The sequence below is a fragment of the Lonchura striata genome, chromosome 17, assembly GCF_046129695.1.
Source record: "Lonchura striata isolate bLonStr1 chromosome 17, bLonStr1.mat, whole genome shotgun sequence".
NCBI classification, from domain to species: Eukaryota; Metazoa; Chordata; class Aves; order Passeriformes; family Estrildidae; genus Lonchura; species Lonchura striata.
The window spans coordinates 783,920-854,042 of NC_134619.1; the positions used below are offsets into that span (position 1 = coordinate 783,920).

At 51.1% G+C, this 70,123-nt stretch overlaps 2 protein-coding genes across 2 annotated transcripts in view; one reads left to right on the forward strand and one right to left on the reverse strand.

Moving 5' to 3' along the window:
• Positions 1 to 918: 918 nt before the first annotated feature.
• On the reverse strand, positions 919 to 34,392 carry B4GALT5 (beta-1,4-galactosyltransferase 5). Its single transcript, XM_021539206.2, has 9 exons — positions 34,246 to 34,392; positions 11,783 to 11,917; positions 8,916 to 9,029; positions 8,029 to 8,153; positions 7,528 to 7,644; positions 6,629 to 6,816; positions 6,290 to 6,412; positions 5,649 to 5,750; positions 919 to 3,847 (listed from the first exon to the last, which is right to left on the reverse strand). Exons 1-9 carry the CDS (start codon positions 34,370 to 34,372, stop codon positions 3,700 to 3,702), a joined length of 1,179 nt encoding a protein of 392 aa, XP_021394881.1. The 5' UTR covers positions 34,373 to 34,392; the 3' UTR covers positions 919 to 3,699.
• An 18,164-nt stretch (positions 34,393 to 52,556) lies between these two features.
• SLC9A8 (solute carrier family 9 member A8) overlaps positions 52,557 to 70,123 on the forward strand; it is an 18,024-nt gene continuing 457 nt past the window's right edge. The window contains exons 1-16 of the mRNA XM_021539214.2: positions 52,557 to 52,617; positions 54,015 to 54,193; positions 54,472 to 54,552; positions 57,142 to 57,200; positions 58,814 to 58,897; positions 59,815 to 59,916; positions 60,684 to 60,718; positions 61,277 to 61,420; positions 62,309 to 62,447; positions 63,590 to 63,695; positions 63,847 to 63,963; positions 64,701 to 64,783; positions 65,982 to 66,093; positions 66,486 to 66,706; positions 67,773 to 67,919; positions 69,124 to 70,123. The exon at positions 69,124 to 70,123 is cut by the window's right edge and continues 457 nt beyond it. Of these exons, the coding sequence (XP_021394889.1) occupies positions 52,610 to 52,617; positions 54,015 to 54,193; positions 54,472 to 54,552; positions 57,142 to 57,200; positions 58,814 to 58,897; positions 59,815 to 59,916; positions 60,684 to 60,718; positions 61,277 to 61,420; positions 62,309 to 62,447; positions 63,590 to 63,695; positions 63,847 to 63,963; positions 64,701 to 64,783; positions 65,982 to 66,093; positions 66,486 to 66,706; positions 67,773 to 67,919; positions 69,124 to 69,255 (1,749 nt within the window). The 5' untranslated portion in view covers positions 52,557 to 52,609 and the 3' untranslated portion in view covers positions 69,256 to 70,123. The remainder of the gene's footprint in view (positions 52,618 to 54,014; positions 54,194 to 54,471; positions 54,553 to 57,141; positions 57,201 to 58,813; positions 58,898 to 59,814; positions 59,917 to 60,683; positions 60,719 to 61,276; positions 61,421 to 62,308; positions 62,448 to 63,589; positions 63,696 to 63,846; positions 63,964 to 64,700; positions 64,784 to 65,981; positions 66,094 to 66,485; positions 66,707 to 67,772; positions 67,920 to 69,123) is intronic.

Consider the following 70,123-nt stretch of genomic DNA (forward strand, 5'->3'; position numbering starts at 1 on the left):
GCTCTCGCAGGGCTCCTTCCCTCGGCACAGCCCACCCAAAGGGGCTCTGCTCCCCGCTCTTGTGTTTGTTGCTGGGCCCAGCAAGGGGGTCCCGTGCAGCCCCCCGGGACACGGGCTGGGCCTGCCCTGCCCGTCTCGTTGTTCCCGCATAGGGGCATCCTAGGGGCATCCATCCCCCCAGCCCCTGCCCCCGTGTGGGGGTCACACTGCAGAGAGACCCCCGCAGCTGGGTACCCCTGGAGGACCACGGGGATTGCCCAGGCAGGTCAGGAACTCCCATCGCGGCAGGAGCAGGAGTCCCACGGGCTCCCACCCTCCTCCTGCGGGCACTGGGGCAGCGGGGCCGCCTGGGCAGGCGGCGGCAGGGGCTGGAAGGAGCCTGTCACCCCCAGGCTCCAGCGCCGCGGGTGGGAAGAAGCTTCCCAGAAGACGGAGAGCTAAAAAAAGGCAAGGCTTGGAGCAACCCAGGGCTGCCAGCTATTTATTCTAGCATGCCTGTATGCTGCAGAGCAGGAGAAAGATATTTTAAAGCTGCTGCAAGGAAGCTTGTCTATCTGCCTGGGTTTGTTGTTCAAAAATTCAATCACCAACAGTCCCCACCACCAGCCCTGCACCACCTTCAGCCAAGTGCCTTCCTAACACTCTAAGCAGCCAACCCCTCCATCGGAACTACACTGAAGCAGATGCTTGGAAAAAAGGCTTAGGCACCAACACATCAGGAAGAGTTTGGGGAGCATCCACATGTCACACACAGTTTATTTCTGTCCAGTCCTAATGAGAAAGTTCTAGCCAGCTTTGAGCATCAAGGGCTCACCCTTACTGACTCAAATTCTCATAGGCACTTACCCCTCACCTCCTACTAAAAAAGCACACCCCAGTCTCCTGTTAAAAAAAAAAAAAAAGCAAAGCACTGCAATCTCTGTTCTTGGATATGTATTTTTTACTGAAAAAATCATTCATAAATTAACAAATACAAAAATGTACAAACACATGGGTAAATAAATGTAATGACACAAAGGATTGCTTTGCTGAGAAGTGTGTGTGTGTTGTAAAACACTAATCTTCAGTGCAAAAACGTCCCCCTGGCACCTCTTAAAAACATAACAGTAAGCTCAAAAGCCATGATGATGGAAAGATGCTTGAGAGTTTAAAGCCACTTCTGATGGTGAGGGGCCTGAAGTGCACGGCCGATGCTCAGACGGTACCTCCCTTAGAGAAGCAGAGCTTTACGGAGAATTGACTGTCAATAAATAGTTTTGCAAATAAAACCCACATGGCTCATCTAAAAAAAATAAATCGGCATCGCACAGGACCTGCCCTTCAGCAGGGCTGACTGGTGGCGCTGACGTGGAAGGGGCAAACGAGTGGCCTTGTCGAACTTCAGCTGCCAGAATATGTACAAGTTCTCCTTAATACAAGAATTTTTACACCATAACAGCACATGCGCTTGACAGTATGTTTTTAACAGTTACATTTACTATACAGTATTTGACATAGCTGATAAGATTAACAGTGCACATTTTCAGATAATCCACATTTTAAGAAGGGGAAAAAAAATTCAACATGGTTAGAACGAAGGATGGGATGCTGCTGGGGATGGACCCTTCTGTGCCAACCGCAGAGTGCAGTTCTGAGCAGAGGTAACAGCTTTTGTTCCACACCAGGTGTGCCGGGCATCAGGGACATGGAAGGCTGAGGATCCCAACTAAGGTAGTTCAACACTTACTCACACACACATGCATGATTCTGGGGTAGTGAACTTGGACTAGTTGAAATACATTCCTTGTTTGAAGCACCATTAAACAAAGACAGGTTTCTAGCAAGGTCTCAAGATGAAAGAAAAGAGGGGCAGGGCAATGCGGGTTCAACACCCCAAAAGGGTCCACGTGAATTACAGATCAAGACTCCGAAGCAAACGTCTTTATTGCTGTATGCGCCAGAAAAAGCAAATTCTCACCTCTGCCTATAAATAACCAGGCTGAATCCCCTCGGGAAGCGAGTTTAAAGCACATGTAAGTTCAGAGACTTTAAAACTTAGTTACAAACTCATCAGCGCTTTTCAAGGACAGGCTCGCTGTCCTCTCATGCCAGCTGATAAGATCTACACAAACTCGTGTTTTCTAAACTAACGTTTTCTGGATACAGGTTAGGAATGCCCTGGGCAGTCACACCCACCACAGATGCGTATGGGGATCATACGTCCACGGAACTGAGAAAACAGTGTAAACCATGAGAAGTTAAGGAAACTGAAGGCAAACAATGCAATGAAAAGAGTTAAAGTCCTTCAGAGGTCGAGTACCCGCCCTTGTTGTGTGGAAATACAAACCAGGACCAACACCCAATGTATTTACATTTAAGTCAGAGAGGTCCAGTGAAAGTGGTGGTGTCAGTGCTGTGCAAGGGCTGGACTGTGTCCGTGGGGACAGGGCCTGAAGTCCAGCCTGCCCACGGTGGCTGTGAAGAAAAGAGGGATTGACACTGGATAGCTGGACGGGCTGTCAGACCAAACTCTGGCTCCCAGTCCTCATATTTTCAGGTGTCCTTCATGTCTGTCACTGAGCTGTGACCCCGTCCCACCGGCTGTGCCTGTGCCAGTGCTGCCAGGTACCGAGCACAGCACCTCTGTGCTGCTGGATTTACACAATAAACACAGGCTAAACCAACCTCCCAAACCGCTCCAGCACGTTCCAGAGCGAGGGCAGTGCTGCTGTGTGGGGTGGGCTCACGTGGGAGCAGCGGCTCCATCCTGGCCCCCGGGCTCGGCCCCGCCGCCAGCAGGACACGGAGCCACAGCCACGGGCTGCCTTCCACACGGCTCCGGGACTCATCTGCACGCCACACGGCCAAAGGGACAGAAAAGGGAGGGTTTTTAATGAATATTCCCCATTTCCTCACCCTCCCTGGAACCAGCCAGCCCTGTGGTTTCTGGAATGAGTGATGACCCGGCTGTATTTCTCACCCCCTGCACTGGAAGGTTCTGGGCCCTGGCCCACAAACATTTCTGCATATGCCCAGCTGGAATCATGAGAGCAGTCTCAGTGGCTTACAAGGGAACACCTTGCACAAGTACAGTGATGCTCACACAAGTGTTTACAGAACTCAGGACTAAAATGAGTGACCGTATGTAAACCTCTTGCTTGGACTTGAGCCATAGGAGAAAAATAAAAGGGGCGATTTACACAGAATATTTACACTTACACTTCTTTAAGAAGCGATTCTGTTGTATGTACTTCAAGCAGGTCATTAAAAAAACCGCACAGACATAGAAGAATGGCATCAGAAATAGTTTGATCTCCCACCAGGGCAGTCGCCAACCAAATTGCTCATGACGTTCACTGTCAAGAAGCCAGAGTCCCTCAGCTGAGCCGCTTCCCGGAGGAGAAAGCACATCCCAGGAGAGTCCCAGTGCCAGAGATTGCTAGAGGAGGAATGTGGAGACGAGAGCAGCAGGTCGAACTGTTGTCCTGAAACCCAGAAAGCAAGTGGCAGAAAAACCAAAGAGACTGCTGAGCTCGCTGCCCAGGTATCGGTCTGGATTGGTACAGCTAGGGCAATTTGTGCGTGCACCTTCAGCCTCATTCTCCACAATACTGTGATCCTTCATTAGACAAAGTGTTGCTTGTCCTCAATAACCCTTGGAAAAGAAAGTCTAGCGTGGTGCTCTCTTGGTAGAGGGCAGAGCAAAGTTATTTTCTGCTCTTAATATTCAGTCACCAGAGCCAGCTCCGGTGTCAGGTTAACAGTGATGTTCTTATACAAGGCGTCATATGTGACGTTTGGAAAGTAGTTCAAGTTATTGAGGCCGTCCAGGGCTTGCCTTTCTTTTGACTTCCTCAGCAAGGCGTACCTGTGCAACGAGAACCAGAGGCCAGAGTCACTTCCACGTATCTCACAGCACCTGCAAACTCCTCCCAGGGCTACTGGAACACCTTTCAAGGAGCCAGGCCCAGGAGCAGCTACAAAACAACAAACTTCTGAGTCCTTAATAAAGGCAACCATCAGATTTAAATACTCTGTGTTAGTAAATATCAGAAAATTCCAGAAAAGTCCATCCCTTGATAAAGGGCAAAATGCTCACTGTGCAACCAGCAAGCATTCAGCTGCCAAAAGAACCTGTGGCACCTGCCCAAAGCCTGCAGGTCCCACTCCCAGGAGGGGGCTGAGCCCGGGGGCCCTGCCAAGCCCACCCTCCACACCATCCCAGAGAGACGCAGCTCAGGGGTGATGTGCTTCTTGTCACTCTCATGAAACCAGACATGAACAAGAATAGAACTAAATTTGCTTTAGTCTGAGGGATGGGGGCGAGGAAGTAAAACCAGCAGAATGGTGGCATGGGGAAGGAAACTGCAGCTGGTGCACAAAGCAGCCTCAAACACATTTAGAGGCAGTGTGAGGAGACAGAAGGAGAAGGGCTGTGAGGGGAAAATAGGCAGATATAGCTCAGCAGGACAGTGACTCCCTTCAGCACAGTGCTGGGGGCCTGGAGGCCCCAGGCTGAGTGGGAGCTGGGTAAGACCTGGGGACAGAGAAGGGACCAGGGAAGGCTCCTGCCATGAGGCTGGGGAAGGGGCTGGGTGAGAACAAAGAGGGAACCAGAGCTCAGTCTCATGGCATTATCAGCCTGCCATGCTTCACTGGTTTGACTAAATATATTTTTTTAAACCAAAAGCAACTTCTCTTTTTCAAGACTGAAGTAAGAGAAGCATCTCTGACTGGCTGCATTCTGTCCAACAGAGAAATGAAAAGTAGGGCTAAAGACAGAAACTCAAATGGAAACACCACCAAAAATGAGTCTTCTGCAAAAAAAGACCATCAGACAGCTCAAATTTCTGCAGCAGCAGCCTACAGCCCCTCTGCAGAACAGAGCTTGCCCTGCTTGTCCAGCAGCTGCTCAGCTACAAGTGTTAATTCCTGAAGCTGTTTGTGAAAGATGCATTTCTCTGGTTTTCTGTTGCACAGCTTTCAGAAGACTCAAATTCCACTGTGATCTTCAGGCAAAAGCAATCAGTGAACCCGTGCACTCTGAAACAACCCTGGCCTGGGACAAAGGGGCTGGAGCCCTCCTGGGGAGCTCAGTGCCTGTCCTCCTTGGGTCCAGGGGACAGCTACTGATCCCGATGGATGTCTGCAGCCTCTCCAGAGAGCAAACCCGAGTTCAGGGCTCTCTAAGCCACCCAAGCTTGGGGCCAAGCAGCAGAAAGGAGAATGGAGAGGGTGCTGCTGTTGGACTTGGTGGGTGCTGCAGGGACACCCTGCAGGACAGCCCTGCTCCATGCTGCCTCAGGCTGAGCTGTGCCTCCTTCAGCACTGGCTCAGGCTCTTCGAGAAACACTGAAGCTTCTCTGACACCTGGCAACAGCCACTGCTGTACATTCCTCTGGAGATAAAGACAGGCCCTCAGCCTGCCACGCTGACAATCCCCTCTTCTGGGTGGCACCCCAGCAGCCACACGGCAAGGACCCCTCGCTTCAGGGATGAAAGGTATGAGATGCAGGCATGGAGGAATCCTGGCAACGCTCTGCCTCCATCTCCCTGCAGTTAGCTTCAAGAGTTCAGGCTGTTACTGCCCTCAAACAGCTGCAGGGAACCTCCTACATGGTACAGACTCTTTGTGAAAGGCTTTAGGATTCTTAAAAAAATTTACTTGCCTTCCTAGGAACTGCACCTCTCCCCGATGATGGTGGGGAATTGATTTGTATTTCCCTGTGTCTCCTTCTGGTCGAGTCACTGAGTAGCCTGCATACTGTACTCTGCATCAGAAAGGGGAGAAATAAAATAAAATAAACAAAAAATAATCACCCGTTGTGTTTGCTGTGCTGGCAGTGCTTCCAGGGCTGCAGTCAGAGCTCCCGGGGCTCCGACCATGGCTCGGCCTTCCCACCCACAGAGCAGCCACACAAACCTCCCATGCCCTGGGCATGTCACACAGCCCCCAGAGCCCCTGGAGCCCTGCTCAGCAGCGTGGGGCACGGCCCAGAGCCAGCCCTGCCCCATGGCACACAGCCCCTGGAGCCCTGCTCAGCAGCGTGGGGCACGGCCCAGAGCCAGCCCTGCCCCATGGCACACAGCCCCTGGAGCCCTGCTCAGCAGCGTGGGGCACTGCCCAGAGCCAGCCCTGCCCCACGGCACACAGCCCCTGGAGCCCTGCTCAGCAGCGTGGGGCACTGCCCAGAGCCAGCCCTGCCCCACGGCACACAGCCCCAGCTCAGCTCAGCCCATGCAGGCACAGCGAGCCCAGCGCCCGTGGCCCCCTCAGAGCCCGTGCCAGCCCAGCTCACAGAACCCCCACCTGTTCCAGAGGTCGTCGTCCTCGCCACCCCAGCCCCAGAAGGCGTTGGGGAATCCGTTGATCTTCTGGAACTGCTCGACAGTCAAGCCACTGACCCCGCCGAAGAACTCGTTGTACGGGAGCCTGGGCAGGAGAGAAGGGTCAGGGCAGAGCCCACCGGCTCTCCCCCTGCCATGCAAAGCCCAAAGCCAAGGATGCTCTCTGCCATTCCCTCCCGTGCTCCCTTTTGCACAAAGCCCGAGGAAATACCAGACTCATTCTCTGCCTTAAAGATAAATAAATTCAATCTATCACTGGGTCCTTAGCAGTTGTGGTAGCAGGGAGAAGAGCAGTGCTTACAGGTACATGTACTTATCCAGCTTGGCTGCAAAGTGCCTGGGCATCTGTCCACACCCATAGTAGTTACGGTCATTCTCTGGTATGTGGTCCACGTCGTGGAAGATGAGGCAGTCCCAGTCCAAGTCCTTCATTGCTTCCCGAAAGCCAATGTTGAAGAGCATGGCACGGTTGAAGGGTTGGGTTCCAGCCTAGCAGGGGGAAAGTTCCTTCTCAAGAGGAGTTCCTGCAGTTCTTGCTCTGTGTGTGCCCTCAGCCCTGTCTAGAAAACTCCAGAGGGCAACCAGCCCCCATACTGGCACCGTGAAAGAAGTGATGTATTGGGGCAGACCAGTGAGATCAATCAGCAGTTAAATAATCAATTTACAATACAGGAGTAAAAATAAAGATGCCAAAGCCTTGTTGCTCTGACACTTTAAAAAAAACCCACAATTTCGATCAATCTTTTTAAGCTAGAGTTAAATATGGAGGCACATTAACTGGGTGGATGAAGCCAAACAGCTTAAGTGAGAGGTCCACACACACATCTAATGACAGTCATGTTCTACATGAAATGTCTTACTCTGGTCAGGCCATTCCTGTGCCTAGGGGATGCTGCCTGGAACTACTGCAGGGATACACAAAAAAAAACTGCAGCATTGTCTGAACCTGGTCCAAAGTTTTTAAAAAAAAAACAAACTCCTACAAAACAGAATTTAAAAATTTCAAATCTCCAATTTCTAATTTTCATATAAAACCAGTAATTTCTGGGCACCAGTAATGTCTCAGCTGTGCCACTTTTGGACAGAAAGGACAACTCCCACGTTGCACCATGACCCCTGCGGCTGGCACGTCGGAGGGACTCGAGCTGGCAGGGGCACTCCTGGCACAGGGCAGAGCTGAGCCTGCCCACGCTCCCTCACCTGCTCCACGACGTAGAAGGCGAACTGTAAACGTTGCCGCTGCAGCATGGGAATGAGGTGTCTGAAGAGGATGGGAAGGTGCTCGTATCGATTGCGGAATGGGATCAGGATGGCCACCTGAAAGCAGAGAACGTGGCCTCACTGCACTGCCCGGGCTGGGGAGCTGCTGGGGGGCTGTAGGAGCAGGAGCAGCACTGACAAAGCACTCCTAGCTCTCCCACGTAGAGCAGCCTTCCAAGTCCCAAAACACAGATTTCCTATTCACTTTTTGAGGAATTGTTGCTTTGGAAAAATTCAATGTCACCTCGAGTGGAAGGGAGACTTTGCAGTGCCTCCCTGTCCTGTCTGCCAGCACCGGGGACACCAAAGCAGCCTCTGAGTTCACTATTTCTTCCCTGGGCACTGCGTTCCCACACTTCAGAGCCCCTCACATCATTGCTGAGGATGCAGCACGCCAGAGGTGCTCCATTAACAGCGCCCTGCTGCCCAGCTCCCAGTTACCTTCCAGCGAGGCAGGCAGTCACTCGGCTTCCAGTGCCCTCCCAGCTTGATGGAAGGGTCTTTAGAGAAGAACTGGTGGATATCCTCCATGGTGATCTCACTCATATTTACATCAATGGGGCCCTCTGCAGAGTGGGACAAGCAGAGGGGGTGAGAACCTCCCTGGTGCTGGGACAGCACTTGCTGCATCCCTGTCCTCCCTCCCCAGCACTCAGCTTCTTTTCTCCAGCACAGCCAAAGCAATTAGGAAATGCTGCTGGTGTAACACCTCGGCCTCCTCAGTTTTTGTGGCTGGTATTGGATGCAGCTCTCCACAAGAGCCCCGCCAGCTGGGTGCCCCTCTGTCCTCCCTGTATGCTTCCAGCAGACTAAGCCCCCCACCTCAGCAGAGAGCATTCCCCCTTTGGAAACATTTTCCCTCAAAAGCCCCATTTTCCACCCGAGGGCAGCTGTGCTGGAAGCATTTCTCCCAGTGCAGCTGCCCCGGGGTGCAGCCCATGTCCCACAGCAGCCCCGGCACAGCTCGGGCTGGGACTGGCAGCACTGCCGAGGCACAAGGGAGCCACCCCGCCAGCACTGCCCCTGGAAAAGGGCTGGCAGAGGCTTTTCACCGGCTCCCAGCACACAATCCCTCCTTTGTTCGTGTTTGCCAAGCAATGGGCTCCTACTTCAGCAGGGAGACATGCCTCCGACACAGCAGGGATTAATTCCTGAGGGTGGGTAAACAATGATTTCCCAGGAGGAGCTGGCTCTAAACAGTGCTCCCATTCATCCCTAGGTGCCTGGCAGGGAAAGGTGCACTGGTGGTGAGACTGGGAATGCCACTGTGTGCCCTCCTAAGCCATGGGGAGCAGGAGAGGGGCTCAGGGCCACAGGATGCTACTCACTCATAGAAGGGAGCCTCTCAGGACAGGTATTGTTGGGGAAATAGGTAAAGTCTTCAGGAAGAAATGTTGTGGCTTGCAGAAAGGTGTCATTGTGGCTCAGATCAAGAGGATAATCTGGGAAAAAATATATGAGAAGTTTTCACCTGAGTTATATATCTGCTATTTCCAGCCACCTCCCCATGCCACTGTGAGCAAACTCCAAAGTCAGCCACAGCTGAGGATGTCCCCAACAGCACAGCTGTGTCCCCAGTGGAACATGCTCTAGCCTTGCAACCCAGCTCGGTGCTCATCCCCATCCTGGGTCAGGTGCCTGCAGAAGCCCCAGCAGCCTCAGCACCACATCAAAGAAACCTTTGCATTTTCTGGTCAAAGGAGGAATTTTGAGCATGCCTTTAGGAATCACAAAGGAGCACGTGGCTCTTGAAAGGAAAAGCTGCCAGTGCCTTGCCCCTGAAGAGCCCTGGCACAGCAAGAGGGGATGTGCTCCTCCAGCAGGTCCTTTCCTGGTAGGAGAGAGGGAAGTCCCCAGGCAAGTCTCAATGCCAGCTAGGACTGCCAGTGCAATATCCTACACAGGGCAATCCTGCCTGGACTCCTCCTCAAAGGATCAATAAAAACTGTCACATTACACACAGCCTTCCCTCTGCTTCCTGCTGTGCAAGAGCAGAGGAGCCCCCGAGCTCCAGCAGTGCCCAGCACCTCCCTGCAGCCCCCCACCCCTGCATCCTTTGCCCTCCTGGGCAGCACCCTCCTGCCTGCTACACCTGAAGATGTTTTAAGGTTTTCCACCAGAACAAGCCATTTGCTGTGTTGTGCTAGTACGGAACATCATGTCAGTAATGTTGTTTATTCCCTCAGGTAAACAGTATCCAAACTATCTCAAAACTCAAGATGGGCTGTACACAGAACCTAAGGGCTTTTCAAGTAGGATAGATGTTATTTTGGATGCGTGATACTGTTCCAAATTTCCATAAGCAATTTTCCCTGTAAACTCCCATTACCAGAGCACACCCGCAGTACTCAGCCCAGGTCAGCCCACAGTGAAGCTCAACTGCTCTGTTTTGCACCAAGGGCTGCCTGTTTTGCTGGGTTTCCCCTCACAGCTGTCACACAGCCTTACTGCCCACAGTGGCGTGGGGACAATGCACTCCCCAGGCAGTGACACCCACCCAGGCACCCAAAATCTGTTGGGGAGGGAAGGTTCTGGCCCCAGTGTTAGTGCAGTCCTTGTGGCCACAGCACCAAGTGCCTTCCAGATGTCACCACCACCCATCCTGCCCTGCCCTGCCTGCCAGGGAAGGTCGCCCAAGGACGGAGCACAGTGCTCGTATGTGCTGAAAGCATCCTGTGGCTGGAGCTCTCGGGGAGGGACAGTGTCCTCGTGTGCCTGCGCAGCTGGGGCCCGTAGGAGGCTCAAGCAAAGCCCAGCATGGCAGCAGCAGCACTGGTGTCACTGGCACTGTGGTCACCAGTTGCCCGCCTGCTGCAGGAGGACACGGGTTCCTGGGATACTTGAAGCCCCCCAGGGCTCAGCAGGATGAAGGCTCTCGCCACTGCAAGCAGCAGAAATGGAGTGTCCAACCCTCCTCCCGTCAGGGGATCAGCCACTTCCTCACCTTGCCTCTGCTTTACTTGATGTTTCCAGTCTTAAAAATAGCCCAGGGTGGCTGCCCTGGATGACTTGGTGCAGCACAGGAGGTGACCCGGGGTGTTCATCTCCTGCCTAAGTCGATAATTCCCCTCCCGTGCCCGTCCCCAGCCGGGCACAGCTGAACTGGTGGCTGCACCTCAGCAGGCTGGGCAGCAAGGACACGGCTCATACTTCTGCTAATGAGAAAATGATCTTGCCTTGTGAAGCTCTGTCAGCCCCTGCTGCTGAGCTCCCCACACCAGCCTGATGCCAGCAGCACTGGCGTGAGGCTGTGGGGACGTGCCAGCAGGGAAGGGACAGGCTGGGTGCCACCAGCCCGGCAGCTCTGCCTCGCTGCACCACGCTCAGAGCACAGCTCCTGCCCCTGTGCTCACAGCACAGCTCCTGCCCCGTGCTCACAGCACAGCTCCTGCCCTGTGCTCACAGCACAGCTCCTGCCCCTGTGCTCACAGCACAGCTCCTGCCCCACGCTCACAGCACAGCTCCTGCCCCACGCTCACAGCACAGCTCCTGCCCCTATGCTCACAGCACAGCTCCTGCCCCACGCTCACAGCACAGCTCCTGCCCCACGCTCACAGCACAGCTCCTGCCCCACGCTCACAGCACAGCTCCTGCCCCGTGCCCGTGTGTGTGCAGGAAGAGGCTGGGAGGGCCAGCCTGCGCCGCAATCCCCACGTCCTGCCCCACTCAGTGGATTGTTTGTGGCAGGTCTCCAGCCAAGTCAGCTTGGCTCACACTGGCACGGGAAGAGTGAAGCTTAGGAGCACAGGCTCCTCCACGTGCCCAGAGCCGGGGCTCTGCGCAGGCGCACGCCTCGGAAGGTGTCTTTTAAATATGAAACCTGATCCTTGCACCGAATTTGAAAATGTTTACCCTCAGACTGGTTGAAGCTACAAGTTGAATTCCTGGAAAGCAAAGAGGTTTTCAGCTCAAATCCCATCACTTCAGACCTTTCAAGATTTTCACCCCTTATACAAATCAGAAGCATTTGAACTTTTAACATATATAAATAAGTATAATTTTTATATTTTGGCAGTATTTCTCTCTATATACAGTATTTTTATGTTACATATATATTTTTATATATAAGAATAAAAACCCCAGACAATTTATCAAAGCTTCCACCCTGCATTTACCAGTATAAATTAATGCCTTCAACTTAATTTTCAGTGAGAATGGGACCTTGGATCAAAATTGCAATTATTCAATGAAATACCTGAGTCATTCACGCTGCTGTTCCTCTTGGCATAGGCACTGCGGACCACCTGCTCATACACCTGAGCTCCTATAGTTCGCATGTTCTCACGGATCATGATGCCTTGGGCTTGCATCATGAAGAGGTAGGTGTTCACTGCAAGGGAGGAAGAAAAAGGAATATTTCCATGAGCATCAGCTTTTGTAGGGAAAAGAAACTAGGGTCTTTTGGAAGCACTCCCAGCGTCCTGCTCAATTTCAGCTCCCTCATGCCAGAGCGATCCCTGGGTTGCAGGTGCTGTGGCTGCTGGCAGAGCTGGGAAGGGCAGGGAATTGGGCAGGGGAGGCGTGGGGCACGTTTGGGAACACGGCTGGGTGACAAGGGGATGTACCCGGCCAAACCTGACTGCCAGGCTGCGAGACAGCACCTTTCACTGCTTAATTAGGCAGGTTTAATTAGGAAATATCATTACAACAGGACGCCCAGCTGTGTGCCTGGAGAAGGGCAGACGTTCCAGACGGCAGCAGCGAGGGCTGGCACTTGCCTGGCAGAGGCCCCCCAACAGGGGCACACACCACAAAAGCACCCCCACACCAGGGCACATCACACCCCGGGCAGGCAGCAGCACGAGCCTCCCAGGCAGTCCCCCAGCCACGTTTCTTCCCCCTCTCCCTCTCCCTCTCCTCTCCTCTCCTGCTGACCCCGTGCCCCGGCACAGCTCAGGCTGAGCCCGATTAGGTTTCAGTTTAAGCTGACACCCAGCTGGCAGGACCAGGCCCCAACGCAAACAGCAGCAAGCACAGCCCTGTGTCCCCAGCAGCTCGCATGGCACAGCAGGACAGCCACCCACAGGGGCAGCAGGACAACCACCGTGCACAGCTCAGCGCCTCTGGCCAGCATCACTGTGCCAGCCACAGCCCTCTTGGTGCAGCTTTCAGCTTAAGAATGAAGTAGAAAACAAAATCTTCACATGAAGATACCGAGAAGGGGCAACCTAGAAGGCCTATCCTGTACTAGTAATTAAAAATCCAGGTCAAAAGACACTCCAGGAGGGATAAAGAGGGCACTGGGCCAAGGAAACAACAGAGACCCCGCTCAGAGGAGGGCAGCAGCTGATGCAATGTCACCAGGAAACACCCATACCAGACAGGTCATTTCTACAGCAGGCATATCAGCCTGAAACCAGCAGCTACCAGGCTAGGAAGGCACAGCCATGAGCTGGAGTCACTGGGAGCACAGCTGGATATGGCACTGCCACGGGAGTGTGGGGGTCCCACCCCGGGGTACAACCCCTGCACCCCCCGGGCTGCCCCCCTTCCGCACCACACTGACACAGCTCCAGAAAGGCTGCCCAGACTATATTTTGTTTCCACACAGTAAAGTCAATATTTGAAAGGGGGATGGAGCCCCACGTCATGCCCAGAGCCCAGCGCCCTGCCCAGCTGCTGCCCATGCCCAGCCTGTCTCTGAGCCATGGAGAAACTGGATTTTCAGAAAGAACGGGGTCAACTGTATAAAATGCTTGGCAACTAAACATCTCAAAATGCAATTTTATATGTCCATTTCCAGCCCTTCCCTTCCCATATATGCACCCTTTGCAGCTGGGCCAGCCATGGCACCTGAAGCCAGCAGTTACAGCAGCAATGAGCAGGAGCTGGCTCAGACAAAGCTCAAACCCTCCTGGCTCACCCACCTGTTCTGGGGCCAGTTCTGGAACCAGAGCGACCGCCAGGTCAGCTTAAATGTCAGCTCTGGTGCAGTTTCTCAGCAAGGCAGCCCTGTTGCAATGACAGCAAGGGGTATCAAGTGCTGCTCCTCCACAGAGACAGGGAATTTGCTTTAACAGATGCCCAGGGATAAGGCTCAAGGAAAAGCTGGTATTTTCATACAGCACCACAGGCCAGAAACAGAAGTAGCTGAAATTCATGCAAAGCCTTACACCTGAGCCCCAAAACCTTCACAAGTTCACATTTGTCAGCTCAGAGTTCAGCATGAAATGGCAACACCTCTCAGCACCAGCAGTGCAGCCCCAGCATCCCTGCCCAGCACAGCCCTAGCTCCGCCAGGCAGCTGCCCAGCAGGATTTATGGAAATGGGAGTTTCTGCAGTTGTCAGGAGCAGGGTGTTTGGGGTCAGCAGTGAGCAGTGCTAACGTGGCCGGGCTGTCGGGGCCTGGGGTGGAGGGCAGGATGCACAGGACAGCCCCAGCCCAGCCTGCCCATGCAGGACTCCCAGATGAACACAAGCTTTTCCTTCAGCTTACCAGCCCAGTCACAGCCCTGCCTGGGGTCGGTGCTTGGGGCACCTGGCCCAAGGCCATGTCCTGCCCCGGTGACAGCACCCAGCCCTGCTGTGCTGGCACAGGCCCTGGGCAGGCAGCAGCATCCCCAGAGCCAGGAGAGCACGGCAGGGCATGGCCAGTGTGGGACACCCGAGCCCAGCAGCCCTTCCAAAACACAGAGCCTCCTCAAGAGCCAGGCACGGCTTCTCTGCTCAGCACAGAGCAAAGCGGGGCTGGAGAGCTCAGCTGGGCTGGTCCTCGGCCCAGGCTGCTGCAGCCAGTCTGCATCTTCCAGCCCACACGGAGCTGGGCCAGCGGTGAAAAACAACTCGCGGATGCTGATCGAGTAATTTCACTTTCTACTTCATTATGCTTCCACTTGCTGGGTAAAGCAGATGCAGGTCTGGTGAAGCATGAAGGAACGGGAGAGACAAACCAGCATGCAGTCCTGGTTAATCTGAGGAAGAGGGAGGCTTGTGGGGCGCAGTGAAAGCGCCGTTTGTTCCCTGCGCGGCGCAGACGGAGCGGGGCCTCGCCACAGCCACATGACACGGCTCCAGGGCCGGGCTGCTCGGGAATCCTGGGCAGACTGTCACAGCAGCCACCATCCCAGGGAGCAGGGCAGGGACAGCACCAGCTTTGTGTCAGGCAGCAGTTGCCTTTTCACATATTAGCCCCTTTAAGCAGATGATTAAGGAGATACCTGCCAAGGATGGTGTGCCATTGACATGCCAAACACCCAACATTAACAGCCCCCCACCACCAGGGACCAGAGCCCCCTCTCCTACCCCCAAAACAAACAGCCTGCATGAGATAAGCTTCACAAATACTGTGTTTATCCAGAACATGCAATTCTTTCAGGTCAGAAAATCGGATTTAAACCACGTTATTGTAAACATTTCACTCCCTGTGCACACACAGCGCTTAGATTAGCTCCAGGGACTCCTGTGGCCAGGACTGGGGCTGCACCAACATTTGGGAATCGCTGTACCAAGCTCAAATCTTATTCCTCCTCCATTTACTGCCCTTTTGATGAGCAAATTAGCCATGTTTTAAATTTATTAAGCCTGACCTGGCTGACCCGACAGAGCCCAGGGCCCCTGTACCCAGAGGTGATTCCCAGAGCAGATGCCCATCACCGCTGAGCATCCACAGCTGCAGACACAGGCTCGTGGTGGGCTTGGCCTGAACTGTGGTTCAGCCAGAAAGCAATTCTCTCTGCTGTGATATATTGCTAATCTCATCACACAGGATGATCTCGAAAATTACATCGGCCTTCTGCCTTTCTTCCCTTTGAGCATGCGGCACTTCAGAGCACAGGCACGGAGTGGTAACAGCCTGGCTGCTGCCCCCGGGCAGCTGGACAAGGGCAGGATGGGACAGGGGAGCTGTCCCTCCTTCCATTCATTTCCAGGAAACCCTCACTCCCCACCCAGAAAACAAGCAGAATTTAAGAATCCTTTTGCCCAAATAAGTGCCTGAAGATTATTCTTGTTGGTTCATTAAAGGACAAGTCAATCCTGCTGTGATTTAAACACACAGAAAACATGACAGCTTGTCACCAGCTGGAACAGAGGCATGAGGCTGCACCCCAGGGCATGGCAACCCTTGGGATGTCGCACCCTAACCTCTCTGCTCACAAGCAAACTGGGAGAGCAAGTGCTCACTCAAGCCAGGAGTGGATGCAACAACTTCAGCCAGGGAAGTAAAGTCCAATTACATAAATGAGCACTGAACTCTTCCTGTAATCATTTCTCTGTTAGTATTTTCGGAGCACTTCTAATCAAGAAACAGCTGACTCTCCCATGGAAAATTAGTTTCATCATGATGATACACACTAGAAGAGGCAACAGGGTAATTAGCAGTTTGGGAGCAGATTCGGAAGAGGACTGACTGTGATCTATGCCAGCCACCGACACAGCACAGGGACAGACCTGACACGTCTCACTCCTGACCCTGACACGCTCCCACCGCCTGCGGAAGGGACCTGGACCTTCCTGCAGCACCCCACTGCAGGGGGACAGTGTACACCCCGAGCTGGGAGAGGCTGGGGGCAGGAAGAGGGGCCAATGGCTCACAGCAGCCCTGCATGCCTGCAGCAGTATCAGCGCCCAGCACGGCAGCCAGGCTTTCCTGAGGAAGGAGCTGGCCTTCCTCTGCTTTGAGATTTAGGGCTTTCTGTCACATTCAGCATTTTTCCCATTCATTAGTCCACTCGTGCTGCAGAAGCACAGAGGGGCTGTTTGAGTTCATCATGGTCTCCCTGCTACGTGCAGCCTTCTCCTGCAGCACCTGGAGCCCCGTACCAGCAAGGACAATCCCTGCCGGCCCCCAGAGCCCCATTTCAACCTGCACAGTCGCAAACCAACGCACCACCAGAGAAACTCCTGCCGAACACTCTACCAGATACTTGGAGTAGGCACAAGGTGCCCAGCAGAGCTCGTGGGACACCTCACGTGGGAGCTGCAGCAGTGACTTGGAAGGGGTGAGGGTCCTGCAGCAGCAGGGTGGGTATCAGGTCACCCTGCCAGGGCTGGGAGGTCCTGCCTGCTGCAGACGCCTCCCGCAGGGCCCAGAGACAGCAAAACCAGCAGAGTCATGTCTGTGTTAAGCCTTTTGCTAAGCTCTCCCCGCAGATCCCCAGCATCAATCCAGCTCCATTAGCATTAGCAATATAAAGGGGTTTAATCAAACTAAGCCTCTAAGGCACTGATAGACAGTTACGATAGTCTTAACTCATAAATAACCCAACTAGGAAAAGCAGCAGCATCCCAGTATTAATACACCATGAGACCTCTGTCTCCATTAGCTTTCCAGTGGCACTGAATTCCCCAGACATGCTGAGTGCCAGAACAATTAAATAAGAGGTTCCTATTAGTTTTAGAGAATTTAATATTAATGCCATCACTGTTACTTAGCCCTTTGCCTCTAAATAGCACAGGAAGGAATAATTTGATACATTAAATGGTCTAAGAATTAACAGTGCAGCAGCAGCATTGAGCTGGTAATTACAAACCACTTGTTCCCAAAATTGGCAAGTTGGCAGCTTGCACGTGCACACAGCAAGCAGGAAGATGGGAGGCTAAAGTGACACTCAGTCAAAACCTGAATATGGGAAGTTTGTATCTGAACTGTCTTACAGAAAAATGACCCTGGGGAAGCCTCACCAAGGGGAGGAAAACCCATATTATTCTAAGAGATTAAATTTTTCATGTACACATCTAAGGTAGCGACTTCCATTTGCACTCCCACAGCTGCCTGCACTGAGGAGTTTGTGCCACACGCTGTGAAAAGCACTGCACTGCTTTAGGATACCCAGCAAGAGGAGCACAATGTGCTCTGCACACATGGGAAAACTCAGATGGCCAAGGGAACTCATAAAACACCTACAGCACCAAGGAAGAGCTCTGCACCCCGCAGCAGGCAAGGCTGGCAGCAGGGTTGAGCCCCAGCCCAGCCAGTGCAGAGCCAGCCTGCAGCACCCAGCTCCCACCCAGCTCCGAGCAGGGGCAGCCAGGAGCACACAGGTTACCTGTGCTCCACGGCAGTAACGCCAGGGACAGCTGTAAAATCACTCTGGCCTTTGCAAATCCCAAGAGCAGCCCAGGTCTGTGCTGCAGCTCCTCTCCGAGGAAGGGCACAGTGACACGTGCAGGCTGGAGCACAGAGCACAGCAAGCATTTGCCTAAGTTAAATATTACCCTTCCTTGAGAGATCCAGACTCTCCTACTTCAATCACCATTCAGGAGATGGGATTGCACATGACTGCATGTCCTGTTTCTTTTCCATCCCTCCATGCCCATCTCCAGCCAGCCTGCTCTCCCCATCCCGCTGCCTTCACCAGGATGGCACAAAGGCTCCCCAGGAGGAGCAGAGCATCCGCTGGCAGCAGTTCCCGTGCGGGCAGAGCACAAAGGCGCAGCCACCACCCGCACACAAACGAGCAAAGGCTCTTCAGCAGGCGCTGACACCGACTCCGACCCGACCTCGGGGCTGGCTGCTGCTACCACAGCAAACATTTACACTTCCAACCACTTACAGCTCAGTGCCTGTTCCTTCGGTTCATTAGGAGACAAAGGGGGGGAATTCCTGCCTCCTGGACACCCTCTGAAGGCGTCAGGAATCCCAGCGCCCGAGCCAGTGCTCATGTACGATCAGGGTGAACAAACAGAGGGAGAGCTTTCGTTAAGAAAAATAATAAATAAGAAATAAGTGAACGCTTGGGCAAGCAAGGGAGAGGGAAAACAGGCAGATCCTCCCCAGCGCTGTCCTTGAAGAGGGAGGGCAGGGAAGGACGTGGGCTGCTCCGGACAACTCCTCATCCCCTGGGCCATGGGAACTGGAAGAGCTGCAGAAGACAAAGGAAATCCTCTACTGCAGGCAAGCCCCACCACCAACGTGGGCATCCTGCTCAAACAGGCAATAGGACATGCAGGAAAATGGGGACATGTGGAGTGGTGCTGCCTAGGAAATGCAGACAATAGGGAGTTTCACCAGCGCTGTCCTTCACCAGCTGGAAGCAATCTAGAATACAGTCAGACCACAGCAGAGAACAGGAGACAGGTGGGATTTGGATTTAAAATTTCCACATACATCAAACACCAGTTAAATAGATTTTGAAATCATTGATTTGTTAGTCTTCCAAATTAGGAGATTATACCCATCGGAGAGTACCCATTGGAAACTGTTAAAAAACAACTTAAGAGTCATGGATTTACTGACTCAGTTCACACACTGCAAACTGAACTGTCTGGAGTTTTAATACCCTGAATTTGATAGAGAAAAAGAGAGCAGGTTCTGTTGTTTTGGCTATCCCCTCTCAAAAAAAAACAAAGACCTGATTTTTCAAGCATGTTTTACACGTTCAGCGTGGCTGAACAAAAAGGGTTATCACATGTACAGCCTCATGTCTGCTGCAAGGGAGCTGTTCCAAGGGGGTCCGAGAGGCTGTTCCAGGTCAGTGGTTTGCCTGTCACAGCAGGCTGGGCTGGGCTGCGGGGAGCGGCACACGGGGCAGGGGCTGGAGGGGCACACGGGGCAGGGGCTGGAGCTGCACACGGGGCAGGGGCCGCAGGGAACCGCACACGGGGCAGGGGCCGGAGGGGCACACGGGTCAGGGGCTGGAGCTGCACACGGGGCAGGGGCCACAGGGAACCGCACACGGGGCAGGAGCTGCGCTGCAGCATCCAGGACAGCCGGTGCTCCCCGCTCCGTTCAGCGAGACCCGCGGCACATCTCCCACTGCCATTTATGGCTAGAGCACGGTCCACCATGTCCTATTTACATCGTCTGGGAGAAAAAAAAAACCAAAAAAAAAAAAACCAAAAAAAACCACCAGCTCGGGAAATCCCTGCTCCCAGCCGAGCTCGCCCACGGTGCACTCGTCCCAGGGGACCCGCACGGCGAGGAACGGCAGAGCCCAGGGCAGGGATGCTCATCCCCGTGGAGGGCTGGCCTGTGCCGAGCTGTCCCTGCCTCCGACCTTTGCAGGGCAGGCGGGGACACCCCAGCAGCCACCAGGGAAGGGCACGGCAGGGGCAGAGTGCGACACCCGCCCGGGCACACCCAGGACTGCCCTGCTCAGCAGGACACGGCCACCTCCAGGAGCTGTGGCCTCTGGCCTGACCTGAACCTGCTGTTTCCACTCTCACCAGGGCTAAAAGGCCCAGAGACAGGCCCATCTCTGCAATGCCATGTGGGAATAAAGCATCCCCAGCTCCCTCAGCCCTGACCGTACAAAGGCTGCTTTGCAGCAAACACAATTTGCACCAAGGTGAGATCCCTCAGTAGCAATACCCCAAGACTGTCCCTGCTGAGGTTTCTTTTCTGTACATTGCCAGGTCCCGGGAAAGCAGCCACGCCAGCAGCCAGGGAAGGAGCACAGCCACAGCCCCACCTCCACACCATGCATCTGCCTGGCTTGCCAGCCCTTTCAACTCCTAAAAAATTCTCCAAGCTGGAATTCTTCAATCATGTGGGATGACTGTTGTCTGAGACTTTCAAAGGCAGCAGCTCAGAGCTCCCTGCCAAGGGTACTCTCACCATGCAGTGCCATTTAAGACTCACAGCAGCTTGGCCTCCACAGTCAGATTACAGAGTTGTTCTTGTCTGCAATAATTAAAGGCAACACTGAATGGCCTCTCCAGCTGCTGTGTTTTATTAGAAGCTATCAGAGAGAGTGTGCAACTTTGAACTTCCAACACACAGACCATTACCTACAGGATTTTTTAAGAACTCTGATGTCCCAAGACATTTATTAGCTTTTTTGTGACCTACGCAACCTTGGAATATACAACATTTTTATGAGTTTCTTCCGCCTGACAAGCAAACTGGTAATTCAGCTGCTGTAAATAGATCAACTGATTCCATTATCAGTGCAGGGAATGACTTCACTGGAAAAAAATCATCCCTCTATCTACAAATTTATTTGACACCTAAGAGACTGCCCATCAAATCCCAGCCTGTGTGATGCCTTCCTGTGTGTCAGCAGAAAAGCAATGGTATGAGCCTGTTTGGGATGCCTTGATCGGGGGAAGAGAAAACCCCTCCTTCCATCACCACTCAGGCCCGTGCCACCTGTGCCCTTCAGGACCAGACCCTGGGGCCTGGCGCTCCCAGAGCCTGTGCAGGGCCAGGCTCGTGGCTTGGCCCCAGCACTGCTCTTCCCTGCTGCCTGTCCCTCCTGCCCAGACACGGCAGCCTCGACCAGCAGCACGGTCAGGGCCAGGACCAGCGGCGCCAGGCACGGGCAAACCCTGAACCTTATCTTGGGCAGGAGCAATCAGAGAGCAGATCCGCCCTGCACCACAGCACCACACCAGAGCCGTGCCTAAGCACTCCATTAAGTTACACATTAATCCCAGATAAGCAGCCACAAGGCTATGGAGCCAAGCAGCTCAGCAAGGGATCAGCACTTCCACAGCCCCGAGCTGCCAGCGGGGCTCAGGCCACCAGGACTGAGAGGGACAGGAGGCTCACGGCCCTGACTCCCACCCCACCGGGCTCAGCTGGGTCTATACAAACAGGAACAACCTGAGACAAGTTCAGCAGAGGCTGTCTGTGATCAGGCTGTAGAGATGGGGTGCTGGGCACAAATTATCCTGCCTGTCCCTCTGTGAGCAGGAGCAGCCATCGCTGCCCCCTCCTGCCCCGGGCCACCAGCACTCAGCGGTCTGCGAGTGCTTGGGAAGGGATGAGCACACACAGGGGCACCGAGGGAACTGCAAACACCCTTCTCCTCCTTCCCTCTCTGCCACTGAAACACCTTTAAGCTCCTTGCACACAGCAGCAACCTAAGTTTCCTTAAGGGACTTGAGTGTCTGCCAAGGGTTCTGACCACTCTCCCACTGATATGTGCAACAGGGCAGAGGGGGGAAAAATAATAAACTAATCAATGCCAGCCTGTCTGCAGCCAGAAATCGAGTTCTGCAAACAGGAGTCAGACATACGGCTACCTTGGAAAAACTAAACACATGGGGAATGGGAGGCCAGTGCTCCCAGGTGGAACGGCCAGAGGAGCTGAGCAGGCAGTGAGGGCAGGACTCGCTGGGCCAGGCCAGCCCCGAGGGGCCCCAGAAAGGAGCTGGTTGAGGCTGGTATCCACAGACCCTGCCCACATCAGCACCTCTAACTCACTGGGCATGGCCGAGTCCGCAGCAACGCAGCAGCCCACCTTCCTCCTCCTCTCTGCCAAGGCACCAGCCCTTCCCTCCACTCTGGATAGGGAGATTTTAGGTTACATCCATTTATCCGCTCAAGTTACCCAATTTGTGCACGTTGTGTTTGCTTCCCCAGGTATTACAGCTAAAGGCCATCCTTCCCCACTCACCCCTTCCCCTATAAATGCTCTCTGGCAGCATCCCGTGATGTTTGGGGATTTGTGACCCCTCCCCACATGTGAGGGAGGGCAGTGTGGGGAAAAGGGTCGGTGTCAGCACCCGCCGTGAGCCCCGCACTGCCCCATCTTTCTGCAGCGTGGCAGCAAGCCAGACAACTGCTGTGTCGACAGGCAAAAGGTTTTCTCTTTTCTAGTGAGGTGAAAGCAGGGTTAACCTAGAGTGCCCTGGCACTGGGCAGCCCTCCCTTCCTGCAGCAGCTCCCTCCATCTGCTCCTGCCCTCCGGCCCTTCCCAGCCCTGCTCAGAAAGAGCAGCCCTGGAGCTGCCCCACGGCGCCAGGTACCAGCAGAGCCCTGCTGCTGCAGCCAAAACCTGCCAGGCCCTTCCATACAGCCAGGACACCCCAAAGTCAGGCTGAAGGGGCCACTGCATGCTGACAAACCTGCCCAGGCCCCCACAACACAAAGGGATGCTTGACCAATCCTTTCCTGGAACTCCACATACGAGTTAGGGCAGGCGGATGCATAATAGGTCTGGGCAGAAGGAGAACTGAGGCAGCACCTTATTTGCAGGCTTGATTAGCCATAATTGAACATGGAACTTTTACACCTGGCTGTCATACCAGATACTCTGCCAGCCCCACACCAGGGCTCAGGCCACACCCAGGAGAGATGGGGCAGCCAGGACAAGGGGCCCACAGCACAGGCAGGATGTGACAGAGCAAGTCCCTGCACTTGCTTCAGGGTTATTCCTGCTGCAGCAGGCTATGAGGCAAAAACAAGGGGGTCTGAGAGATGGAGGGGAGAGATGTCTGCAAAGTCCCAGGGCAGCTTTATGCAAAAGGAAGGAGCAGTGATGCAGGGAAGCACCTGCTGCCTGAGAGCAGCCTAATTCACCTCAAAGCAGAAGCTGCCCATACCACTGCAGCCAAGCACTTTGGTTGGGGTATTTTCAGTTCTACACGCAGTGCCCACAGTCACATTCACAGAGCAGGACAGTTGTGACCTATGCTTGCCATACTTGCATCAAATGGCAGCAAGACAGAGCTTGGTTCCTAGAATAAACTTCCCCTTTTAAAACAAAAGACAAGGTGATTTGAATAACCAAGTGTATTTTCAGCATCTTGCTCAACCAGACCATCTCACTGCCCGCAGGTGAAGCGGCACAGACCATGCTCACAGACACAGAGCAGGGCACCCCAGAGCACCAACCACCTCTCGTGGCAAAAACCCCAACCCTGCAGGAAAGAGACACCACACACCTTGCACAATGTGCTTGCCCTGCCACTCCAGGCAGACCCTGACAAGCACAGCAGCTCTTAACTGGAAAATAATTTTAAACCTTTAACACCTGCCTATAGGGACAGTTCAGAACCGTGGGCTCCCTCTGCACAGCCAAGGCCACAGCAAGGAGCAAGTGCCTCTGGGCTGGCAGCAGCAAGCAACACCCTCTGCTTGGCTCCTCCACAAGCAGCACCAGCTCCTCTGCTGCCAAAGCCCCGCGGGTCCCAGGGCATTGCTGCACTGGGGCCAGGACAAGGGGAGAAGAGGCCCTTGTGAGCTCCAGTGCTGCTGACAGAGGTTCAGGAGGCTGCAGGGAGATGTGGGGCTGCCTGTGAGCAGTAGGGAGTCTGCTCTCCAATGCAGAGCCACACGAGCTCACAAGAGTCACAGCTGCTTTTCTAGAAGGTGGAAGCCTGACTGCCGAGCAGCAGAGCATCTCAGCTGTCAGCAGAGCTTTATGTATCTGGAAGCATGGCTTCAAACTGAAAGCTGGAAAAGGAAGCCTTTTCCCCCAAATCCTCCATGATGGTCAATGACTAACAACATTCTGACACTCCTACCTCAGATTTCTCCAGTCACCTCAGACTTCTCCAGTCTGGTTTTGTGTTTGGTCACTGCTGCTGTCAAACCTGCCTGCTGAACCTCCAGCTTCTTCGAAAGCAGGGCTTGCCACACACGGCTGAGGCGTGTTCCCACTCAATAGCTGGTCTCCAGGCTGGCATTTCCAAGGGCTTTGATCCATTCCAAATAAGGCAATCAGCTTAGCTCTTGATTAAATACATAGCATAATCCACCTAAATCTTGTTAGCCGAGAAGCAACTTGCTCATCTCACCAGTTGTGGGTGGCACTGTGTGCCACTGCGGGGCAAGTGGGGCAGTGTGAAGGTGTCCCTCGGGCATGTCCTGGGCCCACAGCAGCACTGGGGCACCCGGTGACCACAGCAAGGCTGCTCCAGCAAGCCCCTGTGGACTCCAGTTAATGGGATCCTTCTGCAAAGCTTCCCCTGCAGCATGCAAAAACCACAGAAGGTGCTTGCCTCCTCCCAGCTGGCAGGTACAGGAAGGGTGCCCCAGGACACTGGGCACCCAGCAGGCAGCAAAACCCTTAGAAAAAACAGGAAAGAGAAATCACTGACCCTGAGCATGGAGCCAGGCTGCAGGATGGAGGGAGGATGTGCTGCAGCTTTGGGGGAATTTCACACCACAGCACTTTTTCCCTCCTCGGGAGGAATGAATCAGTACCCAGCACTGTAGAGCCTCGGCAGAACAGGATGGTGCTGGGGGGGAAGCACACCACAAGGACAGCTACTGCCCTGCCAGACAGGGCCCTGGCCCAGGCGAGATGCAGGTGTGCAGCCAGGACCTCAGCCTCACACCCACACCCCCAGCTGCTCTGGCCAGCTCCTCCAGCTGAGGAAGCAGGGCAGGGCAGCACCACATCTGCTGTCCCAGACCCTCTGCACCCCCCAGAGCAGAGACCACCTGCCTGCACATCGCTTCTACCGTCCCCAACAGCGGGACACAGGGAACGAGGCAGCCTGGGCAGTCTGGCAAAAGGAAGCCCTCCCTCCCCAGCTGAGCCCCATTCCTGCCCTGCATGGTCTGAGACAATATTTACAGGCAAGTCTGTCAAAGCCTGCCGAGGCAGAGCACGGAGCAGGGGAAGACCACGAGGATGCTGCTCCCAGCACTGAGGCAGTGTCCCCACACCCCAGCAGTGAGTGCCCAGCAGCCACTCCCACCCACAGCTGTACTGGCACAGGACAGATCTGCTCCCCAGACTACAGTGGAGGTGCTACTTAAGTCTTCAGAAGACAAATTCCCTTCTTCCCTCCAGGTTTTGGACCCAGCAGGTGGGGACTGGCCCTGCATGCAGGTGACCCACGTGGGGCTGGTGACAGCCTGCAGGCAGGAGCCCTGCAGATCTCTGTTCCATGCTGCATTAGCAACTCCAATGCCTCCTGCAGCAGCCAGGCACATTTCAACAGCTACTGGAAAGAGTTTAAGTTCTTTTAACCCTGTTAATACATTATATGGCTTCTGTCATCCCAATTACCCTAAAAAGCCCAGGTATAGATCTTGAGAGGAGTGCAGGGAGGAGGAAAAAAATATTTTAAAATTAGTAAGGAGGGTAAAAAAAAGGGGGAAAAAATAAAGTCTTGGGCACAATCCCAAAATACAGGCAGTTTCAGGCAGATCAGGAAAAAACTTCACAGGATTTCGAACAACAACAACAAAAAGCAGCCAACAGAGGCAATATCTGCTTTCACCAAACAGCAGCCAGGAGGGCTGAGCAGAGCTCAGCTCGCCAGTCACCAGCTGGTGTAACAGGAATCAGGTTTTTGGCATGGGGATCCTCCCCCCAAGCCGGGCAGGGGAACAGGCTGCCCGCAGAGGAGCTGGGATGATAAATGACAGCAGTTGAGCACTGCAGGGGCATTTCACCGCTTCAGAGGTTGCTGCTATAACAATCTTCTCTGACTCAGCAGCTGAAAGGGATGCCGGGAAGGAAGCACCATAAAAAAAAAGTCATGCATTATTAATATGGACTCTGGCAGCAAGACATGAGTTGGAAAAACACTGAGGGGAAAAAAAAAATGACTGCAGAACAAGAGCGAGCTGCATGTGTGGAAGCATTTCACATTCCTGCGGGAGTGGGGGCCTCCCCGTGCCCCTCCAGGGTCCCCAGCTCCAAGGGAAGCCCGTGTTTGCTGACAGGAACTCAACATCCACGGTGTTCTCCCTGGACCCGGGCTGCTGCAGCCTGTGCAGAACCTCCGTGAGCCCTGGGCACGGCCTGCACTCGTTTCCAGGGACAGCAGCTCCTGGCTCTCCTGCCAGGGCACGTGGCTGTTCCAGCAGCTGGTCTATATGTACCTGTGCTCCGTGCACCCAGCAGCTGGTCTATATGTACCTGTGCTCCGTGCATCCAGCAGCTGGTCTATATGTACCTGTGCTCCGTGCACCCAGCAGCTGGTCTATATGTACCTGTGCTCCGTGCACCCAGCAGCTGGTCTATATGTACCTGTGCTCTGTGCATCGCCTGCTGACTCCCCGCAGCTTCCCCCGTGCATCCCGCCCTGCCTGGCCGGAGCTGCTATGCCAGGAGCGCCCAGGGCTCCCCAGCACAGCCCGCAGCCTCTGCCAGCCCTGCTGGCACAGAGGGCACAGAGGCAGGCACTGAAATGCCTTCCCATTCCTGCCAGGTAACGAGGGAAAAAATATCTGTTTGCACTTGACTACCTGGTGCACTGCAGTAGCTGCTTTCCTCTTCTATTCCAGCTGCTTTGTACAGTGTTTTTGGAGGCAGTTTATAAACATCAGCATTCACGTAGCCATCTTCTCCACTTCCCACCCAAAATCCTTGCTCCCAACCTGCTGCTGTGGGGAGACACCATCAATCAAGAGTGTGCACGCCCGTGCCACAGGCACCCCATGGCCCTCGCCAGGCTGTGCTGCCAGGGCAGGGAGCCCCGAGCTCCACTGGGAGCCTCTTGGCAGGGTACGAGCACAGCTCTCAGCCCAGCCCGGTCCCCAGGCTCTCCAAAGCAAGGTGGCTAACACAGCACCAGGCTCCAAGAGTCTCCTTTGGTAATTTGTATGGCAATAGCATTCAATAAAACCAATCAATTATTTTGCCATAAAACTCTCCAGACGCTCAAACAAGCACTGGTCAAACTGCTTACACCACAACCCAACCCACAGCAGTGCAGTGGGAGTATTGCCTGTACCTCCTTTCTTCCATCATGTGTGCAGTGGCATCCTCCACACAGAAATAGCTCCCAACCTTTGCCTTTCAGGTAAGAAAGGCATGGGGAGGGAACAGCTTCATAGGAGCTGTCCCATACACAGCCCAACCATCACATGGGCAGGAAAACAGCACGGGCCCCCACCAAGCAAGGGAGACTGAGGCACAAACCCCAGGAAAAATCCACAGTGCTATTGGAACTCGCATCCCCTGGAAGCAGCTCCTTCCCTGCCACAGGAGCTGGGGGACAGGCATGGACAGCCCAGCTTGGTCCCTGTGCTGCAAGGGGGGCTGGCCAGCTCCCCAGCAGCACCTCCAGAGGGGCCCCAGGGTGAAAGCCCTGCTCAGGGCAAGGGCTCTAGAGAGATTTGTGCCAACCACATGCAACTGCAGGCTTACAAAGGGCAGAAGCTGCTGGTTTTGCACCTCAAACCAAAATCTAGGAAAATTGCCTTTAGGAAGTCACACACAAGGTCACCACACGCTTCCAGCTAAAGCCCCAGCAAGCAAGCACTGACCCATCACCTCTCCTGGCAGCCAGGAGGGAGGCAGGAGCTCAGACCGAGCTCCTCACGCCCTGTCAAACACATCCATGCGCCTTAAGACATCAAAGTGTCAAATAAGGGGCACTAAACTTGTAGCTTTATCAAAAATACCCACAGTCACCACAAGGCACCTTGGATCCCTCAAACACACCTCCCCCCGGATCCCTCCTTCACTTCTGCAAGGCCAGTTAGCACCAGGAAATTCCTTTTCCAATGAAAAAAGGACCCGTGGCCCTGCCCATCACACTCCACACCATATGCAGTGTCCCTCAAGGACACTTCCCACTAGGACGAGGGCTACACGTGCCATCCACTGTCACCCCTGGGACCCGTCCAAGCAGCAGATGAGGATGGCCAAGGGCTCTTCTCCTGCCGGGCTCTGACATCACCCTCAGCTTTCCAATCCACCTTTCCTTTCAAAATAAGAGCAGCTCCAGGGTAATGCTGAAAGCCCTGGTGGTTTTAATGTTATCTATTTCACATTCCCCAAAAAACCACACCCGCCAACATCTCTCAAAAATTTCTGATTTGGACTTATCTTGCATTTCAACAGCACAGTCCACTATACATTTTCTCTCTATCTCTCCAAACAGGACTAATCTCCACGGTATTTAGAGCTAGTGCTAGAAAAGCTTCAAACACACATTAACCACCCTAAAGCATCCGTGTTCAAAATGCTGCCAGCCAAAACCACAGCCAGAAGAGTCTGAATGCAATGGAGAAGAAAAAGCCTGTATGGAAATAAACCCTACTAAAATAACCCAGCAAAGGTTTTGTCCAAGTAAATACACACATTGTATTGTGACAATGATGTTTCAAAAATAAAGCTGTTCAGGGAGGGCTTTTCTTGCTCTCTACAGCTGCAGATCAGCTCCTCTTCCAGAGCCCTCACCCTCAGTGCTGCCACAGGGCTCTGCAGAGCCGACGGCACATCAGCCATGCCACCACCACCGCTGCCACCCCTGTGGGGTTCCCCAGAAATTTCAGTTAAGATTAAGTATTTAAAGGCTCCACATGCTTGGATATTTAAATCCACCAATTGTAACAGCATTCAAATGGGATCAAGTGCAAACACAGCTCCCCACACCACTCATCTCCTGCGCTGGTCCCCAGGGGGGTTCATCGTACCCTGCAGAGCAGATGCTGCCTGAGTTAATGCAATTAATGAGTCCACCTGGAAGAGAGGCAGAGGATCAGCTCAGGAAATAAAGCAGCAGTGTCAGAGCCCTTATCTCCACCAGAGCCAGCACCACCTGAAGCAGCTGAGTGCCTGCTGAAGCCCTGGCCTTCCATGGCCTACCAAACCCATGACGAGCATGTCTGTGGGCTGACAGCATGGGTGGGTTTGCTTTAAGGTCTGCTCTGCTACAGATTACTGAGGTTTTGAAGCACTCAGTTTGCTGGAATGAACCAGTACCTGGAAGCTTTTGTGTCTGCCAATCAGCTTCCACAAGCCAGGCTTCCAGAGATACACGGATGAAACATGAACTCTTCGCATACCCTGCAGTTGCAGCACCCAGGGAGCCACCAGCAAAGTAACCCAAAGCAGATGTGCCTGACAAACAGCACAGGTGCTTACAGGCAAAGAAAACCCAGTGACTCATCTGCCCTCAAAGAAACCTTGTATTCTGCTAGCCTGGAGCAAGAGGTGGTCTCCAACCAGCACTGCACCACCATCATCTTGGATGCACTGGCACAGAGCAGCTGGGTGGAACAGGGCTGTTCCCCATGCCAGCCCTGCCTTGTAGGAGCCTCTTTGCTGGAAGAACGTGGCACTGACAAAGGAACAATTTCCCACAGCTGCCACCAGTCTCCTTCTGCTCAGAGCACAGGAGATCCCAAGCTCAAGTTCTTGTATCAAGGAGCACGTGAGGATTTCTTCCTACCCCCAACCACTGTCAGATCCAATGACTGCAATAGCCTCTGTGGGATATGCTGTGGAACCAGGCTGTTCTCTCCTTAGGTTGTGAAATGCTGCTTGGCAGATCTTTTGGGCAGAGGAGGGTGAAGGAGAGCAGTGCTGCCATGTTCCACGGTAAGATACACACTCCTCGTGCTGCCCAGGGAGACCTGGAGATGAAAGGCAGGGCTATGGCAGCACAAACCTCATTTCCTTATTCCAAGCTGCACCTTCACCTTCTGTCCCTGCTCAGACACACGGGCACCCAGCAAGCTGCCAGCAAGCCCAGAAGGAACCTGCACCCAGCCCCTCGGCCAAGCCAAGCCCATCGTGGCTCACAGCCCCCAGCGGGTGCTGCCCCTCGCCCGGGGCTCTGCCTGCCACCCCTCCTGCCCTGCTCTGGCCAGCTGACCCTGCCCAGGCTCCTGCTGCCCACATCCCACACAGGGCTCAGAAGGCAAAGCAGCAGCAGCTCTGCCCCACACAGCAGCCCCACGTCCCACAGTCCCGCCTCTGCCTTGGCCACCACTCTTCCTCTGTCCCTCACCACCACAGCCTCAGCCTCTCTGGCTGGGACAAGCTGGCAGTAGTAAAACCTTTTGCCATTTCCACCCCCAGAGTTCGTTGTGCTGAGATCTGCCAGGCTGAAGCATTAAACAACCAAGCTGGATCAGCCACCTTTAGTGATAAAAATATTGTTCCAAAAGTGACAAAGGAGCTGTACCGAGGCAGCTGTTGGTCCCCACAGTACTGCTCTGCTGGTCACCCACACACAGCCTGACAGAACAGTGTTACAAAGCACTCCTGCCTATCAGAATCAAGTTCTTGCACCATAAATGTAATTCAGGGCTAGTGGTGCTACCTCATGCCCTGTATGACCAGTTGGGAGGAATTCCTGATAAGTTTAGAGGAAGTAAAGCCAGAGTGAATTACAGCTCTCTCTCAAAGGCAACAATCTTTCACCCAATAATTTAAATTCTCTACATTATTTTCCTGCATCAGATCCAACCAAGTATGATTCCTGAGGAAATCAAAATGTTAAAAAATAATATTAAATAAAGAGGCTCCAACATCCATTGAGACAACAAAGGAAAAGCCAAGGGCTGCTACCTGAGCACCAGGGAAGGCCCCTGCCAGCCTTCCCAGCCGTGCAGCAGCCACCCTCTACACCAGGGCCAAGTCCAAGGTCAGAGAAATTCCCACTGTTGCAGTTAGAGGTATCAAGAGGAAATAACTTGCAGCTTGAAAAAGTATTATTGCTTTCAGCTGTAGGAGGAAATTCCCTTAAAATCCTAGGGCCTGTTCAAAGAGAATAAAAGCAGACACTTGTAGGAAAGCTGTATGAGCCACCACCATGTGCAAACAGGACATGCACGGACGACCCCACACCCCAGGGATGAATTCAGAAGCAGAGGAGAGGATGAAACAGAAACAACTTCTCGAAGTGTTCCACCTCCAAGTCAGCACACTCTTTGGGCTCACATAATCCTTGCTCCAACACTGGGTCTGGGCACGGGCAGAGTGACTCTGGGAAGCCCATTTCTCCACATCCCATCTGGGGAAGGCAACAGGCACAGAGGGCAGCTGTCCCAGGATGGCCAGAGCCTCAGCACCAGAACAAGCCCTGCAAAATAACCTGTCCAGGTGGCCCCTGACCTCCATAACAGGACAGAAGTGTTTGCCCAGTGCCAAGCTCTGTTTTCAGGGATGAGGCCAGTGTGGCTTCCTGCAGTGAAAGCCCAGCCTGCCCTGCAGCGTGGTGCCCTGCTGGTCCCAGGACCTCTGAGCACAGCAGCGGGCACCAGCGGCCTCCCCACGGGCACGAGCATCCCTCGTACCTGCTGCCCATGGGCCCCTGGCAGCGGGGCCGTGGGGACTCGAGGGCAGCTCCTGGAGCCTCCAGCCACCGCAGCCGTGCCCGTGGCTGCAGAACAATCGTCCACCTCATGCTGCACACAATGGCCACGATGAGACAGACCCACACAGCCACCGGGGCCAGCGAGTGCCGCGAGCAGCTGGAGGTCAGGGAGAGCCTGCTGTGCCTGTGCCATCCCCAGCACCTCGCCCCCGAGCTGGGAGCCCAGGATGCAGCTCTCAGGGGTGTGGGGAGGGCAGACGGGAGCTGGATGTGAGAGCTGGGAAGGAGCTGGCACCGGCTGTTTACATTGGATCGCTCTGCACAAACTTGAGGCCACAAGAACATTTCAGTTCCGTAGGAGGAAACCTTGGTGAAGAACAGAAACGAGGAGCTACCTTGGGCATCACGTAAGTCCAGGCATGACACAAACGTAAGGCCCAAAAGCCCTGGACTCCCTACAGGAGCCAAGCATGGTTATTTGCTGACAGTAAACATAAATTTCTTCCTGCATTTCCGTCCGGAGCAGACTGCTGGGTTACCTGGGCTGTGAGGAGCCAAACACCATGGTCACTCAGGTAGCAGGCCAGCACTGGGCAGGCAACTCAGAACCCAGGTTGGAGTCCCCTTCCCCATCTCCAAAGGGCACCAGGAGCAGTTATCCAGCTTTTCCAGCTGACAAGCATGCCAGCTCCACACCAATGCGCTGAGACAGCACCCAGAAGTGCAACTGTCCCAGTTTTCTCCTGGCACTGGCGCACAACTGCTTGAGCACAGCACGCCTCGGCAGTGCCCGTGAGATTCTCCCCCACAGGCGTGGGGTCGGGGACGGGCTCCCAGCCATGGTGACAGCACACCCTGCCACGGGGATGCCAGCCTGCCACGGGGCCGTTCCCAGCCCAGAGGGGCTGGCACTGCCCAGGCAGAGCAGGCTGGCTCCAGCCCTGCCACCACCAGCTGCTGACCCCACGAGCAGAGCTGGCCACAGCAGACCCTTCCCAGCAGCCTGTGGCACCAGGCAGACAAAAGCCCTTCCAGGCTCCAGCTGCTTCAAGCTCACTTGCAGCTTCAGGTCCCATTTATTTGGATTTTTTTCTTTTCAATTGAGGTACAATCAAAGAATGGATTAATCACTAGATGAATCACTTCCCTGCCTGCAGTTTAGCCAATGAACTGCAAGTCCTTCTTCAGCCACTTCCCCAGGCTGTTCAGTGGCCACAGAAGAGCAGTCCAGCCCCACTCCTGCACTGAGCAGCAGCAGGCAGGACAAATGCCCCAGAGCTCTCTGCTAACAGCACCTCTCCATCACCTGCACATGGTCAATTTATTCACATCCCCAGCTCTACTCACGTCCTATCTTACCCACTCTTCTCTCAAGCTTCTACTCACCCCTGCAGCCTGAAAACAAACTCCAAGTGCTGAGAGGATTAGCCCAGCCATCCCAGGAATACTGGGCTGGGTTTTCATGAGGAAACATTTTTGGCCAAAATGGAAGGAAATTTAAAAAAAAAAAAAAGGAAGCAGATCTTCTGTCACCTGATGAGAAGATGACTCAGAACATCACTGACATCCATGGGTGGGTAGGGACAAGGACCACTAACACTTCTCTGCCTCCTCTTTGGGCATCACAGATAGCAAGAACATTGGTAGGATGTGACCACGTTATCTGAGGTCCACACAGAGAAAATCCTCTTGGCACAGAACTAGCCTTAAATGTATTAATATCCTACACCACCTCTAACACAGGTGACCATGCAGAAGCAACATGAAATTAATCAGAATACTCTAAAAAAAGGAAAAAAGCCATCCTTACAAGAGAAATTTCCTTCTTAAAGTGTGATACCACCTGGGCCTGGGAAGCTCATCCACAGCCACGCCAGTCCTGGCGCCTGCCCCACGAAGGGCTGTGGGATGCAGGGGACAAAGAGCCACTGGCCCACAGCAGTGCACAGGACAAGCCAGGCTGTGCTCACGGAGGGAGCAGGCAGGGGACGTGCCTCCTGTTACCACCCTGCGAATCCGTCCTCCAGCCGGTGGCCAGGAGCCTGGGGGCCTGCTCATGGGGACAGCAGAGCCTGGGCCACCACGGCAAGGCTCAGCACACAGCCTCACTTGGGATGTGCCCAGGACACCAGCAGAGCCTCATACACCAGCCAACCCCTGCTCAGCCCTGGGAAAGGCTCCCAAAGCCCAGAGGCAGCCACAGGACATCATTTGTAAATAAAAACCCACAGAAGTCACCTTGAAAGCGCACAGAGATCTCCTTGGGATGTCCAAGATAGGAATAGCATGAGCAATACCAATGACATTTCAAGGAGAAAGTCCCTATTTCTTTGCAAAGGGCTGTTTCTATAAAAATAAATTGTTGCCAAAGTTTGGTTGAAGGCCAAACCATGAGCCTTGGCTCCCTGCAGAAACGAGATACACCGTATGAAGCGAACAGATGCTTTCTGGGCACAAGTCTTCCCGTATCTCAGCGGAGATGGACAGACAGCCCCAGCAGCACCGGGTGCTGGCCATATTGACACACGGCTTCTCCAGTTCCCCATGAAGCTGTGACACGGAACATAGGCACGAGTACCCTCTCTTTGTAAAATACACACTTCTCATCTTCCCACTTGACAATCAGAGTAGGATTTCCTCCAGGGAGCACGTTCAGATCACAAGCACTTGGACAACACTCCACTACTTCAAAACAAACTCCGGGACGGGCAGCAGGCAGGAGCGGGCTGGCTGCCCCCCGTTCGGCGCTGGCACGGGCGCCGCTCGGCCCCGCCGCCCCGGGGACCCGCAGCCGCCCCGAGGGGCGCCGGGGAGCGCCTCCTCCTCCGGCCGCGGCGGGAGACGGGGACGCGCTGCCCGGCCCCGGGCACCGCGGAGCCGCAGCCGGGGGCGCCGGGCCCGGCCGCCCCTCGCCGGGGATGCCGCGGCCCCGGGCCGGCCGGGCGCGGATTACTCAGCGTTTCCAGCGGCAGCCGGGGCGCCCGCGCCCCTGCCCGCGCCCACCCCACGCCGGGCCCCGGCCCGCCGCTTACCGATGCCCGGCGCCACATAGACGAAGTAGAGGAAGGAGGAGGAGAGCGAGAAGAGGAAGAGCGCGGCCAGCAGCGAGCGCCGGGGCAGCAGCCGCCAGGCGCCGCGGGGGCCGCGGGGCCACCGCATGGCCGATGCGGCGCCGCCGCCGCCCTGCTGCCGCTCCGCCGCCGCTCACATGCGCCGAGGCCCGGCGGGAGGCGCCGCGCCGGGGCCGCTCCGAGCCGCCGCCCGCGCCCAGCGCCGCCGCATGAATGTGCCGCGGCGGGGCGGGCCGGGGCGGGGCGCGGCGGGCGGGCGGGCCCGGCCCCGAGCCCCCGCCGCACCGGCGGCCCCGGCAGGCGCCGCCCCGCGCTCCGCCGGCGGTCCCCGCGTACCGGCGGTGAGCCCGGCGCAGCCGGCCGTGCTCCCGCCGTGCCGCTGATGCTCCGGGGATGCCCGCCGTTAGCCCCGGGACGTTCGGCGACGGCTCTGGGCCCCGGGCAATGGCCCTGAGGCAGGCTGCAATGGCCCGGGACCCAGCAGCGGTCAAGGGACACCCAACAGCACCCCAAGACACTCACAAGTGGCCGACGGCAGCCGGCCGTGGCCCCAGCGAAGCCATCCATGACACCCAGCCATGGCCCTGGGCCATCCATCAATGGCTCAGGGCACCCAGCCATGGTCCAGGGACACCCAGCCACGCACCTGGGACACACAGCCCCAGGAGGGCAAGGGCTCATCACCCCCTGTCTGGCCCACCGAGCAGCACGGTCTGTTCGGGCCGCTGCTGAGCGCCCCGGACATGGTGTGGGAAGATGCAGCCAGAGGGAAGGTGATGGACACCGATGTGTGGAAGGGAAGAGGGTGAAGTCATCATGGTCAGTACAATAATCAGCAAGACCAGCAGCCAGCAGCCCAGTCAGTTACAGAGTAATTAGGTAGTTTTGCAAATGTTTGTGGGCAGCTCCCCTGATGTGTGTCAGAAGAGTTGGAAGCAGATATGGGGATGCCTGAAAATGAAAACATGAGAGACCAGAAACACCGTGCTTATCGAGGGAGCTGGAAGTACCTGCAGAGCAGATGGGGCCCAGCCCAGCCCAGAAAGGACTGGTTTTTGCCTCATTTATGACTGGAGACTTTGCTCTGGGGAGGCTGGAAGGAAAGACAATTCTTATTTCACCAACAGATAGTGCTGAGAAAACCAAGCCGATGCTCCAGGCAGGAAGCAAGGCTGTGGGCCAGACAAGGCCAGCTGCCACTGGGTGGGCAGCAAAGGCAGCAGCACTCCCAGGAATGATGGGCTATGGGGTAGGAGATGGGGATGGGCCATCTGCCAGGACATGCCCTGTTTGTCTCTCCAGACACATGTCCTGGGGACGAGTCTCTCCCAGGCAAGGAGTGAGGCATTGCTCAACCCAATCTCTGACCCTGCACCATGGTGGCTGTGGGGCTGTGGGCTGGGCAGCCCTGCGCCTGCACCAGCCCCATGTCAGCGTGGTGCCAGACACCAACATAAAGGATTCTCCAGGTATGGCTGTGTGTCACAGCAGCCCCTGGAAGGACTAGCCCGCCTTCCAGCCTGGATGCAGCGAGGGCAAATCAAAACAGTTCCACGTTTAGCAAATGGGACACAAGCAAGCCTCTCTTAGATACAGAGTGTCAGTGGTGCAAGGCAATAAAAATAAAGTTAAAAAAGAGGAGAGTAGCAGAAAAGTAGAAATTTCTCATTGAAAGGTAAGGCATTTATTTCCTTCATGTGCCAAGTCATGGAAGGATGCTGAGGAGGAAAACAGGAATTTCCCTGGAGAGGCTGCATGAGCTGCATTAACTTCAGGAATAAGGAAACTGGTACTTGTTCTTGTTTTCCAGGATTGCCACTCTATCACCCCTTTCACTAAAATACATTAAATCCTGAGCCCTATTAACTTCTGATAGTCCACAGTACTGCAGCAGAACTGCATGGCCAAGTGGCGGCTGGATTTGCTGTTCACAAAATAGCGTTTAGCCAACTCCTAAAAGGATGCCTTGGGCAAGGAAATGCAAGAAGATTTCTTGGTCAGTTTAGGGTCAGTTTATGATTTGTTTGATGCAGACATGGTCAAAGGTGAGACATCATCACAACCAATAATCTAACCTTTAGAACATATTTAATTAGCAATGACATTGCTGGAGGAGCCACCCAGAAACTCGCTCCCAGGCCTGGGCTGCCACAATGGGGACTGTCACAGACAAGTGAAGTCAGAGAAGCCTTGGAGCTGCACTGGGACATGCCTGCCCCGCTCTGACTCACCTCCCATCTCTCTCTCTCCCCAGGCCTCCAGTCAACCCACTTCACTTTGACCCTTTTTTTTGCTTAGTCTCTTCCCCTCCTATCCCTCCCTGCCCCTCCACTGCAACCCAGCTAAAGGATTAGGAGCATCCGTCAGAGCCATCCTGCCACTTGTCACCCTTTTCCAATTAAAAATATGCCATTGAACAGGACGAGAGGTTTCAAAGCCTCGGATGATTCCACAGGCCAGGTTAGGACTCGGGGTGGGACCGCTGCAAAGTGGGGCTGTCGCAGGAGTGCATGGGTCGCTCGTGCCCTGGCTCTGCCCCAGCTCAGCCTGCACCAGCCCGTGCAGTCCTCCCAGCTGTGGGGAGCAGCAAAGTCCCGCTTTCCTCAGAGCTCAGCGAGCCCATGCTGCCTTGGAGACACTTTAGGGCAGGTTTGTGTGAGCAGCTTTGCCGACAGCCTCAAGGGGAAGGCAAGGTCTATTAGTGCGTGGCCAGGAGCAGGAATGGAGGGACAGGTCCTGCCAGCGCACCGGCACTCCTGAGAAGATGCAGCTGCACCCTTGGAGCATGTATCCACATACAAGACATTTTGTATCCGGAGGGAGAGCGGCTCTGGTGGCTCGGGGCTGTCTGGGGGGCTGGAGCTGTGCATTGCCAGCAGCAGGGACCCGGCTGCTGCAGTGCTGCGTGTGAGGGGCCGCCGCCACCGCCCACCCCATGGACCATGGCACGGCGGGGCAGAGGTCTGGCACGGATCCTGCACCCAGACACATGGCGGCCGTGGGACAGGGAGCCTGGGGCTGCCTGCACCCTGCACGGAGCAAACCACCTGCCCAGGAGGTGCCCCGAGACCTTCACCCTCAGCTGGGCAATGCCACAAACTGCCGAGGGCCTCGTGAGACACAGAGCTGGGCAGCGCTGCCGGCAGGGCCAGCAGCAAAGCCTTACTGCAGCTGAGCCCAGGGGAGGCAAGAGGGCTGCTGTGGAGCACGTAACACTCAGGTTTGCAGTCTGAAACTGTCATTAAAGGGATGCTCCAATTCAGCTGCACTTCTCTTATTGTCGCTTTCAATGGATACTTGATGGACTAGTTAATCTGGGCAGATGACCTTTGTTCTGCCACTACAGGGAAGGACAAGCCATAGCAAGCATGTCACCACCCTGGCCAGCATTTTGTAGTCTTTTTCATGGACTTTGGGGCTTCTGGCACCTTCAGCCCCAATGGCAGAGACTTTCCAGAATAGACTTCATGCTCTGATTAGGAAAACGCCTCCACTTATAAAGGTGAGGACAGTCAGCACCACACCGTGTCAGCCCTCCAGCTGCTCAGCAATGCAGCTTGCTTCAGCTCTTCCCTGGAGTTTCTGCTGCCAGATGGCTGTGAGGGAAGTGGGGACCTGAGCCGTGTCTCTCAGAGACAGACAGAAACTTGGGATGGACTGGATGCTGACCAGCTCTTGGCCTTGCAGAAGCAATGTGCTCCCTCTGTGTTTTACTAAATGTCTCTTTGCAGCACGAGGCTTGCTCCAGCTCCATTTAAAGACAGCACGGTGTCATCTCAGGCTCTAAGCAGGAGCAGGACGTAGAGGACCCATGCACAGGAGGAATGTAAATATTTTTTACATGCACACCCACAGCCCCAGTGTATGCATTAAATACTCAGCATATGCTATGTGCCAGATCAGAGACATAATTATTGATGCAGCAGGTTTTCAGAAAGACACAACAGGGTGTGTACTTAATTTGGCAATAAGAGCACACCTAAGTGGCCCTGGCATTTTCGGCTGGGTATCAGACCACTGCCACCCACAGATGCAGCTATTTAATCTCACATCGGTGCGCCAGCAGTGACAGAGAGAAAACCAAAAGCAAGTATTTGTTTGTTAAGATGGGAAAACTCCACTGAAGGCTACAAGGTGCTCCTTGCACACAGGAGTGCTCTAGACCAGTTCTCAGATTATGCCACCCACTGCACTTTCTAACAAGGCTATTATGGCTCTGATCTTAGTAGCACCTGTACGTGTGCCTAACCATAGGGATGACTCATTCTGCAAGAGTCAACAGATGTGTCATAGCTCCCAAAAGGAGGCAATATCCACAGAAACGATTTTGCAAAGCTCCACGTTCACTTGGAAGGTAGCTCTCATCACAGAAATAGGCTAACATGTTTATCTTCTCATGGCACATTGCAGACATTCAAATGATTTTGTTGCATCAGCCCACCTCTGAAGATTGATCATCTGACCCAGTCAAAGTGGACTTGTGCAAAGACTCATAAAATGCCTTTGAGATCTAAATATTCAGTCAAGGGAATACAGCAGGCTGTACTTCCCAAAACTTCCCAAGGAAGGAAATTTCAGATGACGAGATAAAATTATTGTGTAATTCAGTGCAACTAATTTATCCAGATTTTTAAATGCTGTTTCAAAAAGCCCCTATCAAAATCCTATGGCAATAGCTGGGGTAAACTACCGCCAGACAGCCCAAACTGTCTAAGAGTCAGAAAATGAACAGGCTATTTCCAGTACACCTGGAGGTCCACAGGAAAGCTCTCCACTGGGGCCAGCCTTGTTTGTGGATCAAATGGAAGAATGCTGCTCTTGCATGGTCTGTGAAGGATTGCAAGGACATCAGGCAAAACCAGACGTAAAGGCAATGCAGGCAGAGGTGAAACTCCTGCTAGGTGACAGGGATGGAAAAACATCTGCATTATTTAAGCACACAGCTGGATTTCAAAACTACCAGTGGAGGCAAGAAAGTGATGAAGGATGAAATTCTGCCTCTCTTGAAGCAACCTGACTTCACAACTTCACACATGTAGAAATGCAGTGGCCTTCCAGAAATCCAGGGACAAGAACAACCAGGAACAAAAGACCATTTCAGAGGAAATTGCTTTCTATTAACTCATAATTACATAATGTAAAATTAACTCACAAAGGCCAATATCTTAATTGGATTCCCAAGAGGGGAAAACAGTTTTATGGTGAACAAGAACCTTCTACGCTCACATTAAGTATGATGGTTCAAATGCAGAATATAAATTCGTATGTGAAGCAAAAAAAAAAAAAAAAAAAAAAAAAAAAATTCATTTCCCAGCTACTGCACATGGGGGTTTAATCATTTCTGCTCAATCGCTGACCAGTGGCAAGCTGTGCAGGTGATCATATGAAATGGCTCTCTTCTGGATCTCTCCTTGCACTTTCAGCCACACACAAAATCATAATTAATCCTGTGAATATATTTGGGTATTTTGCTGGAATAAAGTATGAAGCCTTCCAGCCACCTTAATCTTCTTCTTAACTTGGATTTTGATTAACTGGAATAAATATTTAATTAGAAAGGCAAAGAGATGAACCTCTTGACCACCCAGGCGCTGCCTCTGTAGTCATTGCCCTTTGATGTACAAGGAAAGGGCTTGTAGGACTTCTTTAAAACATGCAGCCTTTCATTTCTCTTAAAATTGCAGCAAGGTTGGGCTCTGGTTTTGGTTTGTCACTCAGAAGCCATGCAGTGAACATGGCACAGTGATTTCTGTTCCTCTCGCTCAGGTGAGGGAGGGGAGGCTTGCCTTGCCCCCACAGCCAGCAGGAGCTTGGGCATTTGTTTTCCAGGTGCCCGTGTCACACGGGGCTGGGAAGCTCTCCCAGCCCTCCCTGGGCAGTGAGTGCCACGAGGAGCTGGCTGCAGCCATCAGGGGCTCCTGGCCACGCCTCTGGATGTTTTCCTCTTGTCAGAGCAGTGATGTGGAGCTGGCACGAGCAGGGTAACATCGACACCTGGCCAGCTGCAGCCAGGCATCCCTTTCCCTGCTGCTCTGCAATCTGACAGAGCACTCAAGTACCTGCTGAAAAGTCTCCGAGCTCTGCAGGGGATGGGCATGTGCTGGATCAAGGCTCGGGAAGCAGCTCAGCCTCTGAGAGTCCTGTTGGAGCCAGCGCTGCCCCCCTTTGGGATTCCCTCTCCTCTGGGCTTAATTACCACCCGCTTTTGGCACTAGCACCGCTTTACTAGATTTACTAGATTTATTTTATTCTGAGGAAATCCTAATGATTTCCTGTCGTGCTTGATTCTGATCCTGTTTGCTGTGGGACTCCTGCTATCCTCTATAAATATCTGATTCTCAGATCTTTGCAGAAGTGAGCATGACTGTGAGCAGGAAAGTTGAAGTCAAGCTAAAGAGACCTTCATCAGCTCTAAAAACAGCTGCCGCTCTTGCTGTTGCAGCTGATTTATTCCCTATCTAGAGAACAACACTTCAGAGCTCAGAATCATTGTCTTCAATTATTTATTTGGCTGTGCTGGAGACTGCTGAGGTGCTGTATAATGTTTATTGCATGGAAGTGTTGCTCTGAGGGAGGTTTAATTGCTTTAAATGTGGATGGTGATGAGAATGCCTTGGAAAAGCTATTTGCATACATTTTCTCAAATGCCAAATGTGTAACTTCTTCCACACTCAGGTAGTCTGAGGCTGCTTCTCTGCATTACCCAGCTTTGCTGGGTGCCTCTGCAAAATTAACAACCAGAGATTCCCCAGCTCACGAAGCAGAAAGGGAAACTCAGGGTTTGAATATGGGATCGTGTGTAACAGCCAAATCAGCAGGACTCTGAATCCGGGGCTGCAAACCCTACACACAGACTGCCCCTGGCCCTCGGGGCTGGATGCTGACAGCACTGAGCACTGCCTGCTCCCAGCCGTTGGCTGGACTTGCTGACCAGAAGAAAGCAAATTTGTGAATTCAGACACAAGGCCAGTGAGCTGCAGCCAAGGGCAGGGCACACACCTGCATCACTCCGACCCACACCACCGCTCACACCCTGTCTTCTCAGCACTGCTTCTGGAAAATGCTCACCAGACACGTCGCTCCCGTGATCTTCACACAAGGCCACGCACGAATCTCTTGTCCTTTCTCCAGAATCCAAGTGCAGTGTCTCTCAAGTGGCCTCGCAGGTTATCTGGCTTCAGTCACAACAGTCTGGTCTAAACAGATCTTTGCTCCATGGAATATCTCACTCTGCAGGCCAGTTCACTTCTGTGATTACTTAATGTTGTCAAGTATCAGCTGTTGACATTAGCAGGACCCTGCCTATAGGAGTGAAATAGGTATTGATTTAATGCCCTCACTGCAAGGGATCCTAAGGATCTGGAAACAACTTATTTCACAACTGCAGCTATCTCTGAAGATGAGCTTGCTGCCTGCCTGCCTTTCCCCAGATACCTGCTCTTTTTCAGCCAAGATGTTGCACTTGGAGAGAGGAGAGATTTACAGCAGCCAGGGGTGTGCAGGCTGGCCAGCAGCGCTGTGCAGCAGCTCCAGCTGTGCTGCCACACAGCAAAGTCAGGAGGAACAGTGTTTTTCTGTCTGCTGCACAGTCCATGTGCTGTAAGGCCAGCACCTCTGGAAGCATCAGCTTTGCCATGGAGGTGCTGTGCAGCTGCGTGCGTGCGGTGGCTCAGCACCTTTTGAGCGTGGTGGGTTTGCTGAGCCTGTACAAAGCATCTACCCAGGAAAGCCACAAAGAAAGGCACCAGCCCCAGAGCCCACACAGGACAGCAGCAGTTCTGTTCCCCCACAGCGAAAGACAGCAGCCATGTCAAGGTGGGCTCTGAAAGAGGCAGAACAATTCCCAAGGGACGCCATGGATCCAGTGTGACAGGCTTGTTTGTGCCATTGGAACAGGAACAGGAGCTGCACTCCACAATCAGGCTGACCCTGCTCTGGTATTTCCTCTGGGAATCTCAGAATATCCACCCAAGCCCACAGCAGGGTCTGCAGCTGGCAGAACAGCCCTGAGGTGTGGGGCAGGACATCACCAGCCAGTACAGGAATGGTGGGAAGCTGTGGTGAAGCAGAATAGGATCACCTAAACTGGAATTTGTCCAGGACACCAGGACTTGCTTCTTACAAACAACCTGGGTGACCACATAACGTAACCTCAGCCTGAAATATTCCAGTTGAAAGTCAGGCTGAATTTTGTAAGGGCAAAAGTGGAAGTGATAGGTTTTTTTATGTCTTTCTGTCACCCAATTAAAGCAGTGTATTTCCATGGAATTTGAGTGTCAGCCACACATCCTGAAATACAAGCTATGGGGCTCATTACAGGGTTTCACAGAGGATAATACTGGCCTGTGATACAGAGTTGGCCAGCGAAGGTCACCTAATGGGTCTGCTGGCCCTATCTGCTGTGTCCCCAAACAGTCACCACCCCATGATTCAGCAGGGTGAGGGTGCTCCCTGCACGACCAGCTGGTTTCAGCCAGGTTCACAGAGCTTCTCTTCTTATGCAACCTCCATTTGTTATTCACAATGGCTGACTGAGGCTAGCAGTTTGCTAAGAATGGTGCCTAGCTACAACAACAAACTAGGCTTGGCCTTGCCATCAGCATATTTTTCTCAGACAAACCAAGAAAAATATTGTTTTACAGTGTGCAGGTCATTGTACACAACCTGGACTTAAGCTTCTTAGTTTGTAAGGGTATTTTAAACTAAACAAACACCTTTTTGTTAACGTTTTTCCTTGCTGCTGCAGATTTCTGGGTTTAGAATAGCATGGATCACTTCAAGCCATCACTGCTTTACTGGGACAGAGGAATGTGATGTTATATGTCCCAGCTGAAACTCTGAGACTATGCAACCCTCTTTCAGACCTGAAATTAATTGGAGTATCAGCAGAAGACCTGCCCTCCTGCATTTTTATTTTACCCACTGTCCAGCAGGGCTGGCACAGCATCAAGGCTTTTTCTTTTCCAAACTCTGCCCCCACAGTGAGTAAGCTGGGGAGGTAAGAGACTGGGAGGGACACACAGCTGACCCTGAGTGACCAAAAGGATATTCCACACCACAGGACATCATGCTCAGCAATAAAAGCAGGGACAAGATGAGGAAAGAGAGATGTTCAAGGTTATGATGTTTGTCTTCCCAAGCAACATTTATGAGCTTCCCTAGGAATGGCCCAACACTTGCCTGGTGATGCAAAGTAGTGACTGAATTCCTTATTTTGCTTTCTTGTACAGCTCTGCTTCACTTACTAAACTGCCATTGTCCCAGCACATTCCTTCTTTCTCACTTTGGTCCTTCTGATCTTCTCCTCCACCTGACTGGAGTGGAGTGAGCACCTGCCTGGGTATTTACCAGCCCAGCACAGCTAGATAGCTTTCCTTCCATTGTCTTTTCTTTCTTTCATAATACATCCCGTTTTTCCTCTGAGATAGTTACCACTTGTGCGGCATTAAATCTTTGTTATTGTTGTTTTTCCACTTTACCTCTCTAAAATCTGCATTTGTCCCCTTATCTATGCTTCAGGATGCAGGAGCCATGTTCTCCATCCAGGGTCATGGGAGGGGATGTGCTCTGTGTCCTATGGGTCCTGCATGTTGTGTGTCAAAAGTGATTTGTGAAGTAGGTGTGAACAGGAGTTGTGTTTTATCAACAAAGCAATTGCTGTCCTGATGAGGGATTGCAGAGATAGCAAAAGCAGAACATTCTTTTACTTCTTACACTTCAGAGAATGCCCAGGAAGACCACCAGCAGCAGCCTCTGACAGGAAGATGTGAGAGTGTGATGTACCAGGCCGAGCAGAACTTTCAGGCGATTTTTTTCTCTCTGCTTGGACTTTGCTGGGTACTGAACAGAATACTTAGATCATTTCAGTTGTGAAACTTCTCTCTCCCAGCAGAGGCACCATGGACAAGGTAATGGAGCCTCCCAGAAATTCTAGGTCCTCCTGCTTGTATTCCCAACAGTCTGCTAAATGGCACTGGGCAGAGGTGGCTGGCTGGCTGCAGCAAGGGCCACTGAGCAGAGCAGGCTGGAGGCCAGCAAGGCCAGCTAGGAAATACGTGTGCACACTGGCACACACTTTGGAGTGCCACTCCACGTGCCTCCCTGTGGCCCAGCTGCCTTTGCCAGGCTGTCCCATTACTGGCAAAGGGCAGAGAACACAGGAGTCCTTCTTGGAAGGGTCCTGCACTTCCTCCTGTGAGGGCTGGCAGTTCTGGAGGCAGCTTGAGAGCAAGATGCTCGTGTGAGCAAGAGTTGACAAGTCCTGGGAGTGCCCAGCAGCTCCAGGCTACTGTCGTGAGTGAGAAATGCAGTTGTTTGCACAGTTGCTCTCTTTTCTAGTTGCCATTTGTTTGTAGACATGTCACAGCAGATGCACCTCATGACTACAACAGATACTTGGACCCATTTGCAGCTGGCACCAGTAAATGTAATCCAGCTAACCAAACACTCTGTTTATCAGAGTTGTCACAAAGATTTGTTAATTCCCATTGACAGAAGGGCTTTCAGGATGGTCTGAAATAAGGAAAGAGGAAGAACTTTTAATTTATAGACCAGTAGGAATGTAATCAAGAGAATACTGAACCCTGCCCTTAACAAACAGGAGTTCAGCATTCAAAGGAGCCCCGGGCAGGGGCAGGCAGTGAGGTGAGCTGGCAGGAAGGAAGGCAGGGCCCAGGCAAGGCCAGGCTTTCTGCAGTGGCACTGGGGTTTCACCTCCAGCTGATGAATGGTTCCTGTCCGGGCAGCGGCTGCGCCTGCCCACCGAGGGCAGACGTGGACACAGCACTCACGGTTCCCTGCAGCACGTGGGCCCATGTCCAAGGAATCTGGTGGCAACCAGGTCCCCAACAGAAAAGGAGGTGACTGTGCTAACAGTCCAGGGGCACTGGCTCCAGAAGAAGCTGCAGATACCAGAAGTTTCTGTGATTTTTATATACTGAGGAGCAGTTGGAGAGGTTTTGGGAGCCAGGCTTACCCTGCCCTTTGCCTCCCAAGATGCCTCCTTACAGATTCTGCTGGCTTTGGTTATGGGAAAGGGGGGCACTTGGTTGTTTAAATTCTAATTCTGGCCTGGCCATAATTTATTGTCCCATTCTTGATTTTTTTTTTTTTTCCTTCTTAATTTACAAATGATGTTTTCTATTGCTCTTGTCTTCTTTCCCTGTCATTCCCCTACACACACACACATGCAATGTGCCATCAAATTCTGGGACGGATACACATGAAACAAATACATAAATACACTCCAGAAACCAGACCTGGGGCAGGGTGGGGGAGGCTCAAACTTGCAATGCTGGTTTGAAATGAAGCATTGAACAGCCCTTTGAAAAAGAAGTAGATTGACTTGAGGAAGACATTCAGGAAGAAATGGAAAAGGAAGGTACTTAGTCATCACTGCCTTCTCACATCTCATGTCGTGAGTGTGCAGAAGCCCTTGGCCACAGCTGGGAAGGAACTTGGGGCCTGCAGGACCCCCTGGCCTGTGCAGGGTGGCTGTGTCCCTGGGACTGGCAGGAGACAGGAGCATGGAGCTGCCCTAGGCTGGCTGCCTGCCTGCAGGGTGAAGAATGGACAGATAAGTAAGTGGTGTTAGTGAGAACCATCTGTGCCTGTAAACAACCCAAAACATCTTTACTGGGAGATTGGGGTGAAAAGGTGGGAGCGGGTTTCCCCAGTGTGTTTGGGTTTCAAGATAAAGTGTTGGTCAGAAAGCAGGTGGAAGAGACGCTGTGAGATGCTTCCCAGCTCACCCGTTGACTTGCTGTCTGCTCTAGGCCTGTTTCTCCAGCCTCTCTGTGCCTCAGTTTAGGCATTTGTAAAACAGCAACAGCCTCCTGCCGAAGCTTGTCACTAAACATAGCCCGTTTGTGCTGGGAGAGTCACGTCGTGAGACAGAAGGCCCATCACACACTGCTGGGAGAGGGGGCTCGATGAGTCACGGCACAGCACCAGCTCTGATATTCATTGTGAGAATTCTGGCTTTGCTCTGAGAGACATTTTGAGTTCCCACAATTCATGAAATGCCTGAGTTCACAGTCAAAAAAATTCAGCATTTCAAACAAAAAACAAGAGAGGAAAATTCCTCTATGTCCTGTCTCTGGGGTTGCACCTCCTGGCCATACCTGTCAGGGTCTGAACCGTGCAGCCAGCAGAGCCTGTCTGTTGCTACACCAGCAGGCTCTGTGCATGGGGACAGCCCCGTGTCTGCCTGCCTGGCAGAGCAGTTGTTGGTGTGTGGCAGGGCACAAGCCAGCATGAACAAACCTCTGCTGCCAAAAACGAAGACGTGAGGTTGGGGTTGGGAGAGCTGCATTTCCCTGAAAAGCAATCAGGGCTGGAGAAGTTGGCATCACTCCTCAGCAAGATGCTCCTCACCCCACACCCACCCAAGGCAACAGGAGCTCAGTCTCCCAGCCTGTGCATTGAGCCACTCAGCTGGCAGAGCCAGCAGGTGACATGGCAGTGTCCTTGGGGACACTCCTCCAATGCCCTTTGGGTCTCTGTTTCCAGGAGCTGATCCCCTTTGCATTTCAGGTGAATCACAACCTTTGGTGCCTGGCTACAGCTGCACATCTTGCTGGGCATTGGCTGCAGCCACACAATGTGATTCCCATTGTCACTGCTTCCTCCTGGATAAAGTCCAGATTGAGCATGTCAAAACCAGACTAAACATGCAATGAAAAGCAAACAAACCAAGCATCCAATAGTTTCAAACAACAATAAAATGACAGGAGAGATTATCTGTTGAGAACTAGTGCCTGGAATTATGTTTATACATGCAAGTCTGTGTATATATATGCACCCAGGCATATGCCTACTGCATATAGCTAGAGAACAAGAGAATAAAATGTTGTACATGCTAGGGCACATAAAGAAATTGAAAACCAACTCTATACAGTGAAGGGTCTAAAAGTATTTTCAGCTTTTCTTCAGTCAGCCTTAGAGAATCTCTCACATCTATCTCAAAGCAATAAAGCAAATCACACGCTGATGCTTCCCCTGCCTCCTTAGTGGCAGCTGAACCTTCACCTGTGTAATAAAAAAATCCAGGGTGATGCTGAAGCCCCCAAAGGCTTTTGTAAGCCCTGTTTTTACTGTGGTGCCAAAGCCATAGGCATTCCCTCCTCACACTCAGCCTACAGATATGGCTGATCTTGGTGTTCTCAGTATTGCTGACTTTGTCTTTGAAAACACAGGCTAATTTTCGATTTTGGCCTATACTATATTCCATACCAGAATCAGGATCTGGCTTCAGGTGAGTTTAGAGCTGAAACCCTCTCCATAACCCAGGAAATATTATATCTTTACTATGAATCCAAGCTTGGAAGGGAACTGATGTATTTAAACACTTGTAGGATAGTTCTACAGTAAATCTGGTTGAAGCACTTCCACCTTCCCTACATCTGGCAGCCTCCTCCCACTGTTGCTGCACCCCACTGCAGAAGAAGTCCAGCACTGTTCCAGAGATAACTGACTCAAGGGTGACTTCAACATGCCTGAGATCCCCATGTTTCTAGATAATCTAAAAGGCAAACCCACGTGTCTTCAAGGACAAAGACCATCATAAGAGCTAAACCAACTCCCCAGAGTAAATCTGGCATGTCCTTGGCCTTTACAGCTGCCAGACTCCACTCCTGAGGGAGAACAAAGTCCTGGGCTGTAAATTAGCACCTTCCCCAGCATTTCCAGCACAAGGTTACAGCTGGTCACCACAAAATCTGTGGCTGCCCTCGATGTTCTACACAGCTATCTATTTAGGCTGCTCTGCATAATTTAAGAATTAAAACTAAACATTATGTTACCTACAGCCACATCATCTTAGATGAGCTTAAACAACTGTGAAATTCCTGTGATCTATTAAAAGCAACATTCAGTGCATGAATTAATCAACAGATGCTCAGTAGCTGTTCATCAGAAAACCACAAGTGAGAAGCAGTCTCCTGCCAGAATTATTACTTTCCTTATGACCAAGTCCTTGAAACACCAAGTGCACCGCGATGCTGGAGCGGTGCTTGGCTTGGTTACCTCAGTGGCAGTAGCACGGACTGGCCCTTCCCACTGGAAACAACAGGTCAAACAAGCAGTGGCATTATTTCCTCCTGATGAGTCAGAGATGGGACATGAAAATCACCCTCTCTCCATACAGAATACTTGTGAGGTTATAATTTGGTATCACCTGTGATTACTTCACCCAGCGTGTGCTCTGCTGAGCGTGTGTGTGCAGCACTGCAGCGCAGTGGGAAGAAGACAGTTCTGAGTAGCTGACTGACTGCTGCGTGCTGCTTGCTGCAATTTCCTGTTCTCACCCAGCAGCCTGGCCCAGCAGCCCGTGTTGCCTCCAACTGCTCTGATGCTCCCCTCTCTGATGCACCCTGGGACTCCTGTTCTCCATCTACCTTTTTCCCTTTTCCTGTTCTTATTATTTTCCTTCAGATCCTGGCCTTTGTGAGGTTCAGTTCTGGGTTTGTGTTTATGTTGCCAGGCCTCTACTTTCCTGGCTAAATCTTCCTTCCTTCCACATCCCTTCCTGAATCCTTCCCATAGCTCCCAAACCCCATCTGTGGTTTCCTTTTGGCCAGGGCCAGCAGGCACAGTGAGGACAAGGTCAGTCACCTCCTGAAGAGTTACATCTGTACTCATCCCTTTTCTGCACCAGTCCCTCATGATCAAAAGCACATGACAGCTAAACGGCCAGTAAAACAAAACAAGTGTGGAGCTTTCTGATCACACCAGTTGGAAGATTCAAGGAACAAAAACAACCCAAAAAATGAGTCTGAGGCCAAGGCCAAAACCAAAAAAACCCCAAACAAAACGAAAGCGAAGAAATAGCAAAGAAATAGCAAATTAAAAGCAAACCAGTACAATTTCTGTCCTTCTTTCTCAGGCCAGATGACCTACCCATTATGCCAAACAACACACATGACTGGGAAAGAGAGTTTTACGATTTTCCTTGCTGTGCACCAGCTCGATACAGAACTGAATATTGCTCTGGTGACAAGGGCACTTTGCCACTGGTGAAGATCACACAGAACTCCGGCCATGCCCTTTTCTTCCACCATTGGCTGACTGGGTTTTAAACCACTGGGAATGGACACAGCTACTCCCGCCTCAGATCACTCTGGGCACAGCTGTAAGGGAGGAGGAGCAGATGCCTGCCATGGCACCAGCTATGAAGTGCAAGAAAGGGGCTTCCAGCTGTACAACAGAAAGAGTTCTTCACCCTGAGAGTGGTGCACCACGAGGACAGGTCTCCCAGAGCAGCTCCATCCACACTCCATTCATCAAGTTATTCCATTCCTTAGACATTTTCCAAATTTCTCTGGACAAGACCCCGAGCAACCTCCTCTGCCCTTGAAGCTGGACCTGGTGTAAACAGAGGATGGGTTGGAGCTCTCCAGAGGTGCTTTCAATGGTATTTTTCTCTGATTTCTAGGAGAACAGGATAACTATCTGCCAAAGGGGACTGGGCTGCACAGCTGGGGAGCTTCTACCTGTGCTGGGACCCAGAGCACAAGCCGTACTGCATGGAGGAGAGAGGCACATGGCCCCCACTGTCCTTCTCTGCCACAATCCCACCCACTCTCCCTCAATCCCTTTCAACAGAACTTCTGCCTTTTTCACTGTGCTTCCCAGAAAAGCAAAGAAAAACTCCAAAAGCTATTATAGGCTAAGACCACGCAAATTTGCAGAAAACTCTTTTCTAATTTCTTCTTAGAGGCATTCTCAAGAGAAACACTGATGATTCACCTTTTAGTGACCAGCTACTTCCAGACATCCTTGGCAAACTCTGAATTTTTGTTTTCACAGAAAAAAGGATGACAGTATTCACAAGGAAATATCCTGTGTTTCATCAGCTTAAGTGCATCTCTTTTCAGATCAAGCTTCATTATTTATGGATGAAGTGTTGTTCAAAATCTCTACTGCAGTGTACAATGAAAAGTGAGGTCAAAAAGCAGAAGTGCCTGAGTTTTGATGTGTTGGAGGCCTGCAGTCTCACTGTTTCCAAGTGGAGGAAGATGTGCACATGACTGGAAATCAGCTTGCACCACTTTACAAAGTGCCAGTCTCATTTTTCACTGGCACCTGTGAGCTCTGAGTCACCCCATGAGCTGTGCCTCAGCTGAAGCCATGAACTCTGTCCCAAATGCTACTGGGATGCAGAGAAAGAGTTAAAACAGATGGGATTAACAAACTGCAGATCATCGGAAATTAGCCAGTGTGGAAAAAAAGCCTTGGTCAGAACTGCAGTAAGACTATCTAAGTAGGTCACAACAAAACCACATCAGATGAGCAAAGGAGGTGTAGGTTCAGTCTGTCAACATGAAACCAGACATTCTCCAGCTCTGCCCTGCCAGTAACATGGAGAAAAACAGCTACTGCCCTGGTTTTAAAATTCAGGCATGTTCATACCCATTCAGGTGGCTTTCACTTTTAAGTAAATGAGTATCAGTGTCTTCGGCATAAATCTGAAATTTCATTTGATTAAGTTCACAACTGATATTTCAGAGGGCCTTTAAAACAATCTGAGGTATTCTGTGGGTTTGTACAGCTCCCCTTTTATTTCCTGAGCTAGTCAAACCAGAAATCAAATAAATGCATGTGATGCTGTTGTACACTGTCCCATGTCCCTGTCAGCCCAGCATCTCAAACTTGCACTGGATGGGTGGATGGATGGATGGATGGATGGATGGATGGATGGATGGATGGATGGATGAATGGATGGATGAATGGATGGATGGATGGATGGATGGATGGATGGATGGATGGATGGATGGATGGATATCCTCAACTTTGTAAGCAGAAGGGTGCTAATTAGCCTTATTTTCCAGGATGCACAGGAGACTTTAGAGATCCAACCCCAGCAGCAGCAACTTGGGGCAGGAGGGCATTTGAATTTAGACCAGATAAAGCTGGTCTAAATTTTATTTTAATTTGCTGATTAAAATCACTAATTAATTACTCACTGCTGTTTTAATTCAAGTGCATTTTTATGTGGTTTTGAGGCAGTGGCCTTCCCATTCAGCTCAGTGGGACGTGTCTGAGGCTTTGTTGTTGCTGTAAGGCCAGGCTGTGGCAGGAGGTGGGAGCCTGGGAACAGCTGTGCCCTGCACAGGTCAGCTCAGCCAGTGGGAAGGGTTCGGGAGCTGCAGGTGAACGTGTCTGATTGCAAAATCAGGATCCACCTCTGCCTTGGGCACAGCAGAGCAGGCCTGGTGTGACACCGCAGCACACTTGGCAGGCATTGTACCCTGGTGTCCAGAGCAGCCTGGGAACCAGCCTGTGCCACCGTGGCCACGGTGGTGGCTCCGGGGACAGGGAGTGGTGGCGGCTCTGAGGGGTGGGACATGATGCTGGCTCTGGGAAGGAGCGCTGGCGGCTCTGAGGGACAGGACACGATAGAGCTCCGGGAACAGGACACGATGGAGCTCTGAGGGACAGGACACGATGGAGCTCTGAGGACGAGGAGCGCTGGCAGCTCTGAGGGACAGGACACGATGGAGCTCTGAGGGACAGGACACGACGGAGCTCTGAGGGACGGGACACGAAGGAGCTCTGGGCACGAGGCACGCTGGTGGCTCTGAGGGACAGGACACGATGGAGCTCTGAGGGACGGGACACGATGCTGGCTCTGAGGGACGGGACACGATGGAGCTCTGGGCACGAGGCGCACTGGTGGCTCTGAGGGACAGGACACGATGCTGGCTCTGAGGGACGGGACACGAAGGAGCTCTAAGGGACGGGACACGATGCTGGCTCTGAGGGATGGGACACGAAGGAGCTCTAAGGGACGGGACACGATGCTGGCTCTGAGGGATGGGACACGAAGGAGCTCTGAGGGACGGGACACGATGGAGCTCTGAGGGACGGGACACGATGCTGGCTCTGAGGGACAGGACACGATGGAGCTCTGAGGGACAGGACACGAAGGAGCTCTGGGCACGAGGCGCGCTGGTGGCTCTGAGGGACAGGACACGATGGAGCTCTGAGGGACAGGACACGATGCTGGCTCTGAGGGACAGGACACGATGGAGCTCTGAGGGACAGGACACGAAGGAGCTCTGGGCACGAGGCGCGCTGGTGGCTCTGAGGGACAGGACACGATGGAGCTCTGAGGGACAGGACACGATGCTGGCTCTGAGGGACGGGACACGAAGGAGCTCTGAGGGACGGGACACGAAGCAGCTCTGGGCACGAGGCGCGCTGGCGGCGCTGCCCGGCCGGCAGGGGGCGCCCCAGGCGCCGCCTCCCCGGCGCGCGCGGCCGGACGTGCCCGCCCGAGCGCCGGAAGCGGCGCGCGGGGCCGTGGGAGCGCGAGCCCGGCAAGATGGCGGAGTGAGTGCGGGGCGGCGGGGGCGGCCCGGGGCTGCGGCCCGTCCCATCCCGTCCCATCCCACGCCGCGCCGTGACAGCCGGGATCGGTCCTGCTGCGGGGCACGGCCGGGCTATGCTGTGCCGTGCCTGCCGGGGGTGCCTGTCCCTTCAATAGCAGCTCGCGCTGCCGTGCAGTGACCGGCGCCGTGCGATGAGCGGTGCCGTGCGCGGTGCGGTACCGGCTCGGTGCGGTGCCGTGCGATGAGTGTCACCGTGCGGTGCGGTGACCGGCGCGGTGCGGTGACCGGCTCGGTGCGGTGACCGGGCGGTGCGGTGACCGGCGCGGTGCGGTGCCGTGCGGTGAGTGTCACCGTGCGGTGCGGTGACCGGGCGGTGCGGCGCCGTGCGATGAGTGTCACCGTGCGGTGCGGTGACCGTGCGGTGCGGTGACCGGGCGGTGCGGTGACCGTGCGGTGCGGTGACCGGGCGGTGCGGTGCCCGGCGCGGTGCGGTGACCGGGCGGTGCGGTGACCGGGCGGTGCGGTGACCGGCTCGGTGCGGTGAGTGTCACCGTGCGGTGCGGTGACCGGGCGGTGCGGTGACCGGGCGGTGCGGTGTGCGGTGCGGTGACCGGGCGGTGCGGTGACCGGGCGGTGAGTGTCACCGGGCGGTGCGGTGACCGGGCGGTGCGGTGACCGGGCGGTGAGTGTCACCGGGCGGTGCGGTGACCGGGCGGTGCGGTGACCGGCTCGGTGCGGTGAGTGTCACCGTGCGGTGCGGTGACCGGGCGGTGCGGTGACCGGGCGGTGCGGTGTGCGGTGCGGTGACCGGGCGGTGCGGTGACCGGGCGGTGAGTGTCACCGGGCGGTGCGGTGACCGGGCGGTGCGGTGACCGGGCGGTGAGTGTCACCGGGCGGTGCGGTGACCGGGCGGTGCGGTGACCGTGCGGTGCGGTGACCGGGCGGTGCGGCGCCGTGCGGTGAGTGTCACCGTGCGGTGCGGTGACCGGGCGGTGCGGTGACCGGGCGGTGCGGTGACCGGGCGGTGCGGCGCCGTGCGGTGAGTGTCACCGGGCGGTGCGCGGTGCGGGCGGCCCGAGGGCCCCGCGCGGTGCCGAGGGCTCGGCGCTGGCGGCGGCGGGCGCGGCCGCCGTGCCCGGGGCGCTGGAGCCGCCGCGGGGTCCTGCCCTAGCTCAGGCTGTCCCGCACGGCGGGATGCGGTGCGTGAGGCACTCAGTCGGCTCCGTGGGCAGGAGCTGCCCGTGTGTGTCTGATCACACCGCGTTCAAACACGGCCGTGGGGGCTGGTCGCTGGTGCGCGTTCCGTGAGAGCCGGTGGTGGGTTGCTGCGTGCACCTCCAGTGGGCTTCGCTGTGCTGCTCCCATCCAGTGTAATCACACGCTGTGTTATCCTGACAGGTCTGCAAACGCCACCCATGAGGTCATCAATGCCACCCTCCACACTCTGCTGGCTGCTACTACCAAGCTGGTGGCACCTACACCTCCCAAGCCCATCCTTCCAGTTCAGACTGGAGTCCAGGCACAGCAAGAGGAGCAGTCCAGTGGCATGACGATTTTTTTTAGTCTTCTTGTTATAGGTGAATGATGAACTGGAAGTCTGTTAACTGTAGTCTATGTCTGAGGACGTAGGCCAACTCAAAATCATAGTGGTTTATTTCTCCTCTGGTTTTGCACAGGCACAGGGATTTAGAACATTTATGGTTGTGGGAGCCACTGTTTACACTGGTGCTTCTTGGTTTATTGCCAAAGTGAAGTCTACTAAATCATTAGGAGAAGCTTGCTTGTGTGTTTTTAAAAAATTACTTAAAAGTATATTTAATATTTTCCTGAATCTCCATTTTTTTCCCCTTCACAGCTATTTGCATCATATTGGTGCATTTACTGATAGAGTACCGACTTCATTTTTTACCAGAGAGTGTGGCTGTTGTTTCCTTAGGTGAGTAACCGTGACATTTTTGTGTTGGATTTGTGTTAATCCAGGGGCTGTCAGTAGTGTGCACTGGAGATAGTGCTCTGTTGTGTGTTAGCCATCACTAGAAAGAGACAGTAAACTGGATGCAGTGAAGAAAACAAGTAATTCACAGAGTCCTCAAATTGATTGAGGAAATAAAGAAATGAGCATACACACAGAGACTGGCCCAGGAAAATGTCACTACCCAAGTAGTACTTTGGCATCTTCCTCTGGTTTGCATCTTCAGGGTAGGACAAGATGTGCAGCACTCCCTGGTCATGAGGCTCCAGCTTTCCCTCTGAGGTGGTACTTGCATTTATGTTGGTGTTGGCAGATTTATGTCTGAATGTGGGATTTTAATGTAGCTGGGGACTGCAACTATCCCAAAAACTCACCAGGACTGCCACATTCCTAACTGTCTCAGTAGTACCATGGCAAGAGCTCTTCCTATGGCTAGAGTTATAAGAGTGTCACCTTTTATGGAGAGCAAGTGTGTACTTAGTTTGGAATAAATTTGGAGTATTGCTGAGCCTATAGTTATATGTCAGGGTAATTTAATTTATTTGTATGCTGTTGCTCCTGATTTATAGATGTGTAAATGAGGAGCAATTCCTGTGAATCAGCAGGGTGGCACAGCCAGGAGCAGCCCAGGTAACAGATGTCCTGTGTCACTTCAGCCTTCTGTAGTTGGTTCATAGGCTCAGTCATATTTGCAGTCCTCTCAGCCTGGTGAGAGTCCAGCCCCTGTGTGATCCCTGATCCAGCTCAGTGCTGCTCAGGGATCCTCTGTCCTGGTCATGCTCTGCACAGCTGTGAGAGCACAGCTTGAGTTTCAAGTGTCCAGTTTTGCCAGCAGTGCCAGAAGTGAGGTGTGTCTTGTTTTGACTTGTAAATTAAGCAAATCCTCTCAGGAAGTTATTGAAGGCTAATAAAAGTGGCAGCAGAGAAGTATGATTTTCACAAGTGTTTTTCCTCCCATTGTCTGAGCTGCTGGGGAGCTTCTGGTTTATGTTTTCTAGAGGGTGTGTCCCTCCTGGTGGACAGGCTGGGAGTGCATTCTCTGAGGCTGAATTTTGATCCTGATCCTTACAAGTTGTTGGAACTTTATTGGTAAAAATAGTTTCCAGAAATGTTTTTTCTCTTTGATTTGTTACTGAGTTTTAACATGTTCTAAGGAAAATAAAGGTTGATTGCAATAAGAAAATGCCTATAAATTTTTCAAAAAAATGAGGTATAGATGAACTACAGACTTACCCTTCTAATTAGCCCCTTGACGAAACTGACCTGCCTGATTTAATAGAAGCAGCTGATCTAAACCTGCATTCATTCATTTAGTAATACAGGAAAGAGTAGTTTGTAAAATGTATGTGGCATGTGAGTGGCTGTATCTGCATTCTGTTCTTCAAGGAACAGCAGACCTTTGATGTTCCTTCATTTATGTTTTCCTCTTCCTTTCCATAGAAACCATTTCACAGAGCAATTATTTCTACCCTCTGGGACCGATGCCTTCCCAGATTTTTGTATAAAAGAAGGCTTAGGCCTCATGGCTTTGTGTGTGTGACACATCCATCAGCAGTAATCCATGTGATTCTGTTTGTGAGACTCTTTTGTTAGCTACAGCATGAGAGGAGGTCTCATGAGTTACAGAAAAGCACACTTAACATGAGTTACAGGAAAGCATACTTCAGGCTTCTCAGACACTCTGTACCTTTCATTTGGAGTATTTGACTTCTGTCCTAGTGTTTGACTGTGAAGTCTCCATTCTGTAAATTACAAAACACAACTGTGCAGAAACACAGATCTGAAATCTGGCTAAAGACAAGTTCCCTATAACTACTTGAAAACAATGACAGTTCCTGAGTTATCTTCATGACTCCAGAAGAAATCTTGTTACAGTTCTATGTTTGAAGATGTATAGAAGGAATGAGTGCGATCACCTTTAACCACTGAGTTTGCAGCAGCCTTGATAAAATTCTATCTTCTGTATTCACATTATTTCTACATGACTTAAACAGTGTGTAATTCATTTGGGAAATAGTTCTGACAGGATCTCCACCCTGATCAGAGTTTGTTGCCTTCTTCATTGCCAGAAAGTGCTATGATTTCATTCAAACAAAATTCACTTCTGTGGAGAAGACCGATTTAATTTAAGCTGCTTTAACTGCAAATAATATTGAAGTGACATGGAGCACAGATGCCTGTCTCATAACTTCCTGATTCTTCAGCAAGAAAGGTGAAATTTCATTTGAGTGCAGCTTAGATGAGAAATGTTTTTGAGTAGTTAAGCCTGTTATCTTTCTGAGCCAGTGAGCATCACACTCTCAGTAGGCCTGTTTGGAGTTGGGATATCCCAAGAGACAATCTGTTGTGCAGGGAAACTCTGCAGTTATGTAACGTATTGGAAACTGGGTATTTGGGGATTAAACCCAGAACCACTCGGTGTTTTCATGGTTTAGGAATGAAACTAACTTACTTCACTATGTTTTGCCTTGTTTTCACTTCTGAAATTTGGAGATCTGATAATCAGTGCCATGTTTTGTTGCTATTTCAGAATGTTTTATTATTCTCTCCTAGGTATCCTTATGGGAGCTTTTATAAAAATCATAGAGGCTCAAAAGTTGGCCAACTGGAAGGTATAGTCACATCTTGGGAGGCACTGGGGAGCTGTGCTTGCTCATGTTGTTAGCCAAGGTGGAAGGGCACAGATATCACATTATTTTTTATTTATTTGAGTTATTTTCACTGTAATAAAACTTATGTTTTAACACAGGCTGTTGTAGTGTTAGATGTGAAATTTTCTAATTAATAATTATGAACTTTATAACATTGTTATAAGTGGTTTCAAATTTACTAAATACCTTTTGTTTATCTGATAGGATGAAAAATTAAATATTTAACTGCAGGCTATATCCCTGTACAAATCAAATCTTGGATCATATCCCTGCCCTGAAAACTTTGCTCTGTAATTTCTGGTGATCACTCCTTACTAAGTGTTCATTCAGGTTCGCCATTGAGACCTTGTGCTTGCTGTAGTTCTTGGCTAGCACAGCTGATAGGCAGAGTGCTGCTGTTTTATTTTCCCTGCTTCCATGCAGCACAAACACACAGTGCTTCCTTTCCACAGTTCTCAGTTCTGTGCCCAGCTCTGGTTTCAGGGCTGTTAGGGAGTGCAGTGGCTCTGTGGCCTTGCTGTGGTGCAGTTCTGTGCTGGCAGTGTCTGGCAGTGCTGCTGGCAGTGTCAGCCACTGACTCAGGTGGTGCCTGCACCCTCGGGGGCTGCAGCGTTTCTGTCCGAAGGATGAGCTTTGTTTTCTAAGCCCCCCAGGCATGACACTCTAAAGAGATGAGTAGCTGTGTTTTGAAAGCTGGTGTTAGAACAGAGCAGTCCATCAGCTGTTTGCCCTGGGTTTAAATGCGTTAATTGGTGCTTGTGGAGGTGACATCTCTGACTGACAGGAGAAAGGAAACAGGTGGGTCAAGAGGCTGGCCCCTCAGCTGGGATTCAATTGCCTTCTGTGCCTGCTCTGTCAGCAGAAAAACCAGGGTGCCAGGCTGGGGGTACAGCAAGAGCAGTGTGAGCCAGGGGATGAGATAAGTGACAAGGACTGAGGACACAAAAAATAGCATCTTAGCTCATGGTGGGTTCCATTTATATCACTGTGATGGCAAAAAGGAACCGTCAGAATAGTGCCATTCAATTCAGGCAGAAATTACATTTGCTGAGAAGAATCCAGCCTCAGGCCCCTCGGGTGGTGTGTCATCTGAGCCTGGTCACCTGCAGGGGCACTGGGCTGATGATGTCATTTTCTTGTCAGGTGATGAGTTTTCCAGAGAAACTGCTTGGTCCCAATTAACCTGTTCTGTTCTGTTCAAACAGTGGCCAAGAGGTCCCTGTTCCTTGGCAGTCCTTACAGATTTCCAGACTGTCAGATAAAGTGGGAATACTTTTTGTGGAAACGAAAGATTTTTCCTTTATCATAAATAACCTGTTTTCTATGCAGCTTTTTTGGAGACAATAATTTAAAATAAGTAACTCCTAATTTTCTATCACTGGGTTTAAAAAGAACAATAGAAGTAGCAGCCCTGGAATAGTTTACTGTTCTTCAGTCTTCTATTTCATTATAAGAAGGGAGAAAGATTTTTCATTTTCCATCACTATTTTTTTAATAGCTTTTCATTTGGAAGATTTGATGTTATTTCAATAATGGTGATATCCCTGAAATTAGAATGATTTTTTTTTTTTCAGGAAGAAGAAATGTTTCGTCCAAATATGTTTTTTCTGCTTTTGCTTCCACCTATTATATTTGAATCTGGATATTCACTGCACAAGGTCAGCTTCTGCCAGACACTCATTTTGGATGTTGAGGTTTTGTTTGGAACTGATTCTGCTTTTGGTTAGCTCCATGAAGCTTAGGATAATTGCATGAAATTCCATTATATTAATCATTAGGGAATCGAGGGTGCAAAATTTAAACCTCTTCAAGCCTGAGTGCAGGGAGTGTAGCTTGGTGCTGATGAGTGAGTGCTGGCAAGGTGTCGGGTACAGCACAGACGAGGTGTTCCTTGGCTGGAGAGGTTTCTTACCTCACCAGAACTGTTCAAGGGCTGCTGTGAAGGAGGAGAAGTGGGAAGTGTAAGAGCAGAAGTGGGGAAGGTGGGGTCACTCCACAGCTAAAGAAGAGGAAAATGTGTGTAAGGTTGTGACCCTTGCCTGGGGGCCCCTGTTTCCATGGGCATTTCTCATGGCTCTTGTCCTGGCCAAGGGGCTCTGCTGCTCCCTTGTGCAGCCCTTCAGCTCCAGCTGTGCTGCAGGAGAGGAGGGAGCAGTGGCCATGCTGATACCAGGAGCACTGGAGACCTTTTCACACAAAACCACAAGCAATGGACTGGCAACTGGGAAGTGTACAAGCCTTTTTCACATGCCCTATCTCCAGCAGAGGGATTAACTTACACTTCTGCTAGGTGGGGAATGTGTCTAAGTGCTGGTGAATATCCAGCTGTTTGCCTGAGGATTGTGTTCTTGTTATGGTGCCAGACTGGGAATCAGAGGAATTGTTGCTGTCCTCAAGAGAGCTGCAGCTCTCTAGGCAGATGCTGTGGATGTGTGTCCTGGGGTACCTGGAACCAAACTGAGCCTTTGTAATTGGAAACCCAGTTGTGACTTAGAATCTAGTTAAATGGAAACCCAAACATGAGTTTCCCTCAGGCCATTTGTACTAATTCACTTATTTTATTACTGTGTTCCAGGGTAATTTTTTTCAGAACATTGGTTCCATCATTCTGTTCTCAGTATTTGGCACTGCAATATCAGCTTTCATTGTAGGTGGAGGAATCTATTTCCTGGGCCGGGTAAGACTTTCTGCTTTGAAGCACTGAAGTTTGGCTGGCTTGTTGTTTGAAAGTCCCTTTTCCAAGGGCAGGCACATAGAGTGAAAGTGAATTCCTGGGTCACAAATCCAGTTCTCTGCTCTCACAGAGGCAGTGTTACATCCCCCTCCATGGATATTGCAGGGAGGCTGTGCAGTCTCCCTCCCTGGAAGGAAAAAGCTCTCTGAGATCTCATGTTCCATGGGCCCTGTGGAGCAGGAGGGGTGGGGAAGGTGACCTCAGGGCTCCTCCCAGCCTGAGCTCTGTGTCTCTGGGACACACCATGTGTCATGGGAAAAGCAATTAAGACTTGAGTTTTACTTTTTTCTAACTTCCACAATGTTCCTGTTGGAAGGCTGTTCCAAAACCTGTGTCCTCTACAGCCATCTTATACTCTACAATTTTTTTTTTTTGTTCTGTGGTTTGGTGTTTCCCATTGGTTACATTTAGACACAGATATTTATCTTTTCTCTCCGACTTCATTCTGGAAGGCCAAGCATTCTATACCTTCCTCTTTGCCACTCAGATTTCTCTTCCTCTGAATGTCTTGGTTACTCTGCTCTAGTTCCCTAATCTTAGGTGACCAGAATTGTAGCAGTAGATTACTGTTGGAGGGCAGTGTTAAATTGGACAACATCATTACTGTGAATTTTTCTTAATAATGAGCTCAGGATTTGATGAATAGTTTGGTTTTTAAGAACAGGAGAGAATCACAGTTAATTGTGATTATGTTCTACTTATTCTTTCAGGCTGATGTAATTTATAAACTCAACATGACAGACAGGTAAGCTCTTGGGGAAATGGTGTAGTATATGAAATAAAGCTTTCCTCACGATAGCTGCAGGTGGAAAATGCACTATAGCTGGCCATCTCTTTTGGTCAGTGTTTAGACTGCTGAGATTCAACATTGTATATGAAACTAAGAAATAGATGGAACACTTCTATACCCTGTTTGTTACATCCTTATTTCCAAATAGTATTGTATTATATTCCATTCTTTTGCATTCTAGTCTGTTCTGTTCTGTGCTCAGTGATTTCTTTAGAGAGATGCTGGGTATTTTAACTGAAATTTAAGATTTGTAAACCTTGATTAGTTGGTATTATTAATATTTGTGATAAGGGTATAACTTTCTTGTCCGCATCCTCTCTTAAAATAAGTTTTTCAGTATCAATGATGTGTTTCAAGAACTTGGCAAGTGGCCAAGTTCCTATGACTGGAAAGAAAGTACTTTCTTATCACTGTGTAGAAACTGTAACACAAATGGGCTTTGTTACTGTTGTTCATGTAAGTTACTAAGTAGGTGCTTTTCTTTCTCTAATTTCCTGTTTTGTGTTCTCCCAGTTTTGCATTTGGCTCTTTAATATCAGCAGTTGACCCTGTGGCTACTATTGCCATTTTCAATGCCCTTAATGTGGATCCTGTGCTTAACATGTTGGTTTTTGGAGAAAGTATTCTCAATGATGCAGTCTCAATTGTCCTGACCAAGTAAGTGCATTGGAGCCACACATGTTTGTGGGAACAGTAACTACATCATTTTTTGTTAGTTTTTTGGGCTACAGTTATTCTTCCATCTTCCTTTGGAACAAATTGTGTATTTCAGGTGTAAAGCTGAATCTTGTATAGTGCTTCTGAGTAAAAAGCAATCTGTGACATGCACTGCACGGGCAGAAGGCAGTAAATGGCTGCCTCATTACTCCTGCCTCAGTGCCTTATCAGGACAGCTATGCCAAGCAGGTAGTGAAGTCAGGGTAATTTTCTAATTAATTAATTGCCTTTATTACAGATGTCGTGCTTTCAGGGAAGATACTGAAGGCTAAAAGCAGTCAAAAGAAGCACTAGCTAGAATCTGCATGTTCTTTGCATAGAATTTTCATGAAATATATTCCTGAAATTCAAAGAGGTTTTTCCCCTTTCCTGTAAAGAACTGCTTTGTTTTCCTTCAGTGACCTTCTTGTCTCTCATCCACACCTAAATATTTGATGAGAGTTCTTCCTGTTCATTTGTTCTTCACAGAGGATCATATGAGTTTTTACCACTGTAAAATGTGTTTTCTTTTCCTTTTCCAAGTTTGAACAATGTTTTCAAATACTGGGCATCACCATAGCCTATTTACGCCATTCTGGGATTCTTCAGAGGAGCAGTGCTGGATTTTTAGCAGAATTAGGTTTCCCTTTGGGGATTACACTGAGGCTTGATTTAACATCCTTTGACATTCCTCTTGTTATATATATCACAGTAAAAGCCTTTTAAGAGTGGTAGCAACAAAGAAATGGGAGTCTTTTTGTTGTTATGCTCAAAAGATGTTTGATATTTTTGGATCCAGGCTTAGAATGTATAACCATTTCTTTTTATTTCTCTTTTAATTGTATCTAGCACAGCAGAAGGTCTGACAAGGGAAAATATGTCAGATGTAAGTGGATGGCAAACTTTTCTACAGGCACTGGGATACTTTCTCAAGATGTTCTTTGGCTCTGCAGCCCTTGGCACACTTACTGGTCTTATTTCTGCATTAATATCCTTTTTTAATTATGGTGATATATATGTATACATTGGTGAACTGCAACATTCTAGTAGTATTTTTCTTCCCATCTTCTCCACATTTCTCAGAGGATATTTCTTATTAGACATTATTTTGGTTTTACGTTAGTGTGCATGGAAGTGTATTAAAAGTGGCATCAAATTTTTATGAACATAATTAAGGTCTGAAATGTTGTATAATAGCTTTTGTGCATTGGAGTGTTATAAGATATGGTAATTGTTTTGTAAATTCAAAATGTATTAATTCCATTTCAATACCAATCCATTTTAACAAGCATATGGCTTCTTTTTTACATACATAAACCAGTTAATTAAAAAGAAAAAAAAGCTGCTTTTCCTGGGGGCCTTTGAGTCAGCCCAGCTCGTTTGTCCCTGTGGATCATGTGCAGGCAGCTGAATGCAGACACTGTTCTGTTTGGATTTAGCATGGGTTGTATTTTGCCTCTTCCACTTCCATGGATTGGTTGCTAAACAACCCAGGAGCTGCTCTGCTGAGATCAGGAAGGCTGTTTGCTCTAGCCCAGACACCTTTGTTACTTTTTGGGCTTGTTTAGTGCTAGCTCTGCCTTCACTCAGGGCTGTACAGCTGTACTTGTATCAGCTGGGACACACTGCCAAACACTTCGTTTGTAAACAAGAGCAATAGAGTATTTGATTAAATACAGACTTATTTCCCCTTTTGATTTATCAGCCTAATTCAACAAACTTTGAAATTATTCCATACACCACAACAAAAGAGGGAGACAGATGCTCATATCTAAATTATACTAAGTGAAAGAGAAGAGGAGCTTATTTGCCTTACAGTTACTTGTGCCTCAAAAGTATTTGATTTATCTGTTTTTATCAGTATTGTAGAGGCACATCAGTAAGAGATCGTTTTTTGTCTCTAGCTCTGTCTTCTGACAGACTTCTACCAGGAGTAGCTTCTATGAGAAACACTCCTCTCGTAAGAAATTATTAATCTTTCCATACTTGAGTTGAAGGCCAATGTGTAGATTTTATTGGCTATTCAGTAGAGAAGTACATTAAGCATAATCATTTTTTGTAATGGAATGAACACATCAAAGTATTTCTTTATTTTATAATTTACTTTTTCCATAACATTTCCGTGTGTACGTCCTAAAGCACATTGATTTAAGGAAGACGCCTTCCCTAGAATTTGGGATGATGATTATCTTTGCTTACCTTCCTTATGGACTTGCAGAAGGGATCTCACTCTCAGGTGAGTGGCAAAATGAGTTCTGGTTCTATGCTATGTTAGCATACTGGTGTTGCTGTAGAAGCAGTTTTGCCTTGTGAGAAGATTACTCTGGAGGGTCTCAGCAGTAAATCCTTGCAGAGTCTCCTGTTGACTGCCACGTTCTTGCCCGCAGGTATCATGGCAATCCTGTTCTCTGGCATCGTGATGTCTCACTACACACACCACAACCTGTCTCCAGTGACACAGATCCTGATGCAGCAGACACTCAGAACTGTTGCTTTCATGTGTGGTAGGTGCTGCCTGCTATTAAATCTGATATTAATAGTTCAAAATTTCATTTGCATGGAATGGTGATTCTGTTGGGAGCAGCAGAGGTGTGAATTTGCATCCAGGCACTTGTGTGTCGATAGTGCTTGTCTTTAAGAGAAGAATTCCCAAGAGTGGAGGCTGGAAGGCACTCAAAAGTCACCTTTCCTGCCACATTGGATAAAACATGCAGTAAATCTCTCTCCCATCCTGCAGGCTCCTGCTAAGATTTGCCATAAGATTGATGGCCAAATGGAGGTCTCTGACTCGTGCGTTCCTCTAGTCTGTTTTTAGTTCTAGAGATGGGGGTTGAGGGGTAATTTTTTTATGTTTTTTTATATAAAAAGCTACTTGCAAATACAGTAACTTCACATACAGAGGTTTTTGGAAGTAGTGGGACAAGGAGCTCAGAGTCCTAGAGCCATTCCAGTTTCTTTTCCAAACCAAACCTTTGAAGAAATGATATGTTCCTGCATTACAAACATATCCCTGATTTCTGGGGTCTGCCCTGAATGAATTCTGTGTTGTTTGCAGGAGGTTGCAGTGTGATCAGGGAGTGGCTTTGCTGCAGAGGGAACTCAACCACTCCTTAGTGAGCACCAGCAGCTGTCCAGGGTTTGGTCAGGAAGTCCCATTTTATGTACTGTATGTAGTAATTAATAACAGGAGTAGAAAAGGTTTTCTAGAATTGTTTATTTAAATGTGATTTCTCTTTTTCAGAAACGTGTGTTTTTGCATTTCTTGGCCTGTCAATTTTTAGTTTTCCTCACAAGTTTGAAATGTCGTTTGTCATCTGGTGCATAGTAGGTATTTACTTTCTTCCATATCTTTTTAGATGCATTTTTGGTATGGGGGAATGGGGAAACACCTTACAGTTAAAAGATTTTAGAATAATTGTTAAGATTTATAGGTTTTTATAAAAAATTCTCTGACTCCTTCCCTAATTCTTTGTCTTTAAACCCATTTCAGCGTGCCTTAGTGCAGTGACTCTGTGAGTTACGTTTCACATGGGACTTGCCATTATCATGGTTTAATATCAGCATGAGAGCTGTGTTCCCTTTTTCAGAGCCCAGTGAGGGCAGTGTGGGCATTTCCAGGTGTGTGCAGCAGTGTACATTGGCCCATTCAGTGCATGGCTCAAGGGAAGCATTGTTATTTCCAGACAGGGATATCAGCACAGGGAACTGCTCTGCCTGTATTGCACACAACTTCCCTGTCTAATGTATACCTAAGGTGTGACACTTCCTTCTGGGTGGCATTACTCACTCAGATATAATGCAAATTGTGTAATTTTGGGGTGATTCATAAAGGAAAACAGCACAGCCCTTCAAGGATCCTGCTGACTAATTCTAGGATATTTACCTTATCAAGGTCTGTTTGTAGTGGAGCATAAAAACAATGCTCTGAGAAAACCTTGCCTTTCTCTGAGTTAAAATTTTCTCTGTGTTTGTTAATCGTTTGCCATTAAATCAATAGTCTGCTTTTTGTTCTTTTCTGCTCTCTAAAGTGTTGCTTCAGTGTGGGGTATGTTTTACAGCCATAGCCAGGGACGTGTTGAGAAACAGGCTGACGTGCTGTTTGCTTGGCTCCTGGCCTTTCTGAGCAACTGGGCCACGGGGAGACAATAGAAATATCTTATTGCCTCTTGGCTGCTGCACCAAAGGAATGACTAAAGGAGCTGAATGACTGAACTGAGGAGCACGTTTACCCAAAGTACTTCTTGGTCTCCCCGGAATGCCTCCTGGGGTCCTTTTATTTATCATAAGCTGCCTGGTCTCCATCAGTGACAGGTCTGATTTTGTTTCAGTTAAGCAGAGAAAATGTTTCAGGAGCAAAATTCCACAATGATCTGTGCTGAGGGGTTTCTCTCTGTTCATGGAGCAAAACACCTGCCTGTGGGCAAAAAGAGCATATTCACCTTCCCCTGTAAAACCAGCTGCAACTGGGGCCTCGTGGATGTAACACATCAAATGGTCTTTTGCTTTTATTTCTGTTTTTCAGGTGCTGGTTCTCTTTGGTAGAGCAGTGAATATTTTTCCACTTTCCTACCTACTCAACTTTTTCCGTGATCATAAAATCACTCCCAAAATGATGTTTATCATGTGGTTTAGTGGTAAGTTAAAGCTCAGAATACTGAGAACCAGAAAAAATGTTTTATCTTTTTCATTGTGTGGCCCGCTCAAGGAGGAACTAGTTTTTCATTGGTTGAGCAAAACTCAGCTGAACATTTGCACTATTCTGAAACCCAAGGGCAAGGAAATGTTTCCTTTCCCCTTTGTGCTAGAGCCCCATGAGAGCTTTTCTGCGTGGAAGCTGCTTGTCTCTAGGCCCAACAGCTTCACAGTTTGAACAGCAGTGTCTGAAATGCACAGATTTGTTTTGGGGTGGCAGCCACGGGCATGCCAGAGGATGGCAGAGCCCCTTCTGAGGGTGGGGGATTGCTGCTGGGCTCCAGGTGCTGGGCGTGGCTGTTGTTGACTCTCCCTTGCTGCTTCTCTCCCTGAGGATTACGTGGTGCCATTCCCTATGCCCTCAGCCTGCACCTGGGCCTGGAGCCCATGGAGAAGCGGCAGCTCATCGGCACCACGACCATCATCATCGTGCTCTTCACCATCCTGCTGCTGGGAGGGGGCACCATGCCCCTCATCCGGCTCGTGGACATCGAGGACTCCAAGCCACGCAAGAGGAGCAAGAAGGACGTCAATCTCAGCAAGACCGAGAAGATGGTTTGTCTGGGCTACGTTCAGAGCATTGCTGGGGTTTACTGGGGGTTTTTCAGTTTAGACATCTTTCAGGACTAGTACATGATTTTTTACTAAAAAGTAAGATGAAGGCAGTAGAAAAAGCCAAGGTAGTAGGACAAAGCCAAGCAATATAATTTTAAAATATCCCAAATACAGAGTTTAGTTAGTGTTTATACAAAATACGTGTTTGGACACGGGGAGGAGAAATTGTCTCTTAATTCAATCCAATTACAAGTTGATCTATATAAATTAAAGTAATCCCTGGAAAAGCAGATAATAGAGGATTGAGTAATATACAGAGAGAAAGTTGGTACAGTGTGAGGTGGAAATTAATCATAAAAGGCAGATGGAAATTGTTTTGAAAAATTTAAAGGCCATGAGAAGGTCATAACAATAACCCTCCTCTGACTGGACTTTATTTTAAAGCAATTTCTGGCAAAGCAAGAGATCTGACAAAGCCAAAAGCCACTCTGGAAACTCTTGTGCAAAAGATGAGAATAAAAAGTATCACAGAATATTTTTTGCATGTTTTTCTCTAAACCATTGAAGAGTATATGCAGAGTATTGTTCTGGAGGATCTTAAGAACATTTTCTCTTTGCATGAGGTTGATTGTAGTCTTCAGAACTGCCTTGCACTGTCCACACAAGGAAGTGCAGGCAGAGTGCAAGGACAGGGCGTGTTTGACAGGGCTCATTTTCAGTGGGACAATGACAGCAGTGCTGCTTGCTGGATGAAAGCATTGTCCAGCTCACAAGAGAAAACTGCACAGTAGAAACCTGTTCTCAGCAATAGTGACAATACAAAACATGGAACATTTGAGGTCTTTTCCCTTTCAGCATGGAAAGGGAAGCTAAGTGGCTCTGGGATTCAATGGCTGAACAGACTCATCCATTCCTAAGCCCTGCAAGGCTGGGATGGGGATCATTTCCATATTGTTCCAGCATGGCAACTGGTTGTGATAAGGGAGACCAGAGGGCAGGGGCTGAAGCAAGGAGGTGGGATGACTGCTGCTTCTGTGGGGTTATTCTGATCTTGTGGTTCTTGCAGGGAAACACTGTAGAATCCGAGCATTTGTCAGAGCTCACAGAGGAGGAGTATGAAGCCCAGTACATAAAGCGCCAGAACCTCAAAGGCTTTATGCGGCTCGATGTCGAGTATCTGAATCCTTTCTTCACCAGAAGACTCACACAAGAAGTAAGTCTTTCTTATTTTCTTGAAGAAGAGAAACTGGTCGAGTTGGTTGTTGTCCTCAGTACCACACAGGGCTCGTCGTGCAGCCACACACTTGTGCAGGGACAGTGGGACATCTGGGCATTGCTCATGCAGAGACAGAGCAGCTGTAATGAGCAGCTGCTCTGGAGGTTGGATTAAATGAGCATCTCAGAGCTCCCCCGGTTAAACCTGGTGTGTGGATGTGCTGAACTTGCCTTTAATTGTGCAGGGAACCATGAAGGGCATCAGGAGTCACTGCCTGCTGCTGCTAGAAAAAGCTGCTGCCACTCAGGCAGAGTTTTTAAAGTGCTGTCACACACAGTTCCTGCCTCTTACTGTCAGTGGTCCTGTGACTTCTGGAGCTGTGCTGTTGCTGCAGAGTGCAGTTTCTAGCTTGGAAATAGGCACCAGCATTGCATCCCTGTGCTTTCCAGACTGCTCATTTCCCAGAGACAAGGCTCTGAGGCTGTAAATGCAAAACAACACCCGACAGTAATTTAACACTGAGTGGCCCCGAAGTGTAAATACTTTTTCACTCCCATGCTTCAGAAATCTGAGGCTCCTTAGTCACAGAATTCACTGTTTTTCCAGTTTCCCATGGAAGCATTTTGGCTGTGGAGTTAATAATTTTGTGTAAGTGCACACATTCCATCTTCCTAGCCTGGTCAAAAGTACTGTTTTTTCTCTTGTTTTGTACTTTTCAAAAGTATAATTTCAGCACTTTCCTACAAAAATTAAAGCCATTTATTGCAAAACCAGAAAGGAATCAAGAAACCAAAGTAAGCATCTGATTCGTAGTTGGTAGCCAAAAGCACAGGCTGCTATCCAGATTGCAACCAAAGGCTGGAAAAATAAGCATGTGAATCACCACGGCAGGCCACAAGCTTCCCAGTGTCCCTGGGAACACAAGAGTCAAAGGCAGGCCCTCCAGGCAGCATGAGAATTGTTGAAACAGAGCAGGCCTGTCTAGAGAGCACAGGTGAAAACAGCCACCATCAGAAGTGCCATCTGCAGCAGTAGTTACTGACTGAGCACCTGGTGGATGTGTCCTGTGGGAAGCAGGGTGGTGGGTGCTCAGGGGGCAGGAGAGCAGGGGGTCCCGAGGGGTGTGAGCAGCCCTGGCCCTGCGGTGCCCTGGCCCTGCAGTGCCCTGGCAGGGTGACAGAGCTGTGTTTGCTTTGCCCAGGACCTGCACGACGGGCGCATCCAGATGAAGACCCTGACCAACAAGTGGTACGAGGAGGTGCGCCAGGGCCCCTCGGGCTCTGAGGACGACGAGCAGGAGCTGCTGCAGCAGAGCGGGGCCGGAGCGCGCTGAGCCCCCCGGGCTGCGCGAGGGGGCTCAGGGGCAGGGCTGAGCTTTCCCATCTCACAGTGCCCTGTGCTCCTTGTTCAGGGGAAACCACAGCTCTGCTGCTGCTGTCAGCAAGGGAAGCCCACCAGCTCAGGCGCTGGCTGGGCTGAAGGAAGAGCCTTGTGCTCAGACTTCGCTGCATAGCAAATTCCACACAGCCCGTTGAGGGGCAGAACCATCTGCCATGAAATTATGACATTATTAATGGGGATGGGCTTCTTCCCATCCCAAAACCTGCTGCGACCACGCTGCAGTACAGGGCCTGTGTGTGGCTCTGCAAAACAGAATTAATTGCACTTTACCTTTTATATATATGTATATAAATATATTCATTCACAGCATGAAGAGTCTTTACAGTTTATACTGTGAATTTGTTTCAGCACTAGTAAGGGAATCTGACTGGAAGAAATATATAATTTATGGAATTTGCACATTTTGAACCCAGAAAAGATACATACCTTGACAGGAGCAGATGTTGCACATACAGGAATCACCTCTGAAAATGTAGTTTTGTCACTTAAGAAATCCTTGATTTCTGTTCTATGGGATTTTTTGGTTTTTATACTAAGGGATCTAATGCACAGTACTGATTATAGCATGGTTTTGGGGAAATGGGGGTCTGTGACAGCACAGAACTGCATTTGAAATTGTAGTTTCTTTTCTTTGGCTAAAGCCAGTTGCAGTTGGGTTTCTGTAATTGGCAGTTGCTCCTTGCTGGCACTTCGGCTTCAAGTCTTAGAAAAGAGCAGCTTCTGTTTTGCCTAATTTATGAAGTATCCCTAACACTCCAGAATTTATCAGTGGAATTTTTAAGCAAAAGCAGGATGTACAT

Bases quoted from the DNA above. Each gene is read 5' to 3' on its own strand.
- B4GALT5 (XM_021539206.2), bottom strand. From the start codon at position 34,372: ATGCGGTGGCCCCGCGGCCCCCGCGGCGCCTGGCGGCTGCTGCCCCGG. The intron at 9,030-11,782 runs GTATTTCATTGA...ATTTTTTCCCAG, and splicing joins CAGCAGCGTGAATGACTCAG to ATTATCCTCTTGATCTGAGC. The intron at 5,751-6,289 runs GTGGGGGTTCTG...TTTCTGATGCAG, and splicing joins GACGACGACCTCTGGAACAG to AGTACAGTATGCAGGCTACT.